This window comes from Dromaius novaehollandiae, chromosome 1 (assembly GCF_036370855.1).
Source record: "Dromaius novaehollandiae isolate bDroNov1 chromosome 1, bDroNov1.hap1, whole genome shotgun sequence".
Taxonomy (NCBI): domain Eukaryota; kingdom Metazoa; phylum Chordata; class Aves; order Casuariiformes; family Dromaiidae; genus Dromaius; species Dromaius novaehollandiae.
The window spans coordinates 200522761-200594849 of NC_088098.1; the positions used below are offsets into that span (position 1 = coordinate 200522761).

Sequence of the window (72089 nt, forward strand, 5' to 3'; positions counted from 1 at the left end):
AGCGTGGAAAAAATGCATCCAAAAGCAGCGTCAGTATCAAGTCTCATCTCAGTCCCACAAAAATGCTATTAGTGCATATATAAGAAATGAAATCACTGAAGAACAGGAATAACTTCCCTCTAGGCCCTGTTCCCAATCAGGCAGGAATTTCCCCATTCCAGCTGAAGGTGGGATTTCAGCATGGGTGGGGGAAAAACCCAAAAGCCTTGGGAAGGTTGCTGGCAAGCTAGGACACCCACGAAAGTAATTTACCCTCCTCCTCTCCAAAACAGAATTTCAGCATTAAAAGTGCAGAGACAGAGAGGAAAAAAACAACCAACTTTCATTCTTTTTTGAATAAACACTGTAGAGAAAAGGTGAAAAAAGGCATCAGTTCTGCAGCAGGGCAAGGTCTTATCTCACCTCAGCAAGATGTTAACCCTTGGTCTGTGCTTTGATGCCAAGCTTGGCAGGTGCTTTGGTGGGTGACCTGACTGCAGCTAGTCCTAGGGCTGTGAGCTTGGGATGTGCAGAAGAAACTCTGCGAAATCTCCAGTGGGAAGAAAGGAAGTACCAGATGGTAGGAGGAAACCTTCTGCTACAGGCTTTTGCATCGCAATGCTAGCTCCACCAGAACATGACTGTCAAAAGAGATGCTTTATTTTGGTGTGAAACAAAAGAAACATTTGGAAATCTCAGCATTTTTTCCCTAACAGGGTTCTTGCTGGGGGGGGGGGGGGGGGGCAAGGGGCCACCCCTCAGCCCGAGCCTGTTGGGTGTCTGCTCTAAATTACTTTGGTTCTTTTACATCTACACTTACTTGCAGGAAGAAAAAAAATCTGGCCGCTGTGAAGCTCCTGGGCACTCCGCAGTGAGCACGAGGACAGGCTGCAGCCTTCCCGCAACCAGTGTAAGCGCAGGCTACCCGCGCCTTTCGGGGTGCAGTGAAGCGAGAGCCAGGAGAAAGGTATGAGACACGTGGGTCCCTGAAAAGACCCTGCAGTAATTTAATGCCAAATTACTGCATTTAAAAGTGAACTGATAGTTTATAGTAATTTCATATATATGAAGCCCTTGGTTCCAGGACTGCTGACAAAATTTACTTGAAGTGACTTTTCTTGTACAGGTAAGAACACAAAGCTATCTATAAAACCACTGCTAACTTCTGTGCTGCTCTCAAGGTTTCTTTTTTATGAAACAAAAACAGCCCATCAATGAGGAAAATGAATCTTTATTTTTTTCTCTAAAAGCAGAATCCATGTACAAGTATTTTTGTATGGTTTAAGAGGTGATTTTAAGATGTGAATAGTCACATCACAGAAATAATACAGAACAACCAGTGAAGGAATGAAGCAAGTTTGACAATTACTTTATCACGTAGTCCAAACATGATTTTTAACTATTGTTTTTGCCAGAGTGGACCTTCAGGACAATATTAAAATCTCTCCTACTTAATACAAGGTACAGAGGTAATGAAGGGAAAAAGAACTACAAAACACAATTATTGCTGTTGTATCTGCATTTCTATTTCCTTGCGTGATGTTCTGTAATACGTTGGTAAAATCAGTTTCATTAAGAATGGCATTCAGATAAGTAAAAAACAACCAACCAGCCAACCTAACTTGTTAAATTAGACTTCATCTGAGACACACACAAAAAAACATTGTTTTACAAAAGATGGAGGTTTTTGTCTCACAAGATGAAGGGTAGATTATCACACCTTTGAAACACTGAGCACCAATGTGCTTAAATTCCTAAATAGATATGGTTTCTACACTGTTTTCAAATGACCACAAACTGCAATCCGTGCCAAATGATTTGTCAGCACCAATGAAATGTTACCCCTCTATGGAAGCAGACTGCTACCTGGTTGTGTTGCAAATACAGGCAGACTCAGGGCCGTGATTCCTCCAACACTTACACACATGCCTGCTTTTATTCATGTGTTCTCCAATTCCACTGAAATCAGCCAAAGCAAGTACTTGTACCAAAGTCAGACATATGCATAAGCATTTGAGAGATTGTGCCCTCAAATGGCTATTTCTAAATCTAAGAGAGGAACAAACTGTCTCAAGACCGAAGTCCAAGATCCTCACAGGGCGCAGAGACTGTTACAGTCACCTAAACTTGAGAGGTTAAAGGGTAGATACAGCAACGAACAATTCAAACAAAAATTACGACAACCCTTTAAGAATTGAAAATGGAAGCTAGAAAATGATTTAAAGCATACTTATAACTATTAACAACACACTGTATTTGACAGTGCCTTTATAAATAGCTACTACATATTTCACACATACCCGTGTGTTATCTTCTAATGCACTGCAAAGAAAACCCAACATACAGTAGTATAATTCACATGTGTACAGATATTTTATGTGTGATTAGATGATTAGATCATCAGTTTCTGATGAACTCTTAAGAGGTACATGAAATATATGAAATTATTCTAAAACATCTAAACATGAAGTCTGAATATACCCTGTGTTATCTAGCCAAAGGTTAGCTGGAACAATCATTTAACACAGATGATTTCAGGATCAGTTACATGTTTAGTCTAAACAATGTGCACATATATTTTTATTTAATTCAAACAAATTTCTTAAACTACACTGTAGCTTCCAAAGTTCTCTGTAATTTACAAAGTATATAAAATGCATGATTTGACATTTATAAAACCTTAGCCCTTTTATAAAAAACAAAACAAGGTCACAGGGTTTTGTTTTATTTTAAGCTTTAATCTATTGTTTTTTCATACTGATGGTTTTCATTCCTATACTAAATAAAAAATATAAATGACACTCCACCACACCCTAACGATGCAAGGAATAAATTAGCAAGAGTCACACTGTAAATCAAAATAAATAATTTCTAAATTATATTTAATAAAAATGGTCTCTTTAATTGCACAGTATTTTATTTTTCAGTAGCAATGCAAAGTCAGTTGGGTATCATTCTAAATGCTCTAGATAACATGAAAGCATTGTGTCTCATTTTTTCAAGCTTTACACATCAAAAATATCTTGGTCAAACCTTCAGCCGATAAAACTGATACATGTTTTGGTGGTCTCTTACTGTGGCAAGATACTGTGGTATCTCTCACGCAAGGCATTTACTTCTCCATCTGTCACCTTGCTGGGGCAAAAGCCACCAGCTTTCTGTTCCAAGTGAGGTACTCTGGTTTACACTGACAGGTTTGATTTTCCAGAAAAGCATTCACCATTGACCATTAGTTTCACAGCAGAAGAATGTCAACAACTCGACAACAGTCCACCTACTCAAAGGCTGCAAAAGACCCCATCAAGGGCTTCTCCAGATTGACATGACTTCTCATGGGAGCATTACACAAATATATCAGACTTTTGGCTCTCCCAAAACCTATTTTGCAGTGGAGGACTGAGTTACAACTCAGACATACCAAACAAAACAGGATATCTGAAAAGATATGATCTTACCTTAGACTATTAGCCGTAGTTGGCAAGTAGGTTCATGGTGTGTGTGTATATATATATAAGACAACGTAGTGATTAACACTGTCACAGCTTTGCTCTAAAATAAGAGCTGAGTTTAGTTCTGGGTAATTCTGTTCAAAAGAACGGAGTCATCAGGGAAAAAGGTTGCCTGGGCACATTTAGCTCATTAAAGTAACTATTCATGGGACATATTTAAAACGCTAAATATTGGCAAGGCACTGTTATACAAAACAGTGTGGGCAGATGCCTAATACAAATGTGCATTCAAAATACTGTATATCTACATACCATTACTCATGTAGCTAATAATAGCTTGGGATCGTATTTAAAAATACAGAGTTTCTGGTAACTATCAAAACAATTCTCAAGTACCACAGACAGGGGAAAGTGCCGCCCTCTTTTTAGTCATGGGGCAGGCCTATCTTTAAGGTACTTTATTCCTAACTGAAATTCTAGCACTCGATTAGAGCGAAGGCAAGATCAATGAATTATCTTTTACTGTTTAGGAAAAATGTGATGTTACATCTCTGTTATTTGCATCAATGCAATTACACAAAACAAATTAACATCTGACCAGTATTATCACTTTCATGTTCATTACTGGTGTCCCCTTTACAGGCTGTTAAATATATAGACTGATCTCTTCATCCTGGAAGAAGCTCACAGACAACTGCTCCTTCTCTCTATCACTCACAACAACAACAAAGGAAATATCAAGGCCCTTATTTTGTCCACAGTAAATTTTCTTTACCCAACGTAACATATTTTAAGGGGAACTAGCACATCATTGCACAACATTTAAAACCACCAAATAACTCCTGTTCTTATACTTTTAGAGCATTTTTAGTGCTCTAGTACAAAGCACAGAACTTAACGTATTTTAAGAATTCTCTAGCAATCAACACACTTTCAGGGATTCAATACTGCATTAAACACACAGGGAGACAATCAATACTGATAACTCGGAACCGGGCACGTCGGCACGCAGTCCCATGCGTCTCCTCTCACAGTTTTAACAACATGGCTAGGCCTGCTGACTGAATGCTCTAAGCCAGACTGCTACATGTATATAGTAGGAAGCATTCTGATGCTAATGTGATAAGGAAAAAGATAAAATGCCTCTATTACATACTTATATTTCTGTTCAGGTTTAAAGGAATTCAACTTTTGGCAGAAGTAAATTCCTACATAAAAAATAAATGTAGAAACTCATCTTTTAAAAACATAAATATAATTGCATTATTAAAACAGCTGTATCTACACTATGGTGTAGTACTTAAGTGTAATTCAATCAAAAAAAGTCTTCGCATACAACTAAGATGAGATCCATTTACCATCCACAACCTCAGCGTCAGTGCTGTATCAGCCTCTACATTAAGACATGTTCTACAGATAGCGACCAACCAAATCAAGGGAAAACTATTGTCACAAGTGAACCGCTCCTCTCCCTACACAACGCAGGACAGATTACGCACAGCACCTCCTGTACTGTCACAGGGACAGATGAATGCAGATCCCACACCAACTCAACAGTAAAAGCTGTATAGAACACTACTTCCTGAATTAGTTTGCTGAACATGGTTCAGATTATTGGATATGTCTATAAGCACAATGCTTTTTAGAAGCATTTACTGTACACCCAAATCCTACTCGTTGCAACACATGGTGTCGCACAAGTAGTGAAAATGTCTTCCTATTCAAAGGTGCTTGGACATAATTTTCAGGCAGCATTTTACCTTTATTTTAGTGAGTTTATACTACAAAGATTTTAGAAGGAAGAAGATGCCAATAGTTTCTTTTTCTTCTTAGCATGTAAAATTGAGACAGACACCTAAATAAATAACTATTTTTAATTGCCTAACTTTTATTCTATGTCTGAAATCTATAATTTTTAAATAAGGGATAAAATGTTGCCCAAAAGACTAATTATAGTTACACATTTGTGTTTCCACTAGATCTACAAATCAAAATAGTTCTCAGTTTAAAAGATACAATTTGTATCAACAGTAAAAGGTACTTCCTGGTTCTTCAGGGCCTTACTTTATATTCCAGCAAGTGTACCAAAATTATCAGCAGTAACATTGTAAACTAGTGATTTTTAACACTAACAACATTACAATGCATGGAAACCTAAAACTGTAGGCAACTGACTATGTCACATAAATACATCTGTCATCAATTGCAAAATCTATTTTTATAATATAAAAAAAGTTTACGAGGTGCTAGTAAAACCCATGACTTGAAACCAGAAATATCCCTTACTAGTACTAAAACAGACTGTTTTGTCTGTTTCTAAAACTACACTATTTGTGGCAAGAATTAGGCCTACATGATATGACAGGCCAAAAACTAACTTCAGGAACATATACAGTATTTTATCTCCCCCCAACCCCTTCCTCCCCCATCCCCAACCAAAACAGAAAGAAAAAAAGGTTTAAGTTAATATTTTCAGCTACAATATCATTACCATAGTGCAGTTAATAAATGTTGCATATCCTCAACACACACAACCTTTTCAGGCCAGCCTTGATAAATAGCAAGAAAATCGAACAGTATCTTAAATACAAAACTTGCATTGAGATAATTAAATTATTTAAAAACAGGTAAATATTTTATGAAAAGCATATTTTATCCAGTATACTTGTGCAGCAATACAAAGAAAAAGACATAAAACAACTAAATGGAAGCCTAAGATTTCAGGCCCATTTCTACTGACCAGAAATACACACAGCTAGATAACAACATATGGGAATTGAAACAGGGCAGCCTGCTTTTAGCAAGTTCTGAGCATTTGCAGTTTCTATGAGGTTCAAAGGGAGCTGCAAATTCTCAGCACCTTTGAAAATCAGGCAATAAGGCTTTCACCTTGTCCATAAATTTGTAAAAAAGATTTTTTTCCCTCTGATTGCATCTGATCTTACTAATCAACTGCATAACAAAACATGTAACTATTCAAACAAAACAGAACAAGCAATGAAAAGTGCCATACTATAAATTACTAATATATTGTTACCCATTTCACCATTAACTGGTAACTTGTTTAAAAAATAAAGTCAGTGCTGTAGTAAATCTTTGTTTTCTATAAATAGATGATTATAGCACAAAAAAGTCCACAAAACAAACAAACAAACATATTTATGTTGTTGTAAAAAGTTCAAAAACTTGGCTTGAAAATTGTTTGCCAGAAGTAGCAAAATCCTCTTTCTGCAGGTCGTTTTAATGCCACGCAGAGCAAGGACAAACATCCAGCAAGTTTAAAAAAACCCAAAAACCCAAAAATCCCAACAACATGTAACAAGGATATAGAAAGTGCTGCATATAAACCCCTGATGCACCAAAGATTATAACCAGAGACCACAGACTTTTCATATATATATACTTACACATATATATATGTTTATACATATATATATATATGTTTATATATATATATATTAATTTAAACTGGAACATTCTCCAGCCATGAATATAGCCATTTAAAATTTTTCAAACTAGAACATAAAATTCATCAGTTACTTTCAATGCATGGGGCTATACATACAGACTCCATGATACAGTATTTCACATAAATGGATTACTATATAACCTCCTTGCTGAGAAGGAGATCCCAAATGCTATTGTAGCAAACCTCCCTCAGCATTAGAGCTGAACTGAAAACTACTAGACACCACAAAGATGCATCATCTTTCAATAACCTAGCTGAGATTTTTCCACTAAAATAGCTGCAGCGAGCTGCTGAGCATCTGTCACGTGAGGGTTCTTCTTCATAACAATTCTCACAAGATCAGGGGGGAAGATGTTGCACAGGTTTATGTAAACCTTCTCCCTGGTGTCTTGATGCCTTGGAGGGTCTTGAGGGATTCCACAGTAAGGTACGCGCCAAGTCTGGTCCTGCTGTTCAGGTAAGCTTTGGAAGGCAAATTGCTCGTAACACGGCTGAGTGGGGTTACTAGGTAAAGAGTAGGTCTGACGATAGCCATACGCATCGATTCCGTAATTTGGCCTATCCCAACTTCCAAGCCCATCTTGGCCAGAATAAGGCTTTCTATGTCTTAACGGAGAATTATCATATAAACGCGAATCTGAAATGCTGTCTATTCTTGTGGACACGAGGGCTCTCCCCAGATGCATGGTTTTTGAATGTGCTGGACTCTGAGATGTAGAGTAGTCGTTTGGACAACTAGAACGAGCACCGACTGTTGGATGCTGTAGATGCACAGCCATGTATGGAATTGGAGGTTTGTGGTGATGCTTTGGTTCTTCATGACTATAACTTTGCATTCGTGTTAGAGGCTCGTGGTAGCTCTGTAAGAAGGGCTGAGAGTTAAGGCGACCATGGGGGTGCATATGCTGACACTTCAAGTTCTCTTCCAGCTGTGGGTCAGGCGAACTCACGTAAGAGCGATCGCTGTAGCCCACATAGGAATCACTACTACCACAGCTCACACTCCCTTCACTACTGCAGTCAGAAGCTACAGAGCTAATCCTGTAATCTGTGTCCAAGGAGAAGCGCCTTTCAGGACTACGTGAACCAGATATACTTAGATTTGAATATGCATTCAGCATAGAGTAATACCCTACGTCCACAGGAGACTCACATTTTGGATACTGGTCATAAGGCATTGGCGTTCCGTGATTTTTGGTTGCCATCATCACTGTAGCATACTGTCCCTGTGGTCTTTGATCCTGAGGTGGGAAGTGAACTCCAGATGGAAGGCCGTTGACTAAAGGTGCAGTACTTTGGGGTTTTGCAGCAGAGGAACTTGGTATACTAACTAAAGAAGGTACAGACCTGGTTTCCAATTTGTTTTTGGTGGGAAGCTTTTCCTCCAAGTCTTGATAGACTTGAGTCCTTATACTAGGATCCGATTGCCTCTTTGGAGCAGCACGCTTCAGCTCAGAAGTGCCATCATTCTTCGTGCTACAGGGAACACTATTGCTTTTTACCAGTCCTCCTTCACTTGTAGTTTTGGCAGCTGTGCTTCTAGACATGGCACGAAGTTCATCAGCTACAGATCGCTGAGGCTGATTTCCTCTTTCTGGATGATAGTATTTGCATTTGTGTCCATAGGTACATTTCTTCCCTATTAATACAAACAAAATGAGATAAAAACATATATCAAAATCTGTTAATCATTACACGATTGAAACAGCCTTCATTTAAAGTTTCACTGGTGATCCGAAAGATCTTGCGAATTTTTTTGTATGTCATGGCGTGAGATCTAAGATCTACTTGATTATACTATGGGAAAGAGAGGTGGTAATGTGCTGTAGTTAGTGCTCTAGGTAGACAGACCACTACTACCAGCCATGTTTTGAGCGGAACACAATGCTGTACAGCCACATATTTGCTGTATTGTGCCAAGGAGATATAAGTTCCTCAGAGTCATAAGACCAGCAGATATTCAGCTCAGTTAAGCTGGTGGTGTGCCTGCTGGGATGCTCAGCAACTAAGCTTCAGGCAGCTCAATACATTTTCTGGAAGAAAACTTAGATGCCTTATAGCCTAAGCACGTAAGAGAAGGGCTTTCTGGACCCTGCAAAATTTAGGTGCTGTTTCAGATCTCCTCCTACCAATCATTAATAGAAGTTTCTCCTTTAGTTCAACTTGCAGGTAAAAACACGCTCCTTAACTAGCATATGAAAAAAATCATTTCAACTTCCAGCAACTCCAGTGCTCAGCATTTCGAATGTTCAGAAGCTAAGACCATGATGTAAAACCTCTGTTGAAAAGTTTTTATTTTCGGTAGTGTTAAAATAAAGCAGAAACTTGGTCCCCAGTCCCAGCAGTAGAGAAAACTGATGAGTCAAATCAAATTACCATACGGACATGGTTGCTTCTTATGTTCTGGTACAATAGGCTTCTTTCTAAGAAAATTGTCCAGACTTGGGCCATGGCGGCCAAGAGGATCATCAGGAGGCATAAATCTATAAAAAAGACAAAAAAGTGTTATGGAAATAAACAGGCCTTTTCATAATCCTCATGCAAAGACCAGAACCGCATGACTGAGTCCCCACACCATAACCTCATATACTAACATTCTTAAACCTGTTATTTGAGATTTAGGGTGTAATCAGAAGGTCATTCTGAAAACAGTTGCAGCTCTTGATGTTACTGTACTGCAGCTGTGCAAGATCACATTTCTGCTGCATGTACTGCCCGCAGAGATGAGTGCCAGAAAAAGACCATGTGAGCACCCTGAGCTTGCTTCAGCCACCTTCCTTCTAGCCGAGCTGGCTGCTCTGCAGCACAGCAGGGCTGCACACAACCCATCGCTAAACCAGTGGTGGGGCAGCAATACAGGCGTCAACTTAAACTGCCACAACTAGATTTGCAAAAATATGCTGTTTGTCTCTACTAAAGGCTCTTTCATCAATATTTAGGCACTCAAACACAAGTGCCTCATTGGCAGAGTACTGAGTCACTCCCACTACAAGAAGTTACTGGTAGTAACTGCAGCTGATATTTATGCCAGGTGTATGAAGATATCATACATGGATCTGAGCAGATGGTTGGAGTAGAGGCCTCCTGAGGGCCCTTTCAATCTGAGCTGTTCTATAACTCTACAGTTTAGGAGTCCAGCCATAGGCACTCAAAAATACTGGCTTAGCACATCAAGAGAATACGAATCCTATACCCTAGCATACATCAAATATACCATACACTTTGACATACACCAAAAGAGGAAAAAATTCTAGAATAAAAAAAATATAAAGAGATTGTTATGGAAAAGCTCTGGCAAAAAACAGAGTTCAAATGCTTTTAATTAGAACACCAAATCTATGATTGACTAATCCTTTTATTTTCCTTACATGTAGCTAATGATTTGGGTAGAAGCTAACAAATTCCTACAAGTCTTCAAACTGTCCCCCTCTCAGTTATTTTAGTGGCACGTATAAACACAGAATGACTTACTTGTCATTAACAAATGAATACATCAGCAAGCGTTCATCTATGAACTTCTTCCATTCTGGCTTTTCATTAGCTAGATCCCTGTAGTTATCATTAGAAACAATGATGCCATCTGACTCAAAAGCCAACTTCACTATAAATCGGTCATCGTAGCATACCACCCTTCTTCCTTGTACTCGACGGGATGGTGTGAACACAAGAATCTTCTCCTTTTCTAATTTACGCAAGATTTCTTGGTCTACAAGGATTAAGAGTCAGAAGTTAAAAAAAAGAAAGAAGAATACGCTTGTTTGAGCTCCAAACACATTAGATTTGAGGAAGAAAACCCTAGCATTTCGCACTGAATGCATCTGAAATAGTTATAGTCCAGCAGAAAGCATCGGATGCATGATACTTGAAGTTAACAGTCAGCAGTCAACTGGCAATACTTCCCCTCTGCCAAAAAAACCCCAATCCAAACAACAATCCTCTCCCCACAAGCCCATAACCCCTCCATACCATTTCTAGAACAACACAGAGTACCTTGTTCACTTTGCTGTGGCTAAAAGAAATATTACTTATCAAAATGCCCATGAAAACCTCCTCTCGTTGAGGAATAAAAAAAACAAAAAAAACCCTTTAATCTTATTGAAGGTTTCAGCAAATAGGAGGGCTATCTCCAACTATGGTTAAGGGTTTTCTGTAACTGAACTCCTTGCTAAAGACAGACCTCTTCCATTCCTGTGTGGTACCCACCAAGGAGAAGCTTCTGAAATAGTTCCAGTTGCTCATATTAATGGGGCTGCCTCATAAAAGTCCCTCCTCATCACGAGAGGGGTTGCCACTAGTGCACACAAGGACTACAAAACCTACATCCTGTAAAAACACTCAGGCTCTTCATAAACTTTAACAGTATCCTCTAAAAAGACCTCTGATGTCATCTTGTAACGAAATTACAGAAAGAAACAGCAACAGCAAACAGGTCTTTTGGTGATAGTAACAGTTCAGAATGTATTTTTCCTTGAAGGACATAAAATCTTATATATATAACCATACCAAATCCAAACAGATTTCTCTTTAATTCCACTAAATAGGTGTATTTAACATTTTGCATAATTCCTTCCTGTTCTACACTACCCTTCAAGCACCGAGCCAACGGCATTTTCTCTTTCTCTGTGTGAAGTCTGGAGTTCCCAAGGAGCTTGGAAAGCTGAGCTCAGACTACTAGTGAGGACAATCTGAACTAAGATACTGGATGTAGCATCAGCATACCAAGGACTGGGGCACATATTCCCTTCTGTCAATTCTGCTAGCCATCGCTGTCCGCAGAGCAGGCAAGTTATAAAATGAAAATAAATAAAAAACAGGCAAGATCTAAAACTGCAGAAGATGTTTACACAGTGAATACCACTCCTGGCTTTTAGTAATGGTTTACATTTCAAGTAACTCAACTGTTTTGTAGCACAAGAAACTTGACAGGGAACATCTTCCATCCAGAAAAAAGACTCTAATGGGAAGAAATACTGCATTAATGTTTCATGTGAGCAACATATTTGATATACATGTTTGTCTGCTTACTAGAAAAACACAAGATTTGAAATCCAGCCATTTTGTATTCATTTTTCCCCCTTGTGGTAATGAGAGTTTGACGGAAGGTGATATTTTTCCCCACTAAGAACAAAATACCTGCCATGTTTAGATGAATGGCAGGTAATAACAAGAAAGATGCAGGTGTTATTTAGTCTAAGAGGTTTTCCACAAATACTCAGTTTAGAACCATCCTTACATTAGTCATTTCAGACTTTTTCAAAATTCCAAATGGCCACATACTTCAAGTGTGTATCTTTGGAAACGGACTGTCAACACAGCCTATTTCACAGGACTAGCAGCGAACAGGCCCCCTCCACCCTGCTAAGACAACCGAAGAACCTATTTTACAGAGGATACCATAACTAAGCTTGATTTTCCCCCTGTTTTCAAGGTCCATAATGACACATGGCAAACTCATTTTTCATTGCAAGAGAACTTGTCAATGCTAAACTGAAATTCTACAATTCTCAAAACTCCCTCCTGGTCTTGCAGCCCTGTTCATAGCTCTAGCTGGTATTACAAGTCAATTCTAAACAGTCAAATCTTTATTACTTGGCTAATGCTTTCTCCTACCTCAAACACTAGTAATTGTGAAACAACTTGAGCAAGACTACCTCTCATGATGGGCTAATACTTCTTCCTTCTTGGGTTACAGTTTTATTTACTACCTTTGCAATAATCTATAGCAAAGATTTATCAGAGTACCCTCAAAGAAAGGCTCCACACAACCTGTTATGAGGAGACAACAGCTTTCCCAATATTTTCTTGCATTAACAAGGTACGTTCTAGAAGCAATCAAGCAAATGAAATGATGTATTGTAGAGATCTTTCCAGGTCTTTGGAAACACATGTGAAAATCAAAACATGGTTCCATTTTCTTTTAGAAGTTGTAGCTACTATTCTCATAAGCTTTTTTTGCCCTTAATTAAAGGCAGCCACGTCTTCAAAAAACAAATCAAAACAAACTCCCCAAACCTACTAAATTCCAGTGGTTTTTTTTACTCCAGAATTCTCCTCTGCTTAAACTTTAGGGCAGGAGGGAGGATGACCCTCTAGTCTTCATTAAAAAACCAAGAAATTTGATAAAGAAATAAATACCTTTACCTCATTATTTTTTCCTGGATAAACATATTTAAAATAAAAATTTCAGATGCTTTCTCACTTGTTAAAAGTAATGATCAAAAAGGGAACTTTTCCCTTTCTATGAGGATAATTCAATTAATGCCAATTCACTGCAGGTGACCAGCAGACAGACAAGTCTGGGAGAATCTACTCACCACAAGAACGATCAGTCGGTGAATCAAAACCTGAAAGCTCTTCCCTATCAATATACCATAGGTATAACAGTTTTTAAAAATGACAATTACATTCTTCAAGAAATAAGCAATAATGTTCAGGGAAAACTTATGAGGCAAGCAGAAAAAGGGGTTTTGGGCAGGGCACTGTTTTGTCTTTTTCCTTCCTGAAGACTGCAATGACGTTAATACACCAAAGATACTTTTTATTATAAAGATTTTCATTTCTAAGGTTTTGTTCATTTGAACAGTACCACTCATGCTGCACAAGGAGCAAAACAAACCAGTGAAAGCAAAACCGAGCTTACCTGTGATAAGAGCGTCAGGTCTCGACTGTTCTTTCCTCCATGCTGGCACAAACACTGTAACATCCTTGTGGCCTCTTTCCAAAAACCAGTCTACTGCCAATTTTATTCCTCGACAAGAAAATACTTCTTTGTTCCCATGGCTGAAACACAAATTAAAATTCCTGATTATATGGCTTTGATTTTGTATGACCGTAAATGAAAATATAGCATAACACATATCTACCCATTTGAACCTTGCCCAAACACGGCCATCCCTTGCACAATGGTAGAGGCCAAAGAGGGAGAAAGCAAGAGGGAATACTGAATCTGCCCAAGTCTGCAACACGTGTACACGGGTTCTACAAATAAGGCAAATATAAGCACAGAGAGTTAAAAATTCTCGAACGTATTATGTATAACAGGCACCATGGAAACTTGATGAGGCAAAAGAGTAGGCCTGAAATACTGATGTGAAAGAGTGCAATTTATTTAGGAAATGCTGGTAGATACACTGAACGCTTGTGGGCAAAGGCAGTAGGGGAAAAGAGAGCAGAGTTTTTGCAGCTGCAATCTTCCAGATCCCATCTAAATGGAGGAGGAAATAGATGAGAGCCAAAAGGGGTGGCAAGCACTCTGCAAGACAAACTGGAGAGACTGTCCAAAATCAACAAGATGAAATCAAGCTTTTGCAAAGTACTGCACTTTAGAAAGAGAACTTAAATGCACATATTAAAAAAAATGTGGAGAGACAGGAGTTCAGCAGAATATGATCAGACACAAGCAAAACAAAAGATGCACATCTGTTGTGCAATAACTGTCTGAGGTAAGACGAGAGATGCAATTATTCCATTTTCCAAAGGCAGATGAGTCCTCAGCTGACTTCTTCATCCAATTCTGGGCACCACATGTTATGAAAGACGCAGATAAACTGGAAACAATCCAAAAGAAAGCAAAACAAGATCTATGGGAAAGGTTGCAGGAAGTGCATCTAGTTAATCTGGGGGGAAAAAAAGAGGAGTCTGTGCATGAACAAAACAGCCTTCAGTATGTAGGATGTCATTAAAATAGAGGACAGTGATCAACGACTGATTGGTTCTACAGCGTGAAAGCAGGGAGGCCAGCCTAACCTGCAGGAGGAAGACTTAAGCAGTACTAGAAAAGGCTTTCTAACTGATGAACGGGACAGCCTGCCTAAGGATGTTTTGTAATCTCCTCAAGGATGCTTTGAAGAATGTGTCCGATAGCTCTGCAGGGGATGGGCCACGTCCTGTCCCAAGCACATGGGGAGAAGAGAAATTTTTTCTGCGGTGTCTCCCAGCGTCGCAGCTCTGTGCGGCAGAAAAGGCACATTGGCATGACAGGAGCCCATCACTTTTCACTTAACTTGTTTGTCATGTAGAGCATGCATACTGCATAATCTGCTTTCCAGAAAGGTAAGAGACACTTCTTGGATCGAGCAGTGATTTGTAAAAGGGACAATATGATGAGGACTGGACACATTGATCCTAAAAGTTCCTCCTACTTGCATAGGAATAAAAACAATAGCAAGTTATTTTAAAACTTTTTTTCTTTTTTTCAGTAGGACCAGTGTAAAGTACCTGTTATTTCCAGCTTCCTAAAATACAGCATTGCTATACATTCCTTGCTACCTTGAGGGAGCTTGGGTAATCATGAAATGGATGAAGTGCCACAATAATAGTGAGAAAAAAAATAAAAATAACATTCAGATTGCAAAACCCTACAAAGAATATGGCATAAACACATGTCATTTAAATGCATAACTATACCACGTCGTCTTCTAAAGATGCTGGAGACAGGACCTTGAGATATAATCACAGACTAAGATGTTGCAATTGTTACAGACTACAATAATCAAAGTCTGTGGATTTTAGCTGGCACAGGGCACTCTAAAGATGGTTTAAGCCCATCTCTGTGCCTTTAGGGTTATACTAGGAAGCATGTCAGGAGCAAGAGATGCAAGTATCTTAATAACCTACTTAGCTTTGCGTATAGCCCTCTGCAATAATACAGTCTCTGTTTTGTACAATAATATGTAACACACTATTACAGTGTAATACCACTGTAGTAATAATAAAACATAGCAACACCTTTTTCTAAGTATGGTTTTATATTAGATGTTTATTCTTGGGTTTGTTTGACTGAAAGAGCAGTAACTTTGTGTATTTCAGGATTTACCACAAACAGGAAACCAAACTACACATGAACAGACGTCTGAAATGCGCACATGCACATACACGGACAAAAAAGGACCACCAGCATTTCCAGCTACAGCAGGTTGCGGGGAGGTGTCATCGGGCAACACGAACACAGGACACGGGTGCACTCAGGACTCCACGGGCAGAACAGACATGACATTTTTATTTCAGCTGAGCAGTCTAAGGTTTCCTCTTTATGTGCTTCAGCCTCCCTTGCTGTAAGGCCTCCTTTGCAAAGCCTGATATAGCAAGTTACTGTTAATGCTATAAGCCATGTGCAAAGTCATGTGCAATAAACATACTGTAATACTTTTTAAAACAGTTGAGCAGGGGTTGCTCCAGCTACTAGTCAAATTCCAGTGAAATTGCCCTACTGTTATTACTGTAAACAATCTCCATGTTTTCAAAGGGATAAAAACACTTTTCACTCCTTAGAGTGAACATGGTTTTTGTTATACTGCATTTTAGAAACAGAATGTTTCCTCCTGTAAATCTGAGAAGTCATTTCTGGCACGAAATCCTGGCCTCATGCAAAGACATGGAAATCCTCCCTATTGCTTTCCATCGGGTTGAAATTCTAGGCAGACTTTTAAAGCCAGAAGGAGGACCAGGCAATTCAGCTCCCTTGTTTCTCTCTTGCCTAATATAGACCATTAAAATCTTTTCATCTAGAACATAAATGTGAAATATATTTAATCTCTACGTGTGGGTGTGTATAACAGAAATGGGAAATACATTACAATGCATACTAACTTTTCTGCACTGCTGAACAAGATTTATAGCTCATATAAATCTTCACATTTTTTCAGGCACATGCCTAAGCTAGTATCTGAGTTGATAAAAATTGCAAAGAAATTTAAATGACTAGTGAGAAAGTCTGTGAAGAAGATATGCAATTAAAATTTGCCCTTTTCTTCTGTATTGTTGCTATGGAAATTTGATGCTCTCTTTTTTGCGGTCTTTCTGCTTCATCAGCTTTATGATATATCATACGATGAAAAGATTGAAATTATGTTCTTCTGACTTATTTTTCCTTCTGATTAGTCGGAAAGAAGAGAAGAAATGTTTGTACTTCTTCGTCAAGAAAGACATTTTTAAATATCTCTTCCCAAATATCAGAACTGTATGAAAGCTGAGTGTGTTCAAGATGACAGGCAGTAACACTCGTTGGGACATTGGAGTATTCTGCTTTGGTTCTGCTTGCTGACTATATTTAATCTACCACTGTGAGTGGAAATGTAGATCAAGAATACTCCTTAAGAAATACCTAGTTCCCTTTCATACCATGCATGAATGGTTCTTCTTTACCACCATTTTTATATTTGGCCCATTGATAGCTGTGGTTTTATTTTTAAACGAGAAAAGAAGTAGTACAACACTGAACACTTCCTGAGCAAAATCAATGAAGCATTTTCTAGGCTAGCACAGTTAGAAGAAGTGTGGCAAAATATGTGATGAGAACATTTTCATTTTCTCTGTTACCTTCCTAGCCCCGGACTAGATTTTCAAGTGACTAAGTTGTTGAAAAGAGTTGTAGTATGCTTCCAAAATGCTATTAACAATACTTGCAGGACTTCAGGAGTGCTCTTATCCAATATTCAGACCACCATGCAGTTACCAAATTTTGAAAACTACAGAATACTTATACATTTATTTTATAATGGCAAGAGACATTAGAGCTGAGGTCTAAAATAAGGTTTGTTGCAATACATATGCAGGTTTTCATCCAACAGAAATCTGTTACACATCAAGACACTTCGCAAGTAAAAGGGTATTGATTAAAGCTAAGAACAACAAAACTACAACAGTTATCAGTCTAATGATAAATCTAGAGAACTGCCAAACTACTTTCTTCCATCATGTCATAGAAGGAAAACAGAGGTTGGTTCATGATACAGAAATACAAGAATTTCCCTCCTGGATCAGATTAGTGACTCATTAGCCTGGCAGTTTTCTTTTTTTTCTCCTAACTTCATCCTTCCTTCATTTTTTTTTAAAGTTCCACTAATTTCCTAACCACACTAGTAATTTGTACCAAAGCATTTCTCAGTAACCTGGGCCTTCTATCAGTCTTGCATTTGTTCCTCATACACATGTTTTGGTCGAAATGTGAAGTGGACACAAACAGAAGTTATACTCAAAGCTCCTATCCACATGATCATTACTTGTTGGAAAAATATTTTTATCTATTCCTTAAAGTGACTTCTCAAAATAATTTAAGAACCAAGTCAGACTACAAAGAAAACATTGTGTTAGACTGCTGGTTCACTGGAAGATGAACCTCTGAAAGGAGGTCTAGTACCCATCAAGCTCAGCACCACAGCCTGAGCAGTGGATAACGCAGTTAAATTGTTCTAATACATATGCAGTTAAATTATTAAATGGAAATGACATCTGGCATAGATGAGACAAACCAAATCATCCTTTGGTTGACACTGCCTGGAGTAATCTCAGCTGTGGCAAAACTCTACACAGACGGGGTATCAGAGGACCTTTCACTGCCACCAAATGACGTGCCTCATGGCTTGCACATGGGGACAAGACTCAGCGGCCTAAATGGAGATGCCTAATGTTGATTTAGGCACTTTTGGGTATATCACACATCCTCCAGCTGCTACGCCTGAATGGCATGGGTATCTCCCACCGGGAGACTTCACGTTTCTGATACGTCTAAAACATCCAGCTGCAGGGAAAGCTGGGAACGAAGGCTATCAGTACAGTGTGAAATGCCTTTCTGAAGTGGGAACACATTTAGCTAAAAACAATAACCCAAACCAACATCTTCCTCTTCCAGATAAAAACTACATATGCAATAGTTATTTCAGGTTGCCTTTTCTTTGTGCAATGAAGCACCATCAAGCACCATTTAAATATACAGGCCAAAATTTTCCAAAAGGGAAGATTAAAGTTTACTATCTACATGCCTTTGGAATCCTAAAGGTGAGGTTTCCAGTAAGATCTAATTATTCAAAACAAAATTCATTGGATTTTAAAGTGCAAGCTCAGATGGCATCTTATCTATATTTAAACTCAGATGGCACAGGTTGCCTATATAATTCTGAAGGTGATTGTCTAAAAAAAAAAATCTAAATACAGTGACTAAGACATCTGGTTATTTGCTTCAATGCTGTCTTCATGTTGTTCTCACGGAAAGCACAGCAATAAGGTTCTGGATTTATTTTCTGTTTAGATGTAGGTTTTCAGCAAGAAATTTCTCAACAGCAGTACATTTATGTAAAATCTGAAATTCATTCTTTTTGCTGTTAGTGAAGAAAGTTTAAAGACACCCATGGTAGCCATTAAAAACTACAAATGAGAGACAGAAGTACATAAATAAAATAGGTTTTCCAGTTGTCTTTGCAACTAACTGCTCTGTTCCCTGTTCTTTGCTTCTTGGTGGCAAAAGCCTGTTATTGATTCCATTAAAAACTACAAATGAGAGACAGAAGTACATAAATAAAATAGGTTTTCCAGTTGTCTTTGCAACTAACTGCTCTGTTCCCTGTTCTTTGCTTCTTGGTGGCAAAAGCCTGTTATTGATTCCAGCAAAAGTATCGTGACCATCTCATAACTAATTTTAGGCAATTTTTGGAGTTCCAACCTTGCCCTTGAAAAGGACAAGCAAAAGAAAAGGAGCGTGTCAGATACGCTGCACAGCTGCTCTCTTCAGAAGGAACTTTTTCTCTAAACCTCAGGAATAAAGGGAAGTATTGAAATGAAGGGGCAAGAAAGAAGCTCAAAAAGCTTGCCTTGACTGCTTCTTCCATCTTGGGGGGGGGGGCGGAGAAGACATGGAAAGTGGGTGTTTCTTCTCTTATAATCTTCTAAACTTGGAGAAAAATGACCTTCTGCTGTCTACTCCAGATTGCTGAGGTTCAGCTGAGGAACCTCGGGATCCATGAAGAGCAGGTCCAAGGCTACACTGGAGAACAAAGTGATGGAGTGGTGATGATCTGCTGTTGTTGCATGGGCAAAATTTGCTTCTTCTGCCTATCTTAGTTACATAAAGGGAAAATCTAGGGTAGCCTGAACTTCAGCAAAGAGGGACACAGAACTACTGTCGACTGAAATGTGTTCGTTATCCCTGTAGTATCTATACTGTGAAGTTCATGCTCAATAAGGTGTTGAGCACATTTTTTTTTAAAAGTGTTAACAGACAAATACCTCTCTTGCTCATGTGGACTAAGGTTCTAAAATAAGATTTTAAATTACAATACCATCCACATGCAGAAAACATATGATGTAGCAGAATTAAAACTGCATAGTTCTCTGGAACACCAACATGCATCACTGCCCAAGTAGGGTACAACTGAATCCTAGGTTCCTATCATTTAGTCTCACCTCTTTCTCAGTTGTAGGTAAATGTATACCAAGTGCTCTACAGCCGCTCTAGAGGGTTACATAATTTTCTGTTCAGCTCTAATTTTAAGTTTATTTGTGCAAAAAACAGTCTTACCTCTTAGAATATTCTAACAAAAGATTTTGTGTGTTAGGCTTAAACAGTCAGTTTTCCTGTTCTGTGAAAGGATTAAGTCAACAATATGAAAAACAGAACAATGAAAACACAAGAACAGATTGAAGCATCCAACAGGAACTAAATGACAATTCTCCAGCTCATGGGCTGCAAAAGCCACCTTTCTGCTGTTCAGCTGAAAGAGGAGGTTTGTTTTGTTCTTTTACACTTTAACTAGTTCATATTATTTAGCCAATATTGGAGCATTAAAACTGGAATGCAGAACAAGATGCATTTGATTGACAGCTTTCAGGTTAAGGGACCAATAACAAACAAAGCCATCTCAAAGTATAACAAAGGTTTTCCAAGCATTACTGAAAGACCACTAGAGTAATCAAGATTATCATTATTATTATTTTTACTACAGATTGCCAAAGAAGTTTTTCTAGAACAGGATTAGTCACCAGACAGCGTATAGGCTGGATTCAGATGGCCAAAACAAGTTATTCTAGCCCAAGCTGCACTCTGTGCTGCCTTTTATCCTCCAGGAACTCACAAATCTACCCACTGTCACTTGACTGGATGAGATCAGTTACACAAAGATGCACATCCAGTCATGTTATCAGACAAATCCTTCCTTCCTTGTGTCAGAACTAGCTGTTCTCCCAACCACAAAGATGGCTGGTTTCATCTGCAAGTCTAATGGCAAACAATCATTTCTGAATTATTTTTTTTTCCTGGATCAGGAAGTTGAATCAACTCATTCTGCAGCTACTCAGTCACTGGATGAGATGCAGATGGGGCAGTATCCCTGACAGTCAGGTAGAGGGGAGGCTGAGAGCAAGATTGTCACTCTGTGTTAGCCTCTAGATGGTTTATGAAACTACATTCTTGCTCAGTGGACATTCACTTCATCACGCAGTAGGGAGACATGGCAGCACACAGTGTCTAATACTTCCAAAAGAGAACAAGTGTCTCACCCCACTTGTATTATTGGATATCGCTCACCTCAAACTTCTTCAGAATACCATTTTTTCCCTGTGGGCATCAAATAAACCTCTTAATAGGGGTTCTCCTTAATATTACTAGTTCCTCTTTAAAATAATTGTAATAGTAAATGGAATAATCAAGAATGTGTCTTATTGCCTACAGCTTTGATAACATGGGAATAAGAATATAGACTGCAGTCTGCCCATCTCTGAGGACATGGGAAAAGCTTCCCAGTAACATCTCCTGAAGGACTAGTTGCAATTTTGCTGAAAGCACAGGCACCATCTCCCATTAGCTAGCTACTCAAAAGTGAGCTAATTGAAAATACCTTGGAAAAGGAAATTAAGGAACAGACTGCCAATTTGTAGGTGTTAGGTACTCATAATACCACCCTGGACATTTAGACACAGAAATTTGAGCAAGATTATACAGAAATTCACCTGCAGTTCAGACATTCTACACTGCTTTGAACACCGTGCTTTTTACATGTAAAAGCTGAACGCCTCCCTTCTAATTGTTTAAAGTGTCTATTTACTATTACCTAATTTCCTGAGGAGGAAAGTATGGATCCTGCAGGTCAACTACTGCTTGCACAGCTGGTGTCAACAACAAGGGTTCAGTTTTCACCGCCATACGACACTCTGAGGGATCAGGGACTGCTACGAAGGGACCACTTGACCAAGTGGAGCAAAAACATCTTTGTCAACAGTCTGGTCAAAAGTGGAGCAAAAGTAACCAAAAGGCTCATCAATCTGGGGAGAAGAGCTTTAAACTGGGAATGACAGGGAAAGGAGATGATGACCCAAACAAGCAAAGCAGTAGTAGACCAGGATGGTAAACAAAGTGTGCAGTGTGATGTGGAGAGAAGAGACCTCCTAATGAACCAAGACAGGGCTGAAGGTGACCCATCTCAAGCCTATGCACATAAATAAGGAAGTACCGAGAGGACAGCATGATGGAGGAAGCTCTTTTACCTTTACATGGAAATCAACATGACTGGGTGCCTCTCTGAAATGCCTGTACACTAACACATGCAGCATGGGGAACAGACAGGAGGAACTGGAGGTCTGCGTGCTGTTGCAGGGCTATGATCTCCTTGGGATTGCAGAAACATGGTGGGATACCTCACGTGACTGGACTACTGCAATGGAGTGATACAGACTCTTTAAGGAGGACAGGCCAGGAAGGCATGGAGGGGCGAGTTGCCCTTTATGTGATAGAGCAGTGTGAATGCATGCTGCTCTGCCTGGGGACAGGTGACGAGCCAGCTGAGAGCTTGTGGATTAGGATTAGAGGGCAGATCAACATGGGCAGCATTGTGGTGGGTGCTTGCTACAGACTACCTGATCAGGAAGAATTAGATGAGGCTTCTTCAGACATATGGAAGAAACCTCACATTCACAGGCATTGGTCCTTATGGGGGATTTTAACCATTCCAATATCTGCTGGAGGGACAACACAACAGGGCACAAGCAATCGAGGAGGTTTCTGCAGTCCATTGACGACAACTTCCTGACACAGATGACTGATGAGCTGATAAGGAGAGGTGCTTTGCTGGACCTCATATTTACAAAGGAGGAGGAACTGGAGGCAGCCATGGCTGCAGTGATGATGAGTGAATGGATCCTGAGAGGAGCAAGCAAGGCAAGCAGGGTCACAACCTTGGAATTCAGGAGAGCAGACTTTAGCCTGATCAGGGATGTGCTTGGAAGAATCCCACGAGATAGTCCTAGAGAGAAGACTGGTTCAGGAGAGCTGGTTGACTTTCAAGGATCACCTCCTCCAAACTCAAGATTGGTCAATTCCAATGCACAGGAAGTCAAGAAAAGGAAGCCTGCACAGATGAACAAGGAGCTCCTGACTAAACTCAAACATAAAAAGGAAGCGTACAACAGGTGGAAGCAGGAACAGGCAACCCAGGAGGAATACAGAGAGGCACTGTCCAAGCGTACAGGTTCGGGGTTAGAAAAAACAAATCTCTCTTGGAGACGAATCAGGAAAGGGAGATGAAGGGCACCAGTAAGGGCTTCTACAAGTACATCAGCTACAAAAGGAAGACTAGGGAAAATATGGGCCTGCTGCTGAATGGGGCAGGGGACCTGGTGACAAAGGACACAGAAAAGGCCAAGGTACTGAGTGCCTTCTTTGCCTTGGTCTTTACAGGTAAGGTTTGCCTTCAGGAATCCCAGGCCCCTGAGACCCATGGGAAAGTCTTCTCCTTGGTGGAAAAGGTTCAGGTTAGGGAACAAATAAACCAACAGGATATCCACAAATCCGTGTGCCCTGAGGGGATGCACCTACAAATGTTGAAAGAGCTGGCTGTTGTTGCAAAGCCACTCTCACTGAACTTTGAAAGGTCACAGTGATCGGGAGGGCTTTCCTGAGAACTGGAAGAAAACAAATGTCATGGTTATCTCCAAGAAGGGCAAGAAGGAAGATCCGGGGAACTACAGCCCAGTCAGTCTTACCACAATCCTTGGGAGGGTGAAGGAGCAAATCCTTCTGGAAATGATTTCCAAACATATGAAGGATAAAAAGGTGATTGCCTTCTATGATGACATGACTGGCTCAGTGGATGAGGAGAGCAGTGGATGTTGTTCACCTTGACTTTAACAAAGCTTCTGATGCCACCTCCCATAACATGCTCATTGACAAACTGATGAAGTACGGGCTAGATAAGTGGACAGTGAGGTGGACTGAAAACTGGCTGAACTGAGGAGCTCAAAGTGTCACAAGCAACTGAGATGAAGAGTGGCATGAAGTCCAGCTGGAGGCCAGTCAATAGTGGTGTGCCCCAAGAGTTGATACTGGGGCCAATATTGTTTAGCATCTTCATCAGTGACCTTGATAATGGGACAGAGAACACCCTCAGCAAGTTTATGGAGGACACAAAATTAGGACAGGCAGATACACCACGTGATTGTGCTGCTATTCAGAGGGACCTCAACACGCTGGAGAAATCGTCCAGGGGGAACCTCATGAAGCTCAATAAAGTGAAACTGCAAGTCCTGCAGCTGGGGAGGAAAAACCCCATGCACCAATACACCCTGGGGCTGAAGGGCTGGAAAGCAGCTTGCAGAAAAGGACCTGGGAGTCCTGGTGGACAACAATTGAACATAAGCCAGCAAAGCACCTCTGTGGCACAGAAAGCCAATGGCATCCTGTTGCCAGCAGGTCAAGGGAGATGATCCTTTCCATCTATGCAGCACTGGTGAGGCCACATCTGGAGTGCTGTGCCCAGTGCTGGGCTCCCCAGTAAAAGAGAGATAACGATTTACTGGAGAGAGTCCAGCAAAAAGCCACAAAGATAATTAAGGGACTGGAGCATCTGTCATATGAGGAGAGGCTGAGAGAGCTGGGATTGTTTATGCTGAAGAAGAGAAGGTTCAAGGGATCTTATCGATGTGTATAAATACCTGATGGGAGGATATAAAGAAGAGAGACAGACTCTTCTCAGTGGTGCCCAGTGGGCAGACAAGAGACAATCAGCACCAACTTTAATACAGGAAATTTTATTTAATTTTTTTTAAAATGGTGAGGGTGGTAAAATAGTAGAAGAGGTTGCCCAGAGAGGTTGAGGAGTCTCTATCCTTAGGATATTCAAATCCTGACTGGACATGGCCCTGAGGAACCTGCTCTAGCTGACCCTATTCTGAGCATGGGAGTTGGACTAGATGATCTCCAGAGGTCCCTTACGACCTCAATGATTTTGTCATTAAAAGTTGGTGGAAACCAACTGCACATCTGTTGATTTGATTCTTGAACACAGAAGATCAAATCAACTAACAGCATTGTTTTAAGGCCCTATAGAATACAGCATGCATTCACATTTGGCCCCTTTTGTAAAGGCAGACAAGAAAATCATTAAGCATAGGAAGGTGCATATCCTAAATATTTATCATGTAACTGAGTAAACATTAAGGAAAGGTGGCTGATCCTGAGCTACTTCTGGAATATGCCTGGTGCAGCTCACAGGGAAAGTCATACTTAAGTCCACCCATAAAGCCTGAGTTGTGCCAACTATTAATGCCCAATGAGGCATTTCAGAGCAGCTGAGAGCCATCACAGAACAGTGAAGCTAAAAACCACTAAGAAATGACAGACCAGAAGATAGTAAAATTATAACAAAAAGCTTCCAAACCAGCAGCTCTCTTTCAGGAAACCAGAACCTTCTGAATATTTACAGAAGTGATTCAGACTTACATAAAATGCAGTTCCAAACCATTTTAGAAGTCTCTAGAAGGCTTTTAGGTTGAATACTCAAATAGTGTTTACTCAGCTGGAACGTACTTCCTCTACAACTCAAGTTGGACAAAAAGATTAGCATGATATGGCAGGTAGAGAGAACTCACAGGAATACTGCATTTGGAAAGAAGCAATACCCATAATTTATGGGCTAATCAGTTTTGCTTAAGTTTTAAAAAGTCACCTTGTTGCCATAAATAAGACCTATATTTAAATTTCACTTTAAAAAGTCCTATTTAAAGGAAACAGACGTGATTAGGAGCTAAAAAACTACAGAAGCCTAGAGCCCTGAAAAGTCTTGCACCAACTTTCATTACTGAGCTAATAAAAATCATGTCAACTCATTAGGAGACTAAAAAGGACCTTTTAAACTGTGGCACTAATAATAAAATAATCCTTAAGAGTCATCCAATTAGTTACTAATCAACTAGTCATTCATATTAGCCATAAAACAATGGTTTTATCTCAAGATGTCTTTGCCCTTTCCTTTCCTCTGTCTTTAACCACTGAGGAAGTGAGGGCTTGCTCATGCACACAGAGTTCTTGCTGTTCACCTAGATGACTGGTCAGAAGGGGTGAATGCTGTAGACAAGCGTTACCTGTGGGCACGTAAGTGAAAGTCTAAAGGTACACTGGTGTCAGGAATTAATAGCAGTAAAACCTAACTCCCAATCTGACAACCAACACTGGAATTTTATGGACAGACTGGTTATTATAGAACAACCTACCAAGAAGGATCACTTAAGACACTTCTTTTCTAAGTCACTTGCTGCTTTATAACCTTAAGGAATCTTATATCTGCTTTACCCTACTATAAGTAGTGGGATAAAACGATTGCCCTTAGCAATACTGCTTACTAAAGGTTCGTTAAGCACAACAAGAAGTACTAGACAGGCAGTGGGAAGGAGAGCTCTGATGGCTGCCAATATAGGGTGACTGACATAATTAACTTACAGTTGCTTTAACAGTGAGTACAAACCACTGCACTCTTACTGGTCTCTAGCCTGACTGCAAAGATTTGCATACTGCCTGGTTGAGGAAGAAGCTTGCCGCATACAGCAACCTGCATACAGTTTTAAGTTATTACACAGAACATCAGTGCTTGAATTGGACAAGGTAATTCTGTTTCCATTTAAATATATTAGCAAAAGCTTCATGGTCACATACCTCATTGCCACATTGCTGCCATCAATAACTACTGGCCTCAGGTTGTCACCATCCTCTGTCACATCCTCCTGCAGTGGAGACTCTGACCTCTGAGACTCCATGGAAGACGCTTCACGCATTACACTAGTGTTAGCATTACTTACAGTCTGATCAGTCTCAGTTTTATTTCCAAGTTTGACAAGTTCTCCCAAAATATCATTTATTAAAGCATCAGTACCAAGTTTATTTAATACAAGTTGAACCTGTTCTTCAGAGTAACCCAACTTCAGTGCAAACTCCAGTTTGGTTTGATATTCTTTCACCACATCAGGGGGCTTTTTGACTTCTTTAGGTACTATTTGAGCCTCTTCTATCCTCAAGTCTTGCAAAATTTCATTTCTTTTTAATATATGAGGCTCTAAGCAAGGAGATCGGCACAGTTGTCGGTGAGTCTTAGGCAACAAATGTGATTCTGATGCAGTATTATTCAGTCTCTCCGACTCATTATCAGAATTTGTGCTTTCTTCAGAGTCACAGCTGGAGCTTCCAGATGTTTCTTCAGATGCCTTCTCGTCTGCATCCTCCTTCCTAGAATTAACCTTATCCATCGTTGGCTTCTCTGCCACTGACCAAGGTACAATTGCATTTATTTGCGTGCCAGTGCTCCCCACATACAGATGGCCTAAATCATGCCCCAGATGATCCTTCAAGCCCATGAAGCTGCTGCATGTACTTGACTCCACTTTGCTGTTTTTCTTGTATTCCTGAATATAAAGTGTTCCGTATTCCTAAAGGGAGAATAAAAATGTTGCAGCTGATTACGTGTTTTACTCAGGTTTTTCTTGCTCTTTCCTCAAAACTAGGTTTTTGGCTAACTCAAAGTTTTCTCATTTCCAAGGAAAAGTGCTGTTTGCTTAATGTCTGGATTTATTCTCTCCCAGGAGAGAAACACGATTATTCTTTTTAGACATGGAAAAGTTTTTTTGGAAAAAAACTTTTCATAAGGAATATATACAGCTAAGCTGATGAACAACTAACTATCTGTTTTCTGAGTGTATCAAATGTTCCTACTTAAACACTTTCAGAAATAAAATGGGTTTATAAAAGAATGGAAAGCCAAACACTACAACTTTGTTTACTGTAACTCAGGGACAGAACCCTTGTCCAGATTTAAAGTAACTGAGATATTCCACCTAACCAAGATAATACTGTAACAATTAATCCCCCCCCTCAAAAAAACCCAAATGAATGCATCCATAAAATAAGAGTACTAGGAAAGCTTTTTAGAGTAAATAGCTCAGGCTTTCTGCTGAACAGAAACTAGTAAAACACTAGATTATCTGGCTTGTTAGGCAAACATAAGGCATCATAATACAGAAAATGAATTAGTGACAGAAAAAAACCAATTAAATAAAAACTGATCGGCCCTAAAATGCATTATCAATTCAACTGAATGCAATCAAGCTATTTCTTAATTCCCTTATAAAGTGATAGTTAAGACAGACTAACTGCTCTCCGAGTGCAGCGTCATTAACATGCTGGATTTGGAGACCTGGAATGATCTAATGCCCAACACAGCCAATGGAAGTCTGTCAATGATTTCAACAAGCCATTAATAAATGCCAACAAGCCATAAATAAATAAATAAAGCCAATAAAGCAACAAAATTAAAAACTAATTTCAACTACTGCATTAGATTTGTGCAAGACTTTCGCTAGGTCAAAGTCTAAATACATAGAAAGAAGTCATCTAGGAAAAATGGAAGAAGAAAAGCCGCATTTTTGTGGACCTCTTAACTCTAGCCACATCCGTTTTTCTGGAGGGATTTTGCATAATGTCAGTTGTACAGAAAATAGCTACCCATCTTGTCACAAAGTTTACCTCCACGGTCTATGTTTAAAGGCAACTTAATAAATCTTTCCCTTATTCTTTTAGATGGCTAGTCTCAACTGCTTCAATAAAAACGAAGATGAATTATTTCTCATAGATGAAAATGGACCATATCAACCAACATTTTCTTTTGCAAAGAAGAAAACACGTTAAGGGAAGGCTACAAAACAAAGAACCCTTTCACACTTTCACTTTACAAGGCAAAATACAGAAGTAAGAAATACATGTAAAGGGCTTTGCTAAATTTGACAAATACTGTACAGATGAGTTTATTAAAGAAGGTTATACTGAGAAAAAAATCATCGCATCAAACAGAATTTCTTGATCTACACTACATAAGTTATAGGTGTGTTTAATCAAGAGTCAAGATCTTTCTCTGTCAGCAAGGACATTAACTCTCCCTTCCCCCTACAAGTTAACATTTTTAAGAGTGACCAAGTATTCTTAAAATACAATCTACTTTCCTCTATCCGGGATAAAAAACTGCAAAGCACACATAGAGAAATTAATCCAGGCTTGTCTCCAGACAAATGAAAATCAAGTAATAATTCTAACCCATGACTTAGTACAAACAGATTCTGTAGGCACTGAGGGTTAAGACATCACCAGCGCGGTAGAGCGTTTTGGTAAATTAAGTTGTTGCACTAGATAATCTCACCATTTTTAGTTTAAAATCAATCATCAGCTTTTTCCCTCTCCAAAACCTTAATCCAGCTGAGACTGCTAGAAAATAAAATACACTATTTTAAAGTTTTATTTAGATCTGATCTTGTTAGAAGAGAGTAAGGCTATAATACTCCCTCAAGTAGCGCACCAAGCAATACTACTTTCTCTTAACCTGAAGGTTTAGGATTTTAAGCAACACCACAGTTTAAATACAATGAGAATTTAGGAAGTGAGCCTTTTCACACGGTGATTTATTAACTAATGTAATACACTTGATAGAACAGTGCTAGTAACAAATCACAACAATATCCCAATAAAAGGATACAGTTAAAAAAACCAACACTGTGGCCTTCACAGAACTGACACCAAAAAAAAAAAGTATCAAACAAGAAAAATCTATTGGAAGCAAGGCTGCTTAGCAACCGGCCTTTAGTTGCTAGGATGCGCTCCTTTAACATACCATCATGAATACTAGCACAGTGAAAGAATAATTTGGTATGAACAAAAGCCCATGAAAAAGACTGGGACTTAAGTGCGTCTGGTTTCCCCTCGGCGAACAATGCAGCTGCCAACCCAATCTGGGAGCGCCGACATCATTGTTCCACCAAAGCCACAATCTGCTCCGGCTGGAGGAAGTATAGTTAATGGGCAACACTTCTAAGCTGGACTGAAAAGTTGAGCTGGCTCATGTACTGCTGCGACAGAATACATTGAGATAATGGGTCACTGCCTAAATCCATGTACTGTGAAATGTCATTTTAGCATTGAACTAAAATTAGAGGGAGGGCTTTTTGGTTTTTCTTTTTTTGTGGGGGCTTTTTTTTTTTTTTTGAAGGGGGGAGGAGGTTGGACATTAACAGCATGGAATAAACAAATCTCAAAATGCATAGATCAGATGGAGGGGTTTTTTTTCATGTTAGTTAAAACAACACTTAAGTCATTCTCCAACTGTTTCCTTATTGAAGTTTTGTAAATGCTTTACAACAACTACAGTCATAATATCCTCCACTGCAATTAAAAAAATAGTATATACATGTACTTGAAGATAAGACATTTTATGAAACACTTCAGATGCTCTGTACATCAACTACGTGTGAAAAAGACCATAAGCAGAGATACTTGTCCATTGTGGGGAATGTATACACAATAAGTGCTGCTTTAAGTCTCTTGTCAGTCTCCATCTCGCTCCAACAGAATTGCTTCCTTTGCCTGACTCTACTGGTTTTCAGTAAAAGCAGCAGCTTTAAAATCTGCCACTGATAGTATATAATCACCATATTATTCCTTTAAAAAGGTATTTAAAAGTGATGCATCTACTGCAAACCCAAAACTAAAGATTTCTGAAATAGTTTTGCATAAGCAGTGCACTATTCCTGGAATTTGGCCTACACCCTGCATGCAAACTGTATTTATTTTCAGGCAAGTTTTTACAACATCTGAACTCTGCACACCATATTTGTGGTCAACAACATCTCTTACAAACACCAGACTTTGGAGATCCCCGCATGTCCTTTATGAGATTCATTAATTAGAACCATGAAAATCGGATGTCACTGATAAAGTTGATTATTTTATCCTGAGCTGGTTAGTGAAGAGCGATTTGCCAGCTAGTCTGTTTGAATGAATTTATATTCCAAATTAACACTAGTGCACCTATACAAAGGACAATGAAGCTCACAGAAAAACACAAAAGGTCACATTTATTCAAGGGTTAACATCAAATATGAAGAACTCCTTACATTCTTCACTTACAACTCATTATGCACATATGGCTTTAAAGTATGCTTCCTGATACAATGCAATATAGATAAGAAAAACATCTGCTACAAGTTCTGACTCTAGTGAGAGACAGGAAAAAAAAGTCAAAAAATTCTTGCCAAGAAAAGTCTTTCATTTTTGGTTATGCTCACAGCTGAGTAAAATCTTTTTATTTATGAAAAAACTAATAATACATCTAAGTCCCAATTCAGACATACCCATGACCATAAACTTTTAAGAAGTTAAACTATAACTCAGACTAGCTTCACTATTAAAGGCCTAAAATACTCTATCATTGACTCAAAGATTTTTATAAAGTATAAATGTAACACTCTGGATGAACACTGTACCTACACTGTAGAACTGTATTCTTTTTCCATTTCTTTAGTCACCACTGTTTTCCACTAACCATTAACAGTAATCAGCTCATTAATTCACTTCACACAAAACACTTCATTTCTAAAAGGGATGTGGGCAAATAGATCATCTAATCTTTTAACGTATATTCTGAATACTTTCCACTTCCAACTGAACATAAGAATAGTTGTTTAATGCAAATTTAGCACATGAAGAAAAATATAACAAGGAGTGAAACAGAGTATCTTATGGCAAAACGTAACAGCAATTGGGTATTCTCAAAAGAGCTTCAAAGTTTCTGAAGATTCGTTCTACAGTGAACTAGTTCTTGTTTCCACACAAGATTTTTTTTTTTTTTTTTTTTTAAGTCTTCTAAACAGTAAATGGGAAATATTTAGATCACAGCTTGCTGAAATGCTGTAATTACTTGTCACAAAAAGAAGTGCATAGCTGATCAGAAAGAAAAACTGAATGTATTAGTTATCCAAATGGTAAAGATACTGCAACAATGCAAATAAAATAATGAATATGTAATAAATACCTACTGCTGTAGTTTCTATGTATTTAATTACCATTGTGTTTCAGCGAGTGCTGTTGTCTGCATCGTTCTATCTAACAAAGGAAGGATGTCCCATTGAACAGATTGGTTAATGCTCTGGGGCAACAGATGTCTACTGGAACTGCAGGAGACCAGCAACTGGTGGCCTGCCCATCTTCTGAAAACTTTCAATAGACTCATGCATATGTTCACACAATAGGGCATGTGGTAGAAATGCAAACCTCTTTTTAACCCTTTTATATGCCCTCCTTCCCTCCCAACCGATATATGAAGGTCTTTGCCCCTGCTCCTTTACAGGATCCTTGGAAAACAGGCTCCTGGAGCATACAATGTTTGTTTGTCAGCCTAACATCTGAACTCAAAACATAAAACAAAACAGATTAGAAACTTAATAAAAATAACCTGGCTAGATTTGACACATCTAAGAATAGCACAAAGCCTCTGATTGGAAACTGTTCCCACCTGAGAGTAACCTAATGCTGCATCTTATACTGTAATAACTTCATATATCCCACAGTAGAGCCCTTCCTATTTTTACAAATATAGGAAATTTCACCCATCACATGGTACAATGGAAAAGTTTTTTTTTTTTTTTTTTTAAAAAAAAAGCCTCTTTTTTTCTCACTCACAAAATTAAGTAATAGTATATTTGGGAAAAGGGGTAAACACCCATAACTTAAAGTTGGAACCTCCCCTTCCCCCCAAGGGTCTAACAGAAAATTTGTTCTGCTGGTATACCACCCACCATTTTCAAATTCTTGGAATTACAGCATTATTGATGCTCTTAAGAGTTTCTTAATAGGATGCACTGTGCTAAAAGATCACTCTTTAATACCCTTAGTCTTCAAACATAAATGTTTTTCTTCCCGTTTTTTTCAAGACACACACAAAGTGTGTAAATCTCAGCTGACACACATGCTAGTTATGTTGTCAGAATACAAACTGATGTGCCAAAACATCAGAAAGGCGAAACATCCTGTTTCTGCAGAGAGAAACCCGTATACTTACGTTCGCTGGAAAACACACAGACATTGGCTTCTTGTAGCTGTTCCAGAAGCAACCCCTTAACGCGATTTCGGCTGCAGACTTCAGGCAAGCAAGCAGAACAATGAATGGATGAACAGATGGACCCGCAATGTCTTTGCTCAACCTATTGCCGAGCAGCATCAGAGCCAATCACAACCCGCACAGCTCACAATTAGTTGGCCAGGCAGATGCAAGGCAACCTCCCCACCCTGCATCAGGTTTGGAGGTTTCTAAGATAAGCAAGTTGATGTCATTCTCAGGGTCTGCCCCGGGCAGCATGTGTATTAACGAGGGGTGTGCAGCAACAATAGGCCATACAAAAGAGACTAGCAGGCAGCTGCTGTATGAGAGCCAGAATCATTAGGGAGCAGGCTGCCAACAAGAAACACCTGGCTTGGGCAGACTTCAGCTTCTCCTCATTGTTTCTAATTCATGAAACAAAGAAAGGAATTATTTTTAAGTAGTAAAAGTTGTGAGTTCCTATTAAAAAAAAAAAAAAAAGCCAATCCCCCTCCCCAAGCCCCAGTCCTAAAGAATATAATCCCTTCTATAATGGAAGCTAAGAGTTCTTTGTATGGAAAAATATTAAAGAGAAATAAGATCTATCAGTAACTATTTGCATTTCCCTATTCTTGTTAGTAAAATTAATCACATTGGTACAATGCACAAGGAAGTATGAAAGGAGCCCATACCAAACACTGAAATGTATTCAGAAACTGCTTTCTGAATTTCCTGACACTTTAGTGCATCAGCCAATAAAAGTAATAAGCCTGCATCTGCACACAACCATAACAGAGTACTTATTATATTTCAGTTCCAATGGAAAGTGAAACTGATTACACCAAAACCATGTCATATTAATTCATGGAATAATGGGTATTTTTACCCAATGGCATTGAAACATTAGGGCACTTGATAGGGAGGAACCATGAATCATCCTCTTGTTCAGAAGTCACTCATATTTGTTTGCAACAGAACTTCTTTCCCTTTTATTTCACAGGTCTGTTCTAGATGCCAAGATCTTTCTGCTTCTTTGCAATGAAGAAAGATTTGAACAAATGTCAGGAGCTTGGACAGAGCCAGCTTTTTATTGCTGTTACTTTTATTGAGGTAAGCTGCAAGAAAACCCAAGCACAAAACAAAAAACAAGAATTGCAGTGTCCCTCCCTCCAACATTTCTAATACCACATGTCCTGCAACTCACAGGTTTAGTGATATAAGAATAGCTATGTTTTATGTCTGCTGAACAAGTGATGTGGACCTTCATATAAAAAGTCCTGGTAACTTTAGTGAAGACAGCTCAGGGCAGATAAGTATGCAACTCTGAGGAGATCCTCCATCTGCAAATTTTCATCTGAATGACTGTGACAAAAGTACGTTTACTGAACATCAGCATCATTACATGACTAAGAGCAATACTGAAAACCACAGCAGTAGCTGTCCTCCTCTGCTTGGGCGGAGAGGCAGTCTACTGGGAAGCATTTAGAAGAATGTGAATAGGTTTGTTAGAACTGTATGAGTAATTTCCCAAGCTTTATGTAGCTATCAAGTTATTCAGGATAGTAAATGAAATCACATACCAGCATGCTATTACACTGATGCATTTATCATGTACACAAATACTAAGCTGCAAATCAAAAGCCAAAAGCACAGTTTCTTTGCACTGTCCATTAAACACTAAGAACAGCTAGCTACTAACACTACTTTTTGGGAGTTTTTCAAGTCAGAGGCAGGAGGAGACTCCTCACTAATTTCTGCCACTGTGAACACAAAGACTGAGAGAAAGCTACCCACGAGCACAGTGGGAAGCCTGATCTCCAGCACTGGATTAAGCTTCTTTGCAAACAGCAAATAAAAGCAGTGATCTGAAAAAGCTAATCAGTCCCTGCTGTGGTATTTAAGACTACCTTAGTTGCCAGTATTGGATAATGTTAAGCATATTAAAACTTCTGTAGGCAAAATAAGAAGCTAGTCTAGCTTACCTATGTCCCGGAACTGCCCTTAAATGCAAGCAGGATCAGTTGGCTAGTCATTAGTTTAATATCCCTCTGAACAGAGCCAAGCACTCCTGTTGTGAAAGCAGAAACTCCTGTTGTTTAGGCAGAGGATACGTATGATGCCATTTATGCACATCCATAACAAACTGAGAACTTACTGGCACAAAAGTGGCATACTTAGGACTCTACATGCACAGCTAGGACAAGTATATGATCTGGCTTAAAAGTCTGTGATAAAAATAAGGTTGTTAGAGGCTTACTTGGGAAGACATGCCCCTCTGATGTCTTCTACAATAATAATAAAAATCCCACAGAATAACTTCCCATACTCCAACTGCATGTCTTCTGGGAACCAAGTCTATACTTCAGTTGCTGATTAATCTTCATGCTACCGCTATACTGTGGCACTGACTACAACCAAACCAAAACTAGGTAACAAAGATTTAAGTTATATTGTTTCATTTACATAAAATATTCTAACAAGCTGTAATTGCATGGAATTGAGAAAACATTTTCTAATTCTACTTTTCACACAATGTCTGTTACTTAAAGCAGCTGACTGTTCTTGAAGAATTTTTTCAAATCTTCCCTAAAAGAAACTGTGATGTCCAAGGTTTACAAGATGTCAGATCATTCCACTAAATCATGCTTGCAATGACAGAAAAGCATTAGGACAAAAAAGCATTCATATTAAGGTTTTAACCAGTACACTGGATTTCCTACTGGGACTGATGAGGTCAACAAAGAAACCCCAGTAAGAAACAATATGAATCTCTTGTCACATCTGCGACAGGCTACAATAGCATCACTACAAAGTGCACAGCGCAGATGAACAAAGAAAGCGCTACTTCTTTTGCTAAAACCTTCAAATCCAATAACCTGACTGGTTTAGCAATCTCCTATTACTGTATTTAAAACACAAAAATGTTATTAAGTTATATCCAGTCACTGAAATGCGGCATACGTAACAACCCCTCAAATTTCTGCTCTTTCAAGATCAGTTAAGCAACAAACACCTCTATTTTTGTGGCTCAAAGATCAGACATTGTGTGTACCTCATGACGCTCTCATCAGGTTCCTAGTGCCATTTATTTAAACAGCAGGCTAACACAAAGTCATGAACCGGCCGGAGATGACGAGCCCCATGAGCTTACTCAAGGACTTAGTGGTGGACGGAGGTTTCAGGCTGGCGCACAGCAAGGTGACGGGGGACACGCCGGGATGCTGCAGAGGGACACAGATGGGGTGAATCTCTCAGCTGGGCGAGGGGCGGGAAGGAGAGAGCCCCCTCCCCACCATGCCCGGTTTGGTATGGAGAGCACACAGTGGGGGATCAGAAAGACCAAAGGAGGGAGAGCTGGAGCAGCTGGGAAATTCAGACAGCATAGGCTGAAGATATTAGGGAAGTGCTGCTATAGGGGAAGTTTAAAAAAAAAGCAAAGCTGCTAGTTGCAGCCAACTCTTGTTATTTCAGACACATTGAAAACAAAGGCTTATTTAAAAAGATATGATTTTATACAAGCATGCAGAACAGTCATTCTGTAATCCTAGTGGGATTGTTGCAGCAATTAGAAAGAGGACTTGTCCCATTAAAATATTTCATTATCTTTTCTTGTAGAACTTTAGGCTATATCTCCAGTAATAAGCGATGCATTTGCAAGAATACACTGCACAAGTTAAAAATTAATCATATCCCATTGCATTTATGAAATAAAGACAAAGCTTGTGAGAATATACTGCTGTGCTATTGCAGAATATCCTACATTTACTGCTGTACTTGGGAACTGCAAGTGAGCTGCTTATCTTTCAAATTAAGAAGTGGCAGGGTAACAAAAATTCCTCTTCACCAGTTTGTATCTTAAGTGATGCAAACTATCCCAGGTATAACACTTCAGAGCACCACTTACCATTCCTCAAAACCAAGCAAACTTCTTTCTAGACTGCATCTATATGCAATCACAAAAAAGACCCCAAAACTCTACAGCCAGGCAGAGAAATGAATTACATGACCAGTAAAACATCACTGGAATTCAGAAAACAACAACTGATATTATGATGAAGATGAGTGATGTTATTCTCTAGGCAAAAAAAAAAAAAAAAAAAAAAAGAAAAGAAAAGAAAAAAAAGAAAAAAATCTAGCCCTTTTCAAAATATCATTTAAATAGTATCAACTGTATTTTAAAGAATGGTATGTTTATCTGTAGAAAAATATATAGAAACACTCCACATTCCACTTCTGGAGAGAAGACTCAGCTGTCTGTAGTTATCCTTATCATTTAATAAAGCAGAGATGTATTTTCCAATAGGCCCTCATCTTAAAAGAGGGTTAGGAGGTCTGTAAATTCTAGTAAAAAAAATCTTTTAAATCATTAGTATTGACTGCATGGGAGACTTGCACAAACTGTTGCAACATTCATCATGACATCCTCTAACATGGTTTAAAGAGAAGAGGAGAAAAGTAATTGCTACTTAGGGTAACACTGAAGTTCTTTGCTGACTATTGGTATAAGTAGCTCCAGCCTTTCCTCACCTGTGGGTAGACAGAGGCCATGAGCATGTGAGCTGTTTGTCATGAGGACGATGTGGTGCCCACATGCAGCTGCATCTAGCTAACAGTTTGCCTACATAAGGAGGCCAATAGGCTTGAGCCATAAAAATCAACTGCCCAGAAAGCATAAAGCAGCATTCTGCAGCAGGAAAAATAGTGAAATTGCCCTTCAGTATCACACTATGAAGCAACTCCTGAAATGAAATATATTTTCTGAAACAAAGACTTTCATTCAGAAAGTGAATAGCTTTGACGGTGTGACAAAAAGAACCAAGAATCCTTTAACTAAGAGGATTTACTCCTTACACCACTTGAGCCATGTGTGAGCATAAGAACCCACCCTGCAGCTCTGACCCCAGGACTGATGTCTCAGTGTTTCCTGTCTAAAATGCAAGGAATAGAGAGGTAGGTATAATAGTTTTTAGCTGTCTTTAAAACTGCACATTAATCCAATACCTTGTATTTATTTCTGCCCTTTGAGGGTATGCAAGAGCCTAAAACTCCTTAATTTATTAAGAAAATATACTCAGATTAAAAATTATATTCAGAGCAAGAAAGATATATACATACATATATATATAAAATAAATCACACACCACTGGTTTTCGAATTCCAGTCTAGAGATACTGAAGGGTAAACCCTATTTTTTTACACAGTTCACAAAAGAAAGCCAAGAAAAGTCAACCTGCTGTCACTCTACATCTATACTGGGTCTTCTATCTCTACTGGACTTTTTTTCAGCAATTTGCAAGTCAGAAAATGTTGAAAATCCCTGTCACGCACTAATCTAGATGGCTGTTGGGCAACCATTCTCATCAATATCAGGACAGCAGAGAACATGCTATAGTTTTCTGGAACAAAACAGGGAATGGTGTTTATTGTAAGATGAATGCCTGAGGGCACTTTGTTTAATTTCTTTCTTAATTTTATTATTTATGAATTGAAGCAGACACATTGAGATACAAATCATTCTAGAAAAAAAAAAAGTTTCCAGCAATGCATGCTAGATTTGATCTCTTCCCACTTTCAGAATGAGTCATGCTGTCTGGATGCTTTCTGAACATGAAAATTTGAATCGTCTAATTAACTTTTCTTGTGACAATACTGGGCGGCCAGACAATACCTACAACTATACAAAGTGTACACTGTCATGCTTAGCAAAGTACATTTATCCAAATTTGTTCTGTTAGAACGAAATCCTCTAACAAAACTAACATGGTTATGTGAAAAAGTATTCTCTTCATTTAAATACAAATTTAAGAGACTTAGCTAGTCAGCCTAACAGCTGTTATCTGTGCCACAGACTATTATCAAGAGTTTGAAAGGACCTTCAGAAAATAGGCCCCTTAAATTGTCTAGTAACATGGTCAGGTTGTGTTTCAGGTCATGCTGCTGGCAACAGCGTTCCATAATCTCCTGGTTTCTGGACGGAGTTCAAGGTGTTGGTTGGACTCTGTGTAGCCCTAAATGGCTTCATAGGGCTATGCTTATTTGAGAGACAATTCCTTTGCCTGTACCACACTGTTGCAGTTGTCGTTTTGGACCAGAGCCTTCTCAGAGAGAGCTGCCAGCAGTGGATTTTCTACAAGACTTTCAACCTTGCAATTTACTCCCTCTGGGCTGAAAGAGACAGAGAATATATCAAGGTCTGATGCTTTTACCCAGATTTAGAAAGGTAAAAATCAAGGAAGGTAGAGATGGTAAGATGCTTTGTCAAAATACACTCAATATATAATTCTCATTTACTTTCTGGGGAAGCTTTTAATAGAACCGACAAGTATTAGCAATAGCCTGAGTTACTGTAGCTGCAAACCCAAGTTCAAAAATAAACAGAAAGAAAACAGCTACACAGTAGAAGTCTATTTGACTACTTGCCATTATGGATTTTCTTCAGATTTACTGTAACCCAGAACTCAGAAGAGACCACCAGGAAGTCTGCAAACAAAACTAGATATATCACTCTTTGAAATCCTAATATTTTATCCATTAACAAAGCAGCTTGTCCACTTTTGTTCAGTAACCTAATATACCAAAAAAAGACAAAACATCTGCCAGTGATTTTAGATAATCTTTGTAGGTTTTCAATTACAGTAATTACAATTACAGTTCAGAATTTTGCAACTTAGAAAATAGAAGTGAATGCTGCAGAATGAATTTCCTTAGGTTTAGTCTCCACCCTATGAATCTTTTTTCTTCTTAAGTTGGTAAGCAGACTAGACTCTAGTCCTGTGACTACCTGCACAGATTCTTTCATTAGGGATAATATTTTGAGCCTTTTTTTTGGCTCTCAGTTCACATATTTTGCTTTTCAAAGTTCTACCTTGTCATGAAGTTAGATCTTATGATAATGACAGATGGAAATGTGAAAGTTTCATTCAGAACTGGTGATGCTATTAACATTTAGAATGAAATAATCAAGTTGGAAGGGATGAGCTAAACTATGTACAGAGCCTGCTGGAGGCAGTTTTAGTATCGGCCTCACTGAGGACAGTTTTCTTTCCAGGGTTCCCACAGACATACCGATGAACACACCCGAACTGCAGGTGAACAATTCAAACTGCCTATGGAAGTACGTTGAGCATAGGAAGACAGGCCAGTCTTAGGATGACAACACTTGTTTGCATACTAATGAGTTTATCTGGGGTTTCTCTTATAGCAGATGAACACCTCAAAAAGCAACTGATGAGAAACACACTACCATCTGAAGTTCAGCAAGGTGTTCTCATCCACAAAGAAACACAGTCAAAGTCACTTTTGAGTAGGCAGACCACTGTCAACCCTGGCTTCACAAACGCTGCTAGACTATTGTGTATCGGTACCATCAAGGCAGAACTGAAAATAATACAGATTTTTTTATTTTATGCAGTTCTTTGTGAACTACAGACTGCAACCACAGTCTCATGAAACTTGGGAAATGCTAGCTTTCTAAAACTAATCAGATGGAAGACCATCACTAAATGCTGAACGAAACCTTATGGAGAGGCCATACATGGAACTAACATAATTAAACTTAAAGCCAAAGTGCAATTATTTTGAGTCTTGAAAAAGGCTGGCTGGATTTGCCTATAATTCCACAATGCAAACACATGCTAAATCTCTGTAAGGAACTGTAGCTTAATTACTCATAATTCACCAGACGAGGGTATAAGGGACAGTTCATTCAGAGAATAAAGCAGAAAGCTCACAAAAACAGTCTAAACTTTGAATGAGTCTTGGTAATAAGGTCAAACTGCAGCTAACGGGTACCACCCAAATGTAGTCACAAGCCATGCAGTCTTTTGCTTGAACATGATGAAAGTCCTACCAATGCACACATGGTACCAGGTGTTATTTCCCCTCCCCCCACCCCCCAACTGCTAAAATAAAAGCTAAAACCAGAGAAATGAGCGACTGACTGAAGAAAAAACAGCTGAAGGAGGAAGCTCAGATTTTAATCTTTCAGCAGTGAGCACAGGCTGCAGCTCAGCAACAACTTCAAGAAACCCGGACTGCAATCCAACAGTGACAGTTCCAGAAACACTAACAAGTCCAATTTACAGCTCAGCAAGAGCGGCAAAAGCCCAACTGGCAGCCCCGCAAGAATGGCAGCAACAAGCCCAGAAGCAGCTGCTAGACAGACTTTTAAGCCAGGTGCTCTGCCCTGGGCATTTGCACATCATAGACAGAAGAAGCCATTTCCAGAGGTGTATCTGGCAATATAAAAAGTACGTATTGGAATTATTGCAGAAGGAGGAATCATCTCATGTTTTCAAATCAGTTGAATATTTTAAAGCGGAAAGGCTTTAGGTGATACTGCTACAAACTTTGAGGCATTCAGATCCACCACTTAGATAAACCGGAGATCTCCATGAGTGTTAATGGTGCTTTGCAGGGGAAACTTTTCTTACCGAGGATGGGATCATGCATCAATGCTTGGCACTAGAAAGACCAGGTAACTCAATGGCTCAAATATCTTTTCAGATGAAGGATTCAAGAGACCTATCAGAGTTGGGATACCAACTATAATCGCTACTACGGAAGTCCACAGACCAGGATTTATTGATACCAGCTCCTTGTGTTAACAGTTTGCAGAACAAAAGCAGACTCTAAAAGTAGCTTCTACTGAAGGAATTGTAATCCATCCCTTTTTCAGCCAAGCTCAGCCAAAACACCAAATCTTATTAGTCCTAAGATAAAAGGTCTAAGTCATAGCAGAATAGAGATTTTCAACTCATCACAAAATTTGAAAGCTTTTTGGTCAGTCAGATTGCATTATACTTTGAAAGTCAATTCATTAATTTCTCAACTTAATGCATTATTTGTTACAGCTCATATGGGAGGATGGCACACATAAAGGGTTATTTAGGAATTATTACGACAATTTTTGTCAATTGCTAAAGCACTCAAAGATTTAACACCCTAGCCAGCCTCTGAGCTTTACCTACTCACAGCAAGCAGATTGCTTTTCAGGTATTTGCAATAACCTGTGTCACATTTACTGCTCAACAGCACTACACCTCCAGCTTCAGTAACTTCTCCAGTCTTGGCACTACTCTGCAACTTTCAACCACCTCTTAAGACATTCCCTTCATACCAAAAGAAATTACTCTATTTTTTCCACTGGAAGGTTCATTAATACCAACTGAAGTCTCCTGCACTCCCAACCACTGAGCGTCTTGCTTTGGCTATCCCTCATTACCCCCGCCCCCACCCTTTTCTCAAAATAGCAGCTTCTGATTAAGTAAAATCCTTTCTCCCTAACATGGCTTTAGTTTCCTTACTATCTGCCCTCATGTAAACTACAATTTTGAGAAAGAACACACTTTACACAGTTTGTGCAATCTCATAGAAGGCTTATGCAAGAGGCATGTTTATCTTAAAGAACTCAGGTCCAAATCACTTTGGTCCAAAATAGAGGTATTGGGAGCTGCATTTCCTGAGTACATACGAGTTTCCTACATTTAAAGAACAGACTGACCCTGGGAATGGTCTAACAAAATATATAAAACAGACGTCTTCCCTCCCAGGGAGAAAGATGTCGTATGTAAAACTTTCAAGTGTGACACTGGTATCATAAATAGAGCAAGAAGAACCTTAAAATGGCGAGGCAGTCAGCACAGGTACAGTCCAGACTGTGCCTGTGAGGTGAGCCTGGAGGGAAGAAAAAATAAAAAAGAAACCCTGAAATTTCACAGGGTGAGCTTCTCTATTTCCCGTTGGTAAACTTTGAAAAGGTCTTGTTTGAACTTCTCCAGTCAGGACAACAAGTCTGAAAATTAAAGTACTCTTTAAAAACATTCTTATTCTATAGCTATGATTCAAGAATTAATGGAGCTTTAGTATATCAAAAAGCTAAAACGAATCCCTAATGTGGGAATACAATATCCTTGCAGAACGGGAAAGTAAAAGGACGGAGTGTCAAGTCTAATTTCATATTTTTCAATTTTTGGGAGTGTAAGCTCAGCCTTTTTACACAAAAAAACAGGACCTAGGCAGAAAGAAGCATTCAATCCTGAGATACATAAAAGAAGAAAGACTGGTTTATCTAAGCAGAAGACCCCAAGGTTATAAAAGCCTCCATCAGTTTCTGCTCATCATTAAAACGACAGGTTTTTTGACAAAGCCTGAAGATGTTATACAACAACATGTAAAGATGCAGTGCTTTACAGCGAGAAACATCTGTATTTTTTCCCCTCCAACTCTGGAGAGCTGCATATTCCACAAGACACACAGAGGCAAAAACACCGGGGGCGGGGGGGCGGGGCGGGGGGAGCCTGGCAGCTCTACCAGGAAGGCAATTCTGAACAGATTACAATTGATTTTCCATTTGCATGCTAACTGGAAATGAATATATGTTGAGACCACGAGGTATGAAAAATGACTCCGCTTCTTGTTACACCATCTTACTGCTTTTGTTATATACTACTTTTAACATGCAATTCATTATCAAAAAATGGTGCCAATTCTTTCAAGCATAAAAATACAAGCTTGTTCAGTAAATGGATTTACCACTTCAAGCATATGGTAGAAGTAACACATTTACTTTAAATACTTAGCATGCGTGAAGATAGGATTTTAAACACAACCGTACAGTATACGCTAAGAGATATAATGCATAACTATACAATAACTTCAGTCAAAGGACAAACATTTCAGCCTCTTCATAGAAGCAACTCATTTTGTATAACATCTGTTCCTTATGAAAACCCAGATACAGTTTCCAGGACCACAAGATTTAAAAAAAAAGAAAAAGAGAAAAAAAGTAACTGACTTAATCACTAATAAGGCACTTGGCTAGCTGCCATGGCAACAAACACTACAGAAATGAGTGAACAAAGAAATATCTCTTCAATAGCTTAAAAAAATTCTATCCACTACTTCCTGGGTATATGAGTGACACCACATCATAAAATAGCAAAGGAAGCAGAATAATATTTACACAACAGGAAAAAGATGATAAATTTTAAGCCACAACTTTGTCACATGTCTTCCAACTTTCCTCTTAATTATTATAACACTCCCATTCTTCCTACTGTCACTCTCCTTCAAGCACATTGTATTTCAGCTTTTAAGCATATGTGAAATATAGACTGTGAAAAGGTCCATGGTTAGAAGCTGAGACAAACTAAATTTAGGCTAGTATCTTCTATATATATAAAAAAAGTATCCACTGAAACAAATACAGATTTAAAGTGTTCAAGAGCAGAAATGTTTTTCTAAGTACTAATTCAAACCTGAAGTTATGGATCTCATGCAGAAAATATATTACAATTCATAAAATCTTGCTCAGTAAGAAATCAAACATACCAAACATGGAGTTGCTTATTTTATCCAGAAATGGCTATGGCTAAGAACTGACCTGACCTAAACAAGTTCTTAACTTCACTTCAGTCTGACTTTCACTTGTCTTGTTTCAACTCACAGGATATTTCCAGCAGCACATAGGATGCAATAAATAAATAAATAAATAAGGCTTTCAACCTACCCCTGTAAAACTGAACAGTAAATAGTTTCATCAAAACTGCACCAAATCTCCGATCTTTTCAAGCCCCATCAACTGCTAGCTTAGTTTCCGTCAAAGAAACAAACAGCTTTGGAATACCACTCATCTTTATACAGGCTGGTACAATCCAGAAAAGCAAGCGGTGAAATCACTCCAAAGCACTGCTGCTCAGCTCAACACTCTGAATAAAATGCAGAGTCTACACAGATGAGTCAAGCCTGGATAATCCCTCCATGCTATATCAAGTTGCGTTTATGAGTTTTGTTTTTAAAATGTATACCTTAAATAACCTCTAATTCTCCTTGCATTTACATTTTAAGACAACAACTTAAGCCTTTTTGATCTGCAGATGTATAACATTTTTTTTACTGGAGCTCTGTGTACCAAGATCTCAAATAATATCTGCTTTTCTAGAAGGCTCACAAATGGTAATTGAGAAATAGAGTCCATGGACACTTTAGGTCTGCAGAACAACTGAAAACTGTTTCTCAGAAATTCTATCAGAAATTTTCATATGTACATTATTTGTACGTTGCAAGAAGTCTCAGAGCAGAAGTCTAACATACCATATTGAGACGACAAAGCAAAACTACAAGACCACTGAGTGACTGCTGCCCTACAGAAGTCTAGCATGGTAATAACTGTAACAGCCATGGTGTACTAAAACCATAAATAAAGCAAGATTTGTGGTGAGAAGAAATATCAAAAAATTGGTTTCACTACTTCCATTAGGAGAAACTGGAAAGTGGTATGCCAGAGAGTTTTTCTGATTTCTCAAAACTGATTGGTCTAATTAACAAAAAAAGGGGAAGGAGACAGGGAAAGCTCCAAGCAAAAACAAAATAAAAAAAACCCCAAACCCAAAAAACCCACTTCCTCCAAAAAAGTCTTTTATGAAGTAGTGGAATCACTGTGTCAACATACTAAAAGAGCTGTAAACTTATTTTATGCTGAGATAACAAAATTCTAGCACATTGTCATTTTAAAGAGGATTTGTTTCACTCACTGCATTACACTTCATTGAATAGGAATCTCGCCATGAGCAACACCAGAGAGAAAACTTAGCTCATTAAGGTTTATCTAACATTGTACTGAAGAGTTGTTGCAGTAAACTCAAGGGATCGTCGTATGGGCAAATGCTAAGTGGTGAAGGAAGTATCCTGCCACTTTGAAAACCTGCACATACTCAAATGGTTTATTTTCTTTTGATATCGAGAGACTGTTACACATCTAGCACTTCCTCAAGTGCACTGGTATTGGCGTAACTCCCACACCTAAGACCCCCAACTATGAATTACGTCTCCGCTTCACAAACGCTGACCAAGAGGACAAGGCACAACAAACAAGATATTTTCACACGTCTCCTACTAAGGAGGTGCGAGCTACCATCCAGCAAGGTGGGTTTATCTGCCCAAGCCCACCTCCAACAGCGATCTCCAGCAAAGGTCGCCTGGCCCCACCAAAACTGCCAGAGGGCCGCGCACAGGAGTGCCCAGCTGCGGCAGGCGCTGTACGAACACGGCGCCAGCGCTTCCTCCCCGCACAGACGAGGCAGCATCACAACTTTGCCCGCACGGCAGCACCTGCCCAACATTACTCACACATGCACCATCAAGTCCAAGGCATGCAGGTGAATGACAGCGACTGCTTTTAAGAGAAACCACAGGTAACGCTGTTAGGGGTTTCTGCTTATCGTAGATCGCTGTTTCGTTAAATAGAAGAAGCCAACTTACGTGGCGAGTGCTCCTGGTTGTGTGCGTACAGAGAGGCTGAAAGTAAATCGCCACTGCTCTCACAGAATTACTTAAAAATAAAAAAACGGAAGTACAGTACCTGAAACTACTAAATTCCTTTTTAAATTCCCAGTACTTCAAGCGAAACGCCCCCCCGGCCGCAGCCGCCCCCGGGAGCCCCGCGAGCACCGCCAGCCCGCGGCCACCCGGGGCCGGCCGCTCCCGGCGCCCGCACCGGCCGCGGCGCTGCCGCCAGGCCCCGGCGGGCGGCAGGAGGGCAGCGAGCCGCGGCGCCGCCAGGGCCGGCGGCCGCGCAGGGGCCGGGCGCCGCGGCCCCGGGGAAGGGGCCGTCTCCTACCTGCCCGCGAAGTGCCGAGCGGCAGCTGCCGCGCTCCCCGCCGCGCCGCGGCCTCCGCCGGCCGGGCGACCTCGCCGGGCGACCTCGCGGAGGCGCCGGGAGGCAGGGCCGGCCCGCCACGCCGCGGCCCCGTGTTGACACACGCGCCGGCCCGCGCAATGGGCGTCAGTCGGCGGCCGGCGGCGCAGCCCTCGCCGCGGACACTCCCCCTCGCCGCCATCGCTGCCGGCGGCCGCGCCCGCCCCGCGCCCGGCCTCCCGCCCGCCCGCGCCGCGACCCTGCGACCCACTTGCAGCCGCAGCGGCGCGCGGCGGAGTCCGGCTGGCGGCGGGGCCGGGCCGCGGCGCGGCGGGGCGGGCAGGCCGCCCTCACGCCGCCCGCCGCGTGCCCGCGGCGCCGGGACCGCCGCCTGGGTCGCCGCTGCGCCGCCGCCGCCTTGTCCCCTCCTCCGCCTGCCGCCGGTGGGAGGCTGCGCCCACAGACGGCACCTGCCACCGGAGCGCGCCCAAAGGCGGCATCGGAGGCGGGCGGCGGCCGCTGCGGCCTCTTCCCCTCCGCCAGGCCCCGGCCGCGGCCCCGCTGGCTGAAATGCAGCGCCCGGGGCGATGGGCCGAGCCGACCCGGCCCGGCCCTGGCCTGCCCTGCCCTGGCCGGCCCTGGCCTGCCCTGCCCCGCGGGCGGTGCCGGGCCGCTGGACCCGGCCGCGGGTGGCGGCGGTGGGCGATGGGGGCGCTGGGCCGGCGGCCATGTCAGGGGCGCCCAGGCCGGGGCCGGGGGCAGGGCAGCCATCACGGGCGCTGCAGCAACGAGCTTGCTGAAATGCCACAAATTCCCCTTTTCTGGCTTGTCCGCAGGGGAGGCAGCGGCCCGTTGCAGTGATGGCGGCGCGGCCTGGGCGGTTGTCCCTCCCGGCGGAGGGGACAGGGCATCCAGTCTGCAGGGCGACCTGCCGTCCGGCTGCCGCAAGGTTGTCCTACTATTTTTAATGCCCAGACAAAATCTCAAGGTGCTTAAAGATGCTGACTATTTAAATTTCCTATGCTTTATTACCCCTGTCTTTACACATGAAAAAAATGAAGATCGGATGAGAGCTTATTGCCAAAGATGGCAAGTTGAGCTTGTGGCAGAGTTGGTAATGGCCCTGCGAATCCTGACTTTAGTCCCAGGTTCCAATTATGCCACATTTCCTCCCACCTCGCTGTTACTTTCCTGCAGACTAAGTGATCTACCTCGCACCATCCTACTGTGCCGCCTGTGTTCCTGTAGACGTGGCTCAACGCCAGGAAGGTGGTTAGATGCTATGAATGAAACTCCGATGTTGTGATTACACCCTGCTAGCTGGCTGAGCACATGCAGGCTATAACATAAAGCTATTGCTGCTCACTTTCAAATGTGTATTTAATTGTTCTTCTTCTATTACTGAAGTTCATAAAAAATTCTTCAGGTGCCCAGCAGAGAAGGGGCTAAACTTCTAAATTTTGCGCCTAATCTACTGAAACCCTACACAGAAATATGAGCCTGGTAGTTACCTAAGAGGCCACTCTGCAGGCGTTATTTTTCCAGCAAAATGTGAAAGATTTGCTTGGACAAAAGATCCTAGAGGAGCAGAATTATGTTGCTTTCCTATATGTGTTTCAATAAACTCTCCCTCTTAGAGCTGACATACTCAGTGTGTAAGCTTGATGGCACGTTTTGTCTATTTGACTCACTGAACCCAAAGTTTCTCAAAATTCTCAGAGTGCCTCACCCCCAGTTGGCTTCGGCATGAGTGTGGAGGGTTCAGCTCATGGTGTGGGAGACTGGCTTTCTCCTCTGGTTTAGTTCTTCAATTAACTGTGCAGAAGGAGTTTGAGACTGCTCTAGTTGGGGGGGGGGGGGGAGGGGAAGCAAGCTTCTTCCCTTAGTCCTGAACATGCTGATGCTGGTTCAGAAATGTGAGAGTGGTGTCCAAGTGCAACTATGAATATTAATTTAAAGGAGGAAATCAGTGAAAGCAGAACTAAAGAATTAAACAGACACTTGCAGTGCTACTTTAGTGCTTATTATGGAAGTCTTTGCCTTTGATTGAAGAGTGCATGAGTCAGTTAAAAGCACTACAGTACTGGAGAAAATGATGGTCAATTATCAGAATAAGAGAGTAATACAGAATGGAATTGATTTGAAACTATTTAAAGTCACAAGAGAGTTTCACATTAACTTTTTTTCCTTTGTAAACTGTAGTTCCAGTGAGTTTTGTCTGGAGGATCTTTTTGACCTTATCTCCTGTTTCAGAAGAGAATCTGAGACTAGAATCTGTGAACCTGCAGTACATTTGCACTTTAACACATGCTGATTATTAACACACTGCTCAGATACGAGATTTACGCAAAATGAAAAAAGCTGCTTGATGTCACGAGATTGGCAAAACCCCAATGCCCATTTCCTCTCTATTGGCTTCAGAAGCAAGTTGCTTCCCAATTAAGATACAAGTGTGGGAATTACAGTCTACGATTTTTCTGTCCCATCATCACAGAACCCAAACATGAGAGTAGTATCTGGAAGGGATCTTTGCGGGAGTTAAAAGACTTCATCTCACTAGGACAGCCAGAGGCAGGGGATTCATCCCCCCGACCCAGAACTTCCCATACCTCTCTTCTCCTCCTGAGTTTTGTTCCCCATTCCATGCTCACAATCTTTCTCACATCACTCTTCTTCAGGTTTTGCTGAAACCCAGGGTTTCAGCAGCTTCCTTGGGACATTCACATGTTGCACAATGTTTTCCTGGTCAACAAATAGAGGAAGAAATTGTTATTAATAAAAGATAAAGCACCCGTGAGCATAATCAGTACTTACAAATGAGAAGGAAAATAGGATCAGCTGCCCCTTTCTGGCATCAGTATCTCCTTTATTTCTAGAATCTGTGTTTGTATAACTATAATATAACAATAGAGAATAATGTGTTCGTAAACAACACATTTTTTCTAAAACCATCCTCCTGTACATTTTAACTCTAGTTTCCCTGCTGTGTCTTATTTCCTGAGATTATAAATCTCTGTTAAGTAAGATTTGCTTTAGCAACTTTACATCATGGTTGCCTTTTTTTACAAAAGAACACATTTGTATTTTCAAAATTTCTGTACTTATCAATTTTGTTGTGCTTTTAGCCTGCCACTTCTGCTCTCTCCTTATCTAGCTATAGCTGGTTTCTCTGACTTCTTAATTTTCTGCATGTAGCCTCGAGAATTCCTTTTTTATTCTTGTTGTCCAACAAGGCAGCCTGCTTGGCCAGCTAATTTAATTGAACCTACCCACCCTCCAGCTTAAGAAGCCTGTGCGCAGTGCCTTCCTCTACAGCAGTCTGCTTCTCTCAGGTAACACCTGCTCAAAAGTCTCTTGGTTCAGCCTGTTCTTGGGATTATCACATATGCCATGGCAGATAATTTCAGCAGAATGTCATGGTTATAAATGTCTGTTGCTTTTATCTTCTTAAATAACTGCTGCTTTACTTTAAGGTCCCGAACATTAAGTCTACTTCCTGCTGGCCTCCTGCCTCAGTCTTTCAAGCAACTTTTGCAGGTAGACCCTTATCCTTTCCTTTTTTTCACTCAAAACACAGTTATGGTCCCTGATTCAAAACTGACATCCTCCGGATATCTCGCTAATCTGTCTCTTTTTTTAACCTCCGACAGGCATTATTTTCCCTTCTCAGCTCCACCTTTCTTCAAGTTACTTTTTGTGCTGCTTCTGGCATTTGTGTAGAAAAGCCTACATACTTTATATAACAAAGCTGCTAGGACAACCTACATTTTGTTCATTTATGTTACTGCAGCAACTGAGTCATGCAAAAATGTAATGTTACATTGTTTCATACTGTACCTTGTTATTCTCATAAAAAGCTACAGAAACATGGTCTGGATAAAGCGACTGTGGAACTGGTGCCTAGCTAGGCAGACACCCATGCTTGCAGAGTAGACACAAAAGACCGATGTGGAAATGGGTGTACCAAATGGGATCCTCTGGGAATGCAAATCTGTTTCTGTTCCATTCTGGGAGGGATTAAAAGCATGTTGGAGGAGGGGACTAGGATCTTGAAAAATGGCAAAACTGGTCTAGAAAACATGAAGTGGGGGATAAAAAACAAACTGCTAAACTTAGGCAGGTGCAAAAAACTGCACAAATGCAAGAAGAGGAACAACTGGTGAGAAAGAAATCTTTCAGAAGAGAATCTGGAGTCTCCAGTAAGTCACAAGCTGAACATGAGTCAGCAACATGATGCCATTGCAGAAACAGTAAACGTCCCAGCAGGATGTTCGTACAGGAAGTGATCTGTGGCTCTGTACAATATTGGTAGGACATCAGCTGAAGAGCCAGTTTTGTGCGCTGTAGTTGAAGAAGCACATGAACCAACACGGGACAGTGCAGATGGCAACAAGAACGAGGACTGGGAATGAAACTGGGAAAACTTGTTCAGACCGAGCAAAAGAAGGCAGAAGGAAGACATGCTAAGAGTCTTCCTACACTTAAAAGGCCATTGCAAAGAGAAAGGCAGTAATCTATCATGGTGGGTAGAGTAAGATGTAATGGACTTAAATTGCATCAAGAAGGAAAAGCTTTTTTAACGTAACATTAGTGAGGCACTGCTATATATTACACAGAGTGTGGTACTGTCTCCATTACTGGAGGTCTTTAAGGATGTACTGGACAAATAGTAAGTGCTATTGATCTGGCTTTGGAATTGGAGGATGGAGTAGGTGACTAATCAAGGTCCATTCCACACTTATTTTTCTATGATTACATATAATCCAAGGCTCCTGATCAGTCATCGTTCCTTTATCCAGCCCTATTGTACATTCTGTTTTTCTTTTAAAGTAGGATCCCCAGTCATTCCTGTGCCCTTTGGAGGACACAAAATATTTTGTCACATTTTTCTCTGAGTGTGCTCAAAGACCTTTGTTATTTTCCTAGCTTGCATGCAGATTGGTGAGTTGTACTGCAGTGACCTGCTGAGGTAACTCTGATAATTTCATGTGAGTCAAACATGCAACGAAAATTATTTAGATGACTGTTGTCAGTCTGTTCAAATACATTCCATATTAAACCCTACATAATGTTAACATAAACATGAGATTCTGTAGACGTAAACTAGATAAAATTACTTATTATTTCTATCCCAGACCTACCTTGTGCACACAATAGTAATTCCCCCCATCTTCACTGCCAGGAACCCTTAGAACTTCTTGATGTGAACTTTACTATTTTACTTACTTTCTAGGCATGATTTGCTGTTGCAAAGCCTTTTATAATTAAAAAAATAGTTTAATGTTCTTTTACACATTTCAATTTCACTTAAATAGTTTATAACAAGAACAATTGTCATTTGTTTACTTGTTAGATCTGATAAGGGAACAGTATGTCTGATAGCTTTTCTATTTTCCCAACCATGTTAACTAGTCTAATTAAAGATACTATTTATTTCTATTAACTTTTGCTATTGTAGTCTTAAATCAGCATGCTTTTGAAAGTAAGCACGTGCACATTTTGGACACGCTAGAATTAAAAAAGCTATTTTAGTAATTGCCAGTGCTGAATAAATTACCAGCAGAGCTGGTAAGGACAATGTCCATAAGGCATTTTAGCCTAACCATTTTCCCCCCTAAGGACAACTTTGTCAAATTGTATAGTTGTTTTATCCTTTTAAAGAATGAAGATTTTCTTCCATTACTGATTCCCTATTAATCCCTAATTCTCTATTAATTTTCCACACAGAACACGTATTGCCCATGTCATTTACTGACACAGGCCCATGCACTTAAACCTGTGCTGATCAACATACTCATAAATGATGTCGAAAAGCAGGTGAGGAATTAAGCAGCAAAATTTCCTGATAATATTAGTTTTTTCAGGTCACAAAAACTGAAACCCAACAATGAAGAACTACCATAGGACTTCACGTGAGGCGAAGGACCTTGGAGTTATAATGAAAACATTAGCTCAGTGTTCAGCAGTGGCTGAAAGACGGAAGTAGATATTAAGAAAAGAACAGAAAACATCATTATGCCACTGTGCAAGTTTATGGTGCTCCTGTTTTCGGAATGCTGCAAGCAGTTCTTGCCTCTGTATCTCAGAAAAGATACAGAACAAGAAAAGAATAATATGGATGATCAAGCATATGGAACAGCTTCTCTGTGAAGTGTGACTGAACAGACAGAACACACTCTTCAGCCTGAAGAGGACACAGCCAGGAGACAGCATGAGAGAGATTTGTAAACCATGGATGGCATGAAAATAGAGCACAATTACTCATTGTCTCTCATAATATAGAAATTAGGGGGTATCTAATGAAATTGCCAGATGTTAGGTTCCAGGGAAACAAAAGGAGAAATTTGTTGAAAGCTGCGAAGTGTTCAAAAAGCAAGTCGATAAGTTAATGGAATAAAAATCCATCTGGAGCTATTAAAGACAAAGGTGCAGAGATTTCTCATTCAGGAAGTCCCTAAGACAGCCCCCAAGACCTATTTTCCAGCCCTGTTGGATCCTTTGTATAATTGCTTAGTTCTTATGTTCTGCACAGGACGTCTTCAGCTGGCTGCTGTCAGAGACAGGACACTGGGCTAGATGGACCTTTGACATTTGTCTCTGTATAAACATTTTATTCTTTATAAGCCTAATTACTGAGAAAGCTCTGAAACCCTTTGAGTTGCCCGAGGTTGTGCTTCTGCAACCTTATAGCATTGCGGGAGATGCATAGCCTGGGAAGCGATCAAAATAATAAAGCAGGAGGTAGAAATCTGCCTTTGACAAGTCAGAGCATTTCTGTTAGTAAAAAAAGTACTGATTGCCTCATACATCCATGAACTTAGACAACTTGGGGAGACGCCTGCCTCCATTACCACCTTCCCCTTGTTCATGAAAAAGCAAATCAACATCCTAAGGCACTTTGAGGCCACAAAGTGGGTCAATAATGCTGGGGGTAGGGAGAACCAGTCAAGAAATTCCCTTGCTACGCCTGTTGGTGAGTGAATCAAGTAAATGCAAACCTGCTTCCTGCAGCTGGGAGACATCACTTGGGGGATCCCTGAAGTGGGTCAGAGCAGGTCATGCTCTCTGCTCTTAGAAATTCCAAAGCATCATCAAAAAGGAGAATTATTCACTGTCAGCATGTGCAGAGATGTGACTGAAAGCTAGCATGGGAATCTTCTTCCCAGCAGAGAACAAGAAAGCAAGAATTTGACATTTGAAAAAGAATCTGACTGATAGGAATATTAAACAGGCTTTCACTTACCAGGATGCATATATGTTGGCTTCTGGAGGCCAAAAAGGACAAAAGTCACCACAAGCAGCAGCTTATTGGGAAACTGTGAGACACTGTATAGCGAGAGGAAGAAGATTAGTGCTGAGGGTTTCTTTGTACCTAAGATCTCCTTTAGACTGCAGAGGGAGTCTGTGGGAGAAAGTGGTGAAGAAACCCGGTGTTAGCATAAAAAATAGATTTTGTCCTGTTTCTTCAACTGCTTTAGGAAAGTCTGTATTATCTCAGGTATTCATCTATGGCTACCATCTGTGCTGCTGTTAAATGAATGGGGGAGAGAAGAATATGGGAGAGTAAAATGCCTTCATCCCTTTTACTTATTTTTGGGTGGTTTTATTTTGAAGTGATAAAAATCAAATAAGAATAGCTGCACATTTTGAGTCAAAAGCCTTAAAATACTGAGAAGTTTCAGATGCTAAAGTTTTACAGAATTTTTATTATGTAGAATAACTTGTGTTTCCATTCTTATCTGTGGTTTTTGATTTCTTGATTAAGAAGAAATTTTCATTTTGAAATTTCCTTTAGTTTATCTGAAAGTATTTTAAATGACAATAATGAAAATGAAATAGGGCTTGGATAGTAACTTTCAGATAATCAAAAGCTGACCTTAAACCATTTTATTTTCCCCACAGAACTTCCACTGAATCAAAATCTGGGTGTCTATGTAGACTCCATCTATGCTACAGGACTTCGGATCTCAGGTCTAGGAGGATGTTGCACCCATATCCTGATTCTGTGGAAATAACTGTATACTTTGGTTTTCAGGAGAAGGAAACGCAAGTTCACAGACCAGAAGAGGGCTTACTTCAACAAGTCCTCTGGTCTATTTAATTATGGTATTAACATTGTGGGATGTACTGCAAGCATGGTTTTCCTTTGGGATAAACATTACCTCAAGGGGAAAAAAAAGTCCTGTTGCAAGTCTGAATGTTTTCTCAACTCTGTTAAAAAAAATAAAAAAAAAAAAAAATCTTTGGCTTGATTGGAGAAGACTGCAGGCTGTGCTAACTCAATTCAGCTGGCAGCTTTTGGGTGGCATTGTTTAACAGCAAAGCGCAGTTGCAGATCAGCACTGCTCTAGCAAAAGTCACTGGTGAGGGCAGAAACAGCCTCTGGCTTTTTGGCTGTATGCCATAGTCTAGGGATTATTTGGCCAAATAGTACAAAATGGGGCTGGAAAATGCCTAGTTTAGTTGGGTACCCACATTCAAGAGAGATCTTTAGCAGGTATAATAACATTCTTAAAAGGATATCATGAATTTGAACTTGATGTCTTTAAAAAAGTTACATTAAAGTGTTCCGGTGAAAGAGAATTTGGCTATTGGTAAATCTGACAGCTGGCATAAATTGACAGAGCACTACAGGGGAACAGATTCTTTTCTGTCCTTCTACAGCCAATATGGCTCCTCCCAGTCATAGTCTACTGTTTCATCTGACAGTATTTTTTATTATAACTTTTATAGCTTGGTGCTGTAGATAGTTGGGGCTTTTGTAAGGTGAAGTGATACTATTTTGTTTCCTCCATTTCAGTAAAGTCTGATCTTCCTGATGCAAAGAAGATTCAACACTTACACTTTCTTTCCAGAGGGGGTTACTTCTATATATGCTTCTATTTCACGATGCCTGAGATGTGAGCAAAACAGAACAGTTACCACAAAAGAACAAACTGTCTTTCGACTGCCGTGAGAATTCATTTTTTCAGGAACTGTGCAGTTTGGCCAAAAGCTACTAACTACATGATGCTACTATTTTTTTTGGTGGTTTTGGGCATCGTTAATGAGATAGCAGTAATATTTTCTCTCCTACTAGTTACTGTTGCTCATTTAACCTCATCTCCTGGATTAAGAATCTCTAAGAATCTCTACTTTCTTTCTTCTATTTAAATAAATTTTCTGTCCTCTTTTTTTGAAAAAAAATCCTGAAAGCAAACAAGCATTAAACTACCTCAGTATTTATTTATTCATATTTGAGATAGCAGTACTGTGATATTTCGGACTGGGTTCTCAGGCCCTCCTCTGAATTTATTTCAATTTGATCTCTTTTCATTCCAATTTTTGAGCCAACAGCACAGTTTCCAGTGTCTGTATTTGAGTCAGGAGGCAATAATGGCTTTCTACATCCACCTTTTCGTCTTTTCCAGTCTTCAAGCCTCTCGGAACCCATCTCTGCTCATCCTTGTGTGCCCCCATATGTAGAATCACAGCAATCACAGAAAATAGGACAGGAAGAGACACCATTTGGTCCATCTGTATACTCCAGAGCATCATCCCCACCTAAATTATCCTGAAGAATGTATGCTACCTCTTCTTGAGAACACCCAGTGATGGAGACTTCACATGCCCTCTAGGCAAAATGCTCCAGGACTTGCTGGTCTTTACTGTTGGAATCATTTCCCTGGGAAGTTTCTCTCAAACATTCAGTGTGAGATAATGTAGATGTCTATAGATATATATCTGTAAATACTCTAGGTTTCGAAGCTTTCTTTGTAAGAAGTAGAGATCTGGAGCTTGATTCAGTTGCCTACAGATAGGTGTACAGTGTCATCTGAGATGGACAGACTACCCCTTAAGTGTAACCTATATTTAAAGCCATTTCCATCTGTCTCAGAACAGTTTATGGAGAATGTGGAGAGGTATGGAGGACAATTTATTTAATTCTTCTTTGTGGCATCCTTTGACATATTTGATATCTATTATCATGTCACCTTTCATTTTCTGTAGGCTATAAAGGTCCACTTATTTCCTTAAAGGCTGAGTATTCTGTAATCACCCTTTTTGTTCCTCTTTGGACTCCTTCCAATCTGTTCACATATTTCTTATAATAAGGAACTTGAAACATAACGTAGTGGAAGAGAGACTGAATGGCATAAAATATACACTGTGGGAACCCCAACATATCTTTTAGTGGGTGGGGAATTTAATCAAAGGAAAAGCTTTCTCTTATTGCATCACCACTGAAACAAAAGCAGTGCATGTAGCTGTGCAGTACTCATTTGAGACTATACATGCTGTAAAGCCTTATCCACTTGCTTTTTTGAACACTTTGCAATTTTCAACACTGCGTATCAGAGAGCCACAGTGCTGGGTAGGAAGGTATCAAAATTAGCAAGCATCACTTCAGCAGAACTGTGCTAGTTATTTCTTAGTGATACATGCTTACAGTGCTTTAAAAAAGATGCTCATGAAAATAAAATGCCAAAAATGCTCTTAAGAAACTTCAATGTTTTGATTGCTAGTTTAGGAAGGTACTGCCTTCATTCTTCCTATTGTGGAGTGAATTTTCATGTTCGTGTGTGTGGGAGGAATCTTGAAGAGATTTTTGCACATATCTAAAAAGCAAGATGTTCTAAAAATATACTCCATTGTAGCTCAGTGTTCAGAAATACTACTCTTTTCAGTTCTATTTTTAAAAACAGCTTAAATGATTTATAATAGTTCCTTTAAAAAAGTATTCCTTATTACTATCATACATCTTATGATGATGGATAATTGTTTCTGAATCTCGCAATTGCTCATTCTATAGGAAACTCAGAATTGTTTTGTGGGAATAACAGGACAAACTTCAAACAGAGTGAGTATTCCAAGGTCAAAGATGATACAAAGAAAATACAAATGGCCAGAATAATTTTAGGACTGTGGGAGAATGGTGATCTAAATGAGTATCTGCAAACAATGTGTGTGGTAAATCCATACCACTTTGATCATTCCTTGATTTTATTAGCATTACAATACTAATAATGACCATAATGCATGTGTAACCTGGGACTCTGGATTTCACTTGAATATCATCTGGTTTAGAAAAATCATCACAGGTTGAAAGATAGAAAAGGAACAGAATTTACTTCGTACCTAGTCATCATTGTTTGTTCATCTAGAAACATCATATTTAAATCCTGCAGCTTCACAGTTCTGGGTTCAGAATCCTCTGAGATGAATGACAGGACATTCGCTTCTCTGTGGAGAGAGGGTTGAATTAGGCTTTTGAATCTGAACTGTTCTTGCACCTCAAAATCCTCAAGGCAGGTCTCCCTGGAGACATGGAAGAGGCGTTTCACTCAGTTGCTTTGATGCAGAGCCAGGATCCTGAGTCCCAGCTCTGATATGTGACCCAGTATATGGATTGAAGCCTTTTGTGTTTGAAACCTTACAAGAATTATTTGGTTTTGTGACTCTGAAATTGAAGACTGATCTACATCTTGATCTGATACCATCTGCTTTATGATATTATCTAATAATATGTATGATTTTCTTTTCATGTACCATATATTACAAAGTACTTTCTGTTCATATTGCTGTTCATTTATAGATATCTCCTGCAGCATTCTATGATTATCATTACTGTTATTTGATATAGTTTTAAAATTATGTTATTGGCAAATCTCTATCCATTTACTGTGATATACTTGCTGCTGGTACTTTCTCTGTGGCCTTTCAGGTGTGAGTTTTGTCATATTAAAGCTTTACTTTGTTCAGGACTTGCTGACAAAAAGGACAACCTCTTTCCTCCAGTTATTCAATTATTATTTATTGTTTGCATTGTTATTATACTTATCACCTTAATAACGTTAGACCAAGGGCTTGCTGTACTAGGTGTTGTACAAACACAGAATGAAAAGGTGATCTCTGGCCTTTCCATAGCTCACAACTTAGGTCAAGAGCAGACGGATGGGTGCCACCATCAGAGGCATGTGATCTGGACAACCATTGGTTTTGCAGAAATGAGATATTTCAAGTTTTCAAATAGAAAATTTTATTTTTCTCACTTGAAAGTGACTTTTTACTGAAAATATATCCTGAAAAACTAAAATAGTCACAACTGAATGGAAATCTCCTTTTAAACCCAAGTGATTTAATCTCTTTTTTTTTTTTTTTTTTTTTTTTGATTGACTTGAAGACTTCCTATCCTGATTTGGAGTGAAGAATTTTTTTCAATTCTTGAAAATTTTCCCCAGGAGGGAAAATTGTTGCCTCTCTGCTCCTCCTCTAGAGGACAATAAGATGAGGAAGGGCTCTTTGGGTCTTGTGGCACAGCCTGCACTAACACAAGGATGCATACACTAAACTGTACCATTTACTTTTTATAAACATAAAACAATTTCCCAGTCAGTCTCCCTGATTTTGAATTCTTCCAAGTAGTACTTCATTAATATCAATTACTAAGCGTGTCACAAGTGCTTTTCAAATTCAGAGTTAACCATATTGCATGCAATCAGACTTAAAGGACAGTTTCTCTCCCTAGTTCTGTGACAATGTCATGAGAAAACAGAAACAACGGCTCACTGCTTAGCCTTGGAGAGTTAGGATGTGGAAAAGGCCCTAACTCTGTTTTTTTCTCTTGTTTGGAATGTCAGGTTAATTTTAGTTACCAGTATTGCTTTTATTTAATGTTTGTCCTATTTGTAGTTGGTCTGATTTGCTTGAGTATTTTAGACTATTGAGCCTAAGACAGACTGACACTAAGCAGAGTTGATTCTATGTTATTAGAAGATTTGTTATTGTTTAGACACACTGCTGTTGGGTGCAATCTCACCATCTATTTAAAAGGAACAGAGTGAAAAGATTAACACCTTAAAGAGGCATAATGATTTCTGATTTGATTTTTAATATGTCCTATTGCAACTTTAGCTGACTTGATTACTATGTAAGTGTGAACGTGCAATTTGCAAAATTACATATGCAAAACACATTATGAAAGGGTGGCATCTTAGGCAGAGGTTAAAAGACAGCCCAGAAATGCCTTCCCAGCCCAAGCATACTTGCCCCATGCTACACCTACCCTAAAAAGAGCTGATTAATCATTTAAAAGTCCTAAAGTCTCCAAAAGTATTCCTGAATTCCACTATCTATGGAAGATATTCACTAAAACACCTTGTGATCACCACCCTGGTTTAAGTAAAAATAACATTGCAATTTTTTATTACAATCCACAATGAATTTAGTTGAGGTCTGGAAGAATGTACAAAATGCAGGATGAAAAGCTCCTTCTCTGTCAGCAATAGCATGTGGGTTTTCAGTAAACGAGGACATTTGGTGATGTTTCAGCTTTCACAGATGAAAGGTAAGAACGATTTACATTTGTACATAAACATGCACAGCATGGGGGAGGCTAGTCTGCCTCACTGCTGGCAGCAACTGTTCAGACGAAAACGAGCACTTGTTAGGAGTGCTATTCTGGGAAGTGCTCGATACGTGAGTCCTCAGTGCTCACTGCTCCAACGGCCCCAAGAGCAATACACCTTAGATGTGTGCTACGACATGGTCTGACTAACAAGCGTATCCTCAGCTTCAAAAAGTTATAGAGTTCAGTGAATTGCTTATTGATCATACATGAAAGAAGTCAGCAGATAGAGACGTGGAGGTACTACTGTATGCCAGAAACATCCGAACTGTGTCCTAGAGAAAGGAATAGGTTGGTAATGAAATAACATTAATACAGCTATTAACTCAGCAGGAGGTAGGGAGGTGGGGAAAACAGTCAGGGTCGTGTGTCTGTCTTGGCACCAGAGCATTCGTGTTTCTGCTTTTAATTAAATCTTGGCTGATCTGCGACAAAGCCTCAATTGCAAAATCCTCAGTATCCTAGAAGATGAGGCCAGGTTTGACCTGATGGAGTCTGCTGCCTGGAGACAGCTTGCCAAAGTCTGCTGGGTAATGTATATGAGGGGATAGGTGTCAGGGAGCTTCTTTACCCTTTACCTTTAATCCTTTACCCGATGGTGGTATGTAAACAAGAGCAAAATCTGTTACCTCTGACTGCAGTTTCTGTGGCTGACTGAATGAATTTGGATGGATTTTTCTTACTGGAGGCAAATCTCTCAGTGTGTACTGAGAAGATGAATGCAGGCCACTTCCTTCCTGGGACAGACGGAAAGAGACTGAGCGCAATGTCCCAGGTCTGTGTGTTGCTACAGGCCCCTTGTTGGAGATGGCAGGAATCGTTCATTGGCAACATTGAGCAGCTTTGATTATCACTCAGGTCCATTTGCAGTATTTGCCTCTGCTAAGTCTTGTGTACGGGATGTGTCAGTGTTTCGGTATGCAGGTGTTCTGAGTGAGATTTATGTTTGCTTTTTAGGTCAGATAGTTTCTCTCCATAGGGTTTTGGTTGGCGAAGAGCCAAACTCTGCTAGCTGACTGAGAAGAGGAATGGTTCCCCACCACAGAAAGGTCAAATCTTCAAGATGCTTCTTAGAGCTATAATGTTTTAGAAACAGATGTGTATTCCTGGGACAAGCTAACATTTTAGAGGAAACTGAGAGAGTCCTGAAAAGAAATCATAAGGCTACCTTCTTTGCCTTCTCTAGATCTTATCTGAAAGAGAATTACTTATTCTCGTGTGTTCTGCTTTCTATAAGGTAGTGGTGAGACTTTCATGTAAGAGGGATTTATTGTCTTACTTCCATTGCCACTGCTTGTCATTAGACAATTGCTTCATTATCAGTCTGGCCATGAATTTAATCTTTCCTCTTTCTGCAAGAGACACAGCTACCTGAAGATTAGAACCTTGCAGCTTGGGTTTGGCTTATTATTCTTGTTTATAAGCATCTTGCCAAAATATTAGCATAATATGTAGCAGGACTGGCTCTAGGCATATTGCTGCATGAAGCAAGCCTCTTTGTATGCTTCTCCAAATGATACCATGTGTTACTGAAGGCTATGGTTGCAGGGAGATGATATTCAAGTAGTGGTTAGCATAAGGTTAAATTTATATCCTATTTTCTGAACAGAGCTTGCAGCAAGCCTGAATAAAACTTGCTGTTCTTGCCTCATTTTCTGTTAACACTTTTTCAGGATCGTCTGCTGGTATTACGGCATGTATATTTGCATGATGCTTAATCAGTATGATTAATCTGCTATTTTTACTCAGGGGACTGTCTTCTATATTAGGAAAGTGGCAGATCCTTGCCTTAGATGTCACAACATCTCAGTGCTTATTTTGAGGATTAAATTAAATTTAATTGAAATTATGTCACATCCTCTTTATATTTGAGAGTAGATGAATGTTTTCTTCTTTAATATAATCTATTGTTTGGCTGGGTGAGAGTTACATGTCCAGAAGAGGGCTAAAGTTCAAAACAATTCAGCAATAACATCAGGTAGAAATGTAGCCTTCAGGCCAATTGCCTCTGATCCATATAGGTATAAGTTTGTAAGCTCCCTACTTTAGCTCTCTCTAACCAGACTGAGAATATGACTTCACTCTAGCTAAGGGTAGTGTATCAGAGCCGCTTTAAAAGTATACAGCTTAAATTCCACTAGTAGTTCAAACATGACAGCATGGTACTATACGAGCTGTAAAGCCTGACGGTGTAACTTTGGGAAGCTCTAATGATTCGGAGCGTTTCCCTGCTGTCCTGTTGCACACCGAGGACACTCAGCGTCCCCCTGAGGGCTCCAGCTTGTTCCTCTGCCCTCTCCTGGGTACCTGGACTCTGCAATCTGCAGGCTCTGAGAGGGCATCCGTTTTCTTCAGGATCACCACTAATTTTGGGATATTTTTGCCTATGCTTTTTCAGCTACTCTAAGATCACTCATACTACTATGAGTATTAGTACTATGAGTATTGCTTTTTTTAGGTAAAAATAAAAAGACTGTATTGCATCAAATCAGAAGATACAAGACAGTCATTGCTGTGTTTAAGGTCAAATACATACAAATAGAAGAGGCTCTTTTTCATTCCGCTAAAAACCTCTCAGGTTGCTCCCTAAGTTCTGTCTGTGGGGATCCATTTTTTTGATGAATATCATCCTTGAAATTGCTTGTTTTGAAATGGATTCTGATTGTGATCAATCTTTTTCTTTTGTCCTCACTTTTCTCCGGAAGCCTTCAAACAAGATTTCAAGAAAGCCTTCAAGGAAAGACTTGAAAAAGAAAATTCTCTGTGGTCTTTTAGAATAGGGTTTAACCTGCACAGCTTAACAGAAAAGGGTACATAATCCTCCATAAAGTAGCCACTGACAATGACTTTTTATATAAACACATTAGTTGAGTATCACTTGTAAGACAAATGTAAAAGGGTGAAAAATTTAAGTACGTGATTACTAGTGCTTTATAGAGAATGAATAGGAAGGTAACAAAGTGAATCTGGGAGAATAGCATATTGGTGGTAAATGATTTCCCTCTCCCCCTATGGTCCCCCAGGTCTGGCTTTCTGCGACTGGGATGCTATGACATGTGCCAGAAAGCTGGTAAATCCTCAACCAATTAGTTCTATGCTGTTGGCAGGGCATTGTGCATGAAATAGAGTTTTACACAGCTTGGAGTGATTGCTGAGGTTTGCATTTGCAAAGTCTTTGCTTTGGAGGTGCCTGAAAAAGCAGCTTCAGGGTGGAGTTCCAGGTCATTTTTGTCTTGCAGCAAAACTGGGCTAAAGGGTTCCTGCCCTGTTGTGTCTCCCACTGTTCGTTCCTTGTCCAATGCCACTCTCACTATGCTGTTTTGTTGTGGAAAACATGTAGGAAACTAAGTTTTTGGAAGAGTATTTTTTTATTCCATTATTGTAAACCACAATAGCTCCAGCTGATGCTGGAGTAAGGGTGTCTTACGTGTCCTCATGTATTTTTAAGAGTTCAGGCTAATGCTTGAAGGAGTTTTTTATATAAATCATATATTTTTATATTATCATATAAAATTAAATACTGTCTCCATACTCGTCTGTAAATGTACTGTTTTATTCAGTGAGTAACAATCAAATATTCAAGTATTTTTCTAAATGCCAGTTTTTCACTGGACCCCAACATTCATGTATTATCAAAGGGGGTGACATTAATTACCCATACTGTGTGATATAGTACATCTACTGTTTGTTCAAGTTATTGCTTTCAGTTCTCAGGAAGTACAGTACTTGATAGTTAACCTGAAACATTGTTTTATCTCACCAGATTTTCCCCTTATTTGCTGAACATGATTTCATCAGGAAAGATTTTGGTAGAGACTCTTTTTCCTCTCCACTTGGTGATTTTGTACCAGGCTTTATGAGATGCTGATCTGTTTTTCTGTCCAGGGAAAGCTTTCAATGATGTTATCAGCATTTAAAAAGAAAGATGACTGATCATAGAGGTTACGCACTAGTGGTTATGGGAAGAGCCCTGTTCACTTCAAATGCAACTGCTAATGGGTTTTGCAGTAAACTAAAACAAAGTTATTGCATGCCTCTCTTCTTGTATTTACAGTAACTTGAAAATCAACCAAGGTCAGGTTTCTGCTAATAGTGCACCTGCACTCATTACCGAAAACCGTTGCTAAAACCTGTTGGACAGCGTTGATCTCCAATGTGTGTTGCTTTTGCATAAAATGTCCGCAGGCTGTATCCTCAACGGGTGTAACTGGCTGCGGCCTCATTGCCCCCAGGAGATCCCTGCTGAGTGACAGCAGTGGCAAACGCTGGTGGGGTAGCTGGGCACCCTTCAGAGGCGCTTCTGGGAGGAGTGGATGAGGGGTAAGGACACCCCAGGAGATTTCGAAGACAGTATTTCTCCTGTTTGGCCGCAGGTGTTTGCTTTGGCTAATCTCTGAGGGCATCACTCAGACTGTCTCATACAGCCCCGTGCAAGCCCTTCGAGAGCCAGGAGGGTGGTGGGAGACTCAGAGCTGGGAAGCCCAGCAGGCCCAGCCATAGCCACGTGGAGGGACTTGTCCCTTGTGTCCCTGACTATGTCCGCTCTAGTAAACTGAACAGGGCTGAGCACAGTCCCACCATCCCCTCTGTTCACCCTGAGGTCCTAGCACATTTCCTGCAGAGTTTTGGCCTCTTTCAGACAGCGCCCAGACAAAGCCTGGGGTTAGCATGTGCGTGGGACGATCCCTGCAGGCAGTTTTGAAGGGGCCACTGTATGCTAGTGGATGGGGGCTTCCTATGTGGACGCAAGCTGTGCTTTGCTAGTTGGACACAAGGTCCAATAAGAGTCCATGGCCTGTTTTATTTACATGTACAGATGTAGTATAGTGGATAGTCTAAATATGGGCCTCTCCATCTGTATTTTAGTTATGACTCTGGAATATGGGTTTAGAAATACTTTCCTACCTCACAGGGGTGTTGTGAGAATAAATACATTGAGGCTGTGAGATGCTCAGAAAATGTGGCTACCAGGCCTATGTAAGCACTATTGATCAAATTACAGCACTATATTTAATGAATCAATGCCATTTCTTTTCCTACTTAAAGGTTCTTGCATGCTCAGCATAGATGACACTCAAGTGGAGAAGTAAATGCATATAAGCCTGCCTCCCCAAAGCAAATGATACAAGAAAAAAGAAGGGTGCCATCAAAGGCATGTAGTACTATACTGCAAAGCATGTGGATGTTTTAATTGCTGTTGGAATGAGTGAGTCTCCTGTTGTTCTTAGCTGTTGCTCCTCTTTGTTTTCCTGTTTGAGATAAGGAAAAAACAGTTGTAAGCCCCTCTTAAAAAGCCAGGCAGTGTGCTACAGTCCAAAAAATAGCTCTCTTTCTGCACCCCAAGGAACCATTTTGGTCTCTTCTGAAGCGCTTTTAACACATAGCCAGGCTGGAAGAGCTCAGTGCACCACTCCATTGCTGGCTGGCCAGAAGGCTGCCCCTTATCTTACAGACACAGGCATAACTGTAATGTGCCATATGCTGGAGCTCTTATGGCTGGATTATTATAACTCATTAGGCCTCAGTCGGCTTAAAAACAACTCTTCATTGTGCAGAGTGACAATGTGTTTGCTTCATGATCGTATTCTACTCTGTATTGTCTCCCCTTCCAGTGCAGTGCCTGATTCAAGGACAGCGTCTTAATCTTGAAGCCTTCTGTAGCACTGGCCTGAGCTTCATGGCCTCTGTTGCTCCTGGGGCAGTGCATGATGGAAGCTCTTGTGAACTGGAGACCTTTGTGGACGTGTGAGGCCGAACATTGTTGCGACAACAGAAAGAACGACTGAGCCATTGTCACACCTCAGCAGTCAGACAACTGTCCCTGCCACCGCACCAAGCTAGTTCACCTCCACGTTGCAGGAAAGAGGTGTTGGGACAAGTCGTTTAGGCTGTGGCCTGACTTCCAGAGGTAGCTGCGTCTCTGAAGAACACAGGAGAAGCAGCCCGTTTCAGCTCTCCTGGCCTTTATCTCCAGCCCACTCAAGGGCAAAGGCAGCATAAGCAGTCTGAGAGAGGAAGATTTAAAGCCTGAATACATTAGGACTTGACTAGTGTCAATGGTGCTTACACACTATCAGCTAAGTAAATACCAAGCTGATTGCAGACTCACGAATATGGAAAGCCCTTCCAAGCTGAGGTTTTAGTTAAGAATCACAGTTCCCAAAATATCCACATAGCTTCTCCCATTGGTCACCCCACCTATCTACTATATTAAACAGACCAGGAATTACTTTCTCTTCCAATAGAAAGTATGTCAGCATCCTGTCCAAGGCAGAGGGCCAAATTGAATATTTGCTTTCCAAATTAAAGGTCAGATGTGGCAGTAAAGAACTGCAGGAGCAATTAGGTGGATGCTGCTCATCAGGTGATCTGAACTATCTTGGCTCAGTGGGAAGAGAAACTGTGGGGGATGGAGAGCTGAAGTTCATCCTCATGCACCTTGCAGGGTGTCATGGCCCTGTGCTCCGGCTCAGCTGTGTGCTGTTCAGATGCCACCTGAGTGCCACCTTTGGTCTTTGCACAGCAAGCTGCTCATCCCTCGTGTTCAGCATAGACTAGCTGGTCGTAGTACTTTTAAACTAATTACTTCTAAAGCCATCAGCCTGAGGAAGGTGGGGTGGGTGAGAAGGAAGGCAGATGTTCACGAAATTACCAGACCCCCCAAAATGGTGCTGTTTTCTTTCAAACACCAATTTATTTTCATTTTGGACCCTCCCTCCCAACTCCCTGGCCATGTCTCCATGCTTTGCTCCACAACCACAGGAGCTAGAAACAGGATTAATTTGCAGTCAAAGCCAAGCTTCTCACCTAACCACTGGGCCTCAGGCCTTGAGCCAGGAATCGGCAAGAGCTGTGATAACACCATGGCAGCTGGTAGTGGGGACTTCAGCTGCAACTGAGTGGGGAGACCCCACTTTCAAATCTTTGGATGAGTTCAGAGGGAGGAGTGAAAAGAGAAAAACAGGCAGTGAAGTCTATTTTAGTGGGTGCAGAGGAGCAGGGATGAGGATGAGAGATGCAACAACCAGTTTTGTAGTTCTGTGCCAATCCAAGGAAGTATTAAGGAGTCTAAAGATGTTTGTAATATTTCCTCCTTCCTGACTCCTTAGGATGGGTGCCTGTGGCAAGCACTCACCTTACTTTTAAAATTGGTCCAAACTTGGTTTATTTTTCCCCCCTGAGAGTAATTAAGATGAGCAGAAGAATATATCTTTTTTCTTGTATTTCTTATATTCTTTTTATTTTTGTTACTGGTGACTGCTCTGGGCCTGGTACAGACATTTTAGCATGTCTGTGTCAGGATTACACCTGCTGTTTGTTAGTATCCTGCCTGGGCTTGCTCGGAGTCCACTTTATGTTGCCTCCTGCTAGGTAGACTTGAAAGACCATACAAATACCCTCCAAATAAATTTAGGAGAGTGTAATGCCCTGAAGGGAAGGCTGGTGACTGGGCCAATGCTGTCAGGACTTTTCTTTTTCACTAACTCTTATCAATGAATGAAACTAGTGGTCATCACTCATCATCTGTAAAAAAGGCTCTTTGAAGATGTTTAAAATTGGGTACATGAAATTGGCAGTCACATTTTAAAATTTGGACTATCATTTGTCATTTCTTTAGGCTGTTTGGCTAAAAGGATTGTGAAAAAAGAACAGAAAAACTGAATAACATTTTTTTCCCCTTGAAAAATACAGCTTTTCCATTTGCTGACCTCTTCTTCTTACAAGTCAGTTCCAGTGGCAGAACTAAGTTCCACTTTCATTTAACACCTCTGAAAGCTCCTGTGGTCTGTATTTGTGGCAATACCCCTATCTAATTTCTAGAAACAATAGGCAAGAGGGGGGAAAATGAGTCTGAACTTATTTGTCCTCAAATCATGGACTCAAAGGTAAAAAGTTAGCCAAAATCTTAATTAATATTTTTTCAAGTCCCTCTTCTGAACAATTGACATCTCTGATGATCTCCTGAATGCAGCCCCACAAAAATCTTCACCCACGCTCTCCATTATGGGAATCAGAGCACCTGAACACATTCTTGTTTGTTGTCCTGTTCAATCAACCTTAAATCCCGATAGCTTTGTGTCAGCAGCTGTGCTCTGGGGCACAGTTCTTCATCCTCTGTGGACTGATTCAGTACACGTGGTCTTTGCCGTGAATCTAATGTTCTCTTTTCCTTCTTCAAAGCCCTCTAGGGTGAAGAACAATGCTATGGGTTTTGATAGTAGTTCTGCTTTTTTATGGATGGGGAAAATATTCCATTTATTTCTAGAGATGTACAGGTACCTTTCATGTCCTATTTCTTTTCTTGTTAGCTAAGAAGCTATTGTAATAGTTTTTTCCCCCCCCCCCCCCCTTGGTGGATTGTTTCCACATAATTAGTGAGAAATCAGTGAGAAATCGGAATTGAAGCATTCACCATGTACTTTTGATGCAGAGAACTCACATTTAAGCACTGTGAAAAATTTAGTGTCATTTCTCACAAAATATAATGAACATCATCTTATCACCTATTGAGTGGCAATCTGTAAAGCATTGACTGTTCAGGAGCTGATACAAAATGACAATTTAGTGGTTGATGTTCTCTGTTTACTGAGAAACCTAGAAACTGTGAATTTCTAATCCATGCAATGAGGTATACTGCCTAATATTTATTTCACATAGTCCTTTAGGAGGAGAGGTTCGAAGGGGGCATGCTGATTTTGGTTTGTCTGAAAATATGTCTATCAAACAGCCTCAGCAGTGACTTCAATACAGGGCAAACAGATGTGAACTAGCTTTAGCTAGTTATCTTGGGTATGGGTGGCAGTCTTGCCATGATGCTTGTTTTGCGTGACCTGTTTTCTCTTGTACCCAGCTTGCTGATTGAAGCTGGCAGCTTTTGGAATAGAGGTAAATTCCCATTAATAGTGGAACTGGGATCAGAAACCTAGACTTATCTAAATGCTGGATCTTGAGAAGACTGAGTTAAATGGGCGTCTCAGAAGATTAAAAAGTATTCAGCCCATTTACTTTAAGCCTGACAGTGAATCCAGTTTTGTTTTTGGTGAAATAAAGCAGAGAAACACTGGCTGCCCTTTCACTGGCACCACAAGCTGATCAAGTAAAGCTGAGGACTCAAAATACAATAAAGTCATTAATTACTGTACAAAAATCCTGTCCCCCCCATTTGAACAGTGTCCCTTAAACAAAGCAAAAATTCATTGCCCCATGCAAAGTTTCCTCATTCAGTTGGTATGCAAGGGCACTTGTTGCGTGGCAGTGATGAAATAGGATATAAAGGCAAAAAAACCCCAAAAACCAAAAAACAGTAATTTACTGTTATCTGTCTGAAATCCCTAATAATGGTAATTTAATAAACGATTCAATATTTTTACAGGAGGCAGTAAAAGGTCAGTTCTTTATTGTTAAAAGAATGAGACTTGTATCCCAGATGACCAGTATGCACTGCATGTACTGTATGCAACATCCGTAGGATAGAATCTGAGTTTAACTCTCTGAGTCAGATTCTGACTCAGTGACAGTGAAAAGGCCTGACCTAGCATCCTTCAAAAACAAGAAAAAGACTCCCATGGACTTCCATATACCTGATCCAGCCACCAGTTTGAAATATGGAGAGAAGGTGGCACTCGGGGATTGTTCACTAGATGAATAAAGACTTTTAGCTTTTGTAGCTGTCAGAATGACACAGCCCACTTGCAATAGATTTATGTTGCAAAAAAAAAGAGAGAACTATTATTTGTAAGAGAGTGTCACAGGTGGAACACGTTAACAGAGATTATGGCCACAGCTTTTAAAAATTCAGTAGTACATCTATATTTCAAATGGTAGTTTCTTTCTGATTTCTCTCAGCTTAATTTCAGCAGGGCTACATTCCTTTTTTCAGAGTGGTTTGCACAGATGGAATATCTGGCAGAACATAATACGGACTCCTGAAAGAGTTAGTTTCTGTAGCTGGTTCCATAATTCACAATATATTTCAGGCAGTAAAAATTTGTAGCAAAGGGAAAACAGAGAAGAAAAGATGGGAAGCAGGAGAAGAAATGATGCCAACATAGTGACCTTGAAGATCATTGAAGTCTCAGGAAACAGATCCATTGATTTCCATGGCCTTTGGATTGGGCCTGTAGAAGACAATTATGAGAGCCACTGGGCGTTAGGATGAGTTTGTGTTTGCAGTTAGTTCATTGCAGGTAGTGGAATTACAGCAAGAATGGAGTCATCAAATCCTGACACAAATTCTTTAATTTATAGTCAGTATGCTGTCCTTTTCTTCCTCCTTATATTTCCCCTGTTCCTTCTCTGCTCCCTGATTTTGCAGCATGTGGACTAAGAGGCAGATGACTTTCAGGTGAGACTGGGACAGGGCGGGTTGTGAAGGCTGATCTGATTAATGCTCTGTAGGAAAGGAGGGCAGGTCAGGGGAGGACAGATAATACCAGGGAAAGTTTACGTCAGAGCCCCTTGTGTGGGAGCTGCAAACGCTATAAACTTTTCTGAGTTATCCCTGCACCCATGGGAAGAGTGGAAAAGAGAATTTCTGCAGGCCTTTTTGGTCTCTTAGTGTTGCTAAGCCCTGGAGAAACTGTCCTGACTATTTTCTATTCTCCTTTTGAGGTCCTGAAAAATGCCCTATTTTATTAACAGTGGAATGAGATGATTGAAACAGCCCTTGTTATTTTGTGTTCCAATGCAGGAGAACGTGTAAGTGCATACCGAAGCTCCTTTCAAATCAGTAAGAGTTAAACAAATGCTTAAGATGTAAATACATGCTTGATTTTGCCCTGAATAAAAATGCTTTTCTGAACTGGGCCATTAGTTACCAAAGCAAAGGCACAAAGGAGAAATAAAACTCCTAAGAGGCTAATAGATCTAGCTAGTCTTTTATCTTCAGAGAAATGTTTCAGCTCTTTCACTGATGGCCACTCCAACTTTGTCAGCAGAATATAAATGACAAGAAGTAATTGTCCTGTTCAGGGCAGGATTCAGTTTGAGATTAAGAAACCTAAATGTAGGTGCCTCTGCATGCTCTAGTGCCAAAGACCCTGCCATGGTTAATGACAGTCCAGCTGATACATCTCTGGAACAGAGAGAGCTACTCAGCTGGGCAGTCATTAGAGACCTACATGTATGGGTGGTTGCCTGCGTTCAGGCATCTCGTGCCATCGCAGACATCTAGGATGTCTGCCTGACCTTCAGCAGGCCATGGGTCTCCCATAGGTCCTGTGTTGTGCCTGCTAGCCCGATGTGGAAGTCTTGGTTATTCTACAGCATCCCAAATTGCACTGAATGCTTAGGTATGGAAATCTGAATCAAGCACTGGATGAATATATCAGGGCCAACTGAATTATTCTCTGGGGTCTGCTTGCTGCACTTCCTGAAGGTTCAATTTGTTTGTCTCCATATAGGTGCCTGGTGACAATCGAAATGCCTTCGGGTATCTAAAATATCCACACGGGCTACACATATGACACTGAACCTATAGGTGACCTATGTCCTCTGTAGCAGCAGTTGGGGATCAGGCGTCTCAGATGGCACTAGACTGTGCCATCACTAGATGTGAACTGAGTCTTAAATCTCCTCTGCTTAAAGTGGGCCCTAGATGCATAATTCACATGTAGACACCTATAAGTAGATGCCTAAACTCAGCTAAAGACTCTGGAACTGCTTACTATCCTAGATTAGCTACCCTAACTATACCTTGAGTCTGGGACACCAGCTAGTAAATTCAGAAGGGACTTTCACTAAATGAACCCTGTCATGACTGCAAAGTATATCCTTACATTTGAACAAAGGAGGCTAAAATGATAGAGTTATGGGCAAGAATTTATATTCTTTATTAGGCAAAACTGCCTTCAGGATTGTTGGCAATGCTGTCGAAAAGCATTATTTCACATTGAATAATTATTTAGTACAGTGTAGTTCTGCTAAGATATTGCAGGCACTAATCTCTAATAACAGAGAACGATAAATTGACTGACATCTGTTGATTTGTTTGTGACAGTGTTTAAAAGGTAAAAACTATTGAAGCATTGTTTTGATCAACACGACTTCACTGATTATATATCTTGTCTATCTATGTTGATTTCACTTTATATTATTAACTCTGAAACTTGGTTCCTTCTAACAGATAGTTATTTCTAAGTCTAGTATTTCCATTACTCAGTTAATTCCATCTGTTCTTCACATATGTACTGGCTACAGTTGAAAAGTCAATGTTTGCAACATGGTATTATGTGAAGTGCCATTT

At 40.2% G+C, this 72089-nt stretch overlaps 1 protein-coding gene across 3 annotated transcripts; it reads right to left on the reverse strand.

Moving 5' to 3' along the window:
- Positions 1-1194: 1194 nt before the first annotated feature.
- ZC3H12C (zinc finger CCCH-type containing 12C) lies at positions 1195-46793 on the reverse strand. 3 transcript variants are annotated; one of them, XM_064505047.1, is made up of 6 exons: positions 46730-46793; positions 26588-27354; positions 13538-13677; positions 10369-10603; positions 9274-9380; positions 1195-8536 (listed from the first exon to the last, which is right to left on the reverse strand). In XM_064505047.1, exons 2-6 carry the CDS (start codon positions 27280-27282, stop codon positions 7140-7142), a joined length of 2574 nt encoding a protein of 857 aa, XP_064361117.1. In that variant the 5' UTR covers positions 27283-27354; positions 46730-46793; the 3' UTR covers positions 1195-7139. The 3 variants fall into 3 exon arrangements, with proteins under 3 accessions (XP_064361117.1, XP_064361116.1, XP_025967074.2); XM_064505046.1 differs by lacking the exon at positions 46730-46793 and adding an exon at positions 46441-46689; XM_026111289.2 differs by lacking the exon at positions 46730-46793 and adding an exon at positions 32805-33194.
- Positions 46794-72089: the final 25296 nt, after the last annotated feature.

Coding starts and splice junctions, on each gene's coding strand:
- ZC3H12C (XM_026111289.2), bottom strand. CDS start 32,963: ATGCTGCTCGGCAATAGGTTGAGCAAAGACATTGCGGGTCCATCTGTT. Junction 27,355..32,804: donor CTGTGTGTTTTCCAGCGAAC/GTAAGTATACGG, acceptor TTCTCCCTTTAG/GAATACGGAACACTTTATAT. Junction 8,537..9,273: donor GAAGCAACCATGTCCGTATG/GTAATTTGATTT, acceptor TTGTATTAATAG/GGAAGAAATGTACCTATGGA.